Source organism: Triticum dicoccoides, chromosome 2B (genome assembly GCF_002162155.2).
Source record: "Triticum dicoccoides isolate Atlit2015 ecotype Zavitan chromosome 2B, WEW_v2.0, whole genome shotgun sequence".
In the NCBI taxonomy this organism is placed as follows: Eukaryota; Viridiplantae; Streptophyta; class Magnoliopsida; order Poales; family Poaceae; genus Triticum; species Triticum dicoccoides.
Window position 1 is genome coordinate 459,156,158 of NC_041383.1, and position 72,089 is coordinate 459,228,246.

Genomic DNA, 72,089 nt, shown 5'->3' on the forward strand with positions numbered 1-72,089 from the left:
AAGCACATCTAGCTTAATAATCTTCCAGCAATGCTTAAAAAATCCTCGCGAAAAACCGTCCGGCCCTGGTGCCTTATCTGACGGCATGTCGTCAATGGCCTGCTTAACCTCCTAGAGGGAGAATTCACCCTCAAGGTCTGAGAGATCCACGTGATCCAAATCCAATTCATCCCAATCAAGCGCCGCAGTGGGTCTTTGAGCAGTCCCAAAGATATTCAGGAAGTGCTGATGGGCCAAGTCCGTCATGGCCGTGTTACTGGAGACAGCTCCGTTCGCTCCATGCAGCACATGAATCGTGTTTCGGTTATGTCATGCATTGGCCGCTGCAATTCTTGCGATCTCGCATCTTAGGGTCGCTGCAAGCAGGCGAGCGCGCCGGCAATCGTCTGCGAGACTGGCGGCGGTGGAGGACCAGGGACTTCTTTATGGACTCATCACAGCCTGCCACAGCACGGCCGCACGTGGAGATGAACATGGAGCAGGATGAGGGCCGTCAAGATTGAGGCATCGGCGAGCACAACAGAGCCTACCGCCGTCGTTGATGTCGACGATGATAATGGAGAGGACGTAGATGCAGGTGGGATTGGACGTGGAGAACGAGCTCCATGCAAGCTGCAAGATTAGCATCCAGCATGACGACGATGATGACATGCCGCTCGACATGAGTGTGGACAAGCAGAAGGCCATCAACACCAACACACATAATTAACGCTTCTTACGAGTGGATTGTCGTCACCGCAAGGCCAACTAGCTCATCCCCTCCAACTACGCGTAGATGCTTTCTGCGAGCGGTGCTGGCTGTCGTTGATCATCAAGGATCTGTACTTGATGTCTCAAACTTGACGGACCCATCATGGTGGAGACGGCACTGTACGGCACAATTCAGGACTGAGGGACCGACCGGCGGGGGAGCGTGAGCTGCGTGTGCGTGTGTGTTGCACCTTCGTGCGTGCCCTGCGTGTGTGCCCATCGTGCTTGCGTGCGTCCAAACTCCGTCTGCTGCAATACTAACTGGATGTGCATCAACTGATTGCAAATTCAGACATCATCTATGGGGGACGACCATGACGAGATCAACTTCGAGTTCCTGGGGAACAAAACGGGGCACACCAACGTCTGCGTATTCACCAACGTGTTTGTCGACACAGAGAGGCCCTTGGAACGAACACACATGAACTGAGAGATTGCTCGAGGAAGAAGGAAGGCAGTTGTTTTGCGCTGCACAGACTTCACAGCTTTTCAGTTGTATTTCTCTGCTATTTATCAATTGTTATTTATTTAGACTTACAGAATAGGAAACTGGGTTTCGTGGCCCCTGACTCTGCGCCGTCGTGATGCACAACATTCATGCCATCCCACGAGAAGACTGATGAGGCGTGAGACTCGCTCCAGGCAGCTAGACCCATGAGCTAAACTTGCTACCAGAATGAGCGTTCAAGCCTAAACTGCTGGAAAACCAAAATGCTAAATGAACTAATTGTAAACGTGATAGGGGCTTGGGATTTATTCAACAGTTTTTGCCCACGTCGTGAGCAAAGAGATGCAGTTCGTGGTCTGCTTGTGAGCGTGCACGGATGCAGCGCTTCATCACGTTAGCAAGGCCGTGGACGTGATGACTGCGACAATTTTGATGGCAGACCGCCGCCGTGGTCGACACACTCGGCAGGATTCATATAATCGGTCCCGCTTCGGTGAGCGGTGCTGCTCCCTCCACTCAGGCAGCTCCATGTGGATGACACCTTGTGGCGTTGGTGTTGGGGAACGTAGTAATTTCAAAAAAATTCCTACGTACACGCAAGATCATGGTGATGACATAGCAACGAGAGGGGAGAGTGTTGTCCACGTACCCTCGTAGACCGTAAGTGGAAGCGTTATGACAACGCGGTTGATGTAGTCGTACGTCTTTACGATCCGACCGATCCAAGTACCGAACGTACGGCACCTCCGAGTTCAGCACACGTTCAGCTCGATGACGATCCCCGGGCTCCGATCCAGCAAAGCTTCGGGGATGAGTTCCGTCAGCACGACGGCGTGGTGACGATGATGATGTTCTACCGGCGCAGGGCTTCGCCTAAACTCCGCGACGATATGACCGAGGTGGAATATGGTGGAGGGGGGCACCGCACACGGCTAAGGAACGATCCGTAGATCAACTTGTGTTTTATGGGGTGCCCCCTTGCCCCCGTATATAAAGGAGGGAGGGGGGAGGTGCGGCCGGCCTAGGAGGGGGCGCGCCTTCCTTGTTGGAGTAGGAGAAGTGGAAAGAGGGGGAGATGGAAAAGGAAAAGGGGGCTGCCCCCCTTGTCCAATTCGGACCAGAGGGGGGGCGCAGGCCTCTTTCCTTTTGGCCTCTCTCCTCTATTCCCGTATAGCCCAATAAGGCCCATATACTCCCCGGCGAATTCTCGTAACTCTCCGGTACTCCGAAAAATACCCGAATCACTCGGAACCTTTCCGAACTCCGAATATAGTCGTCCAGTATATCGATCTTTACGTCTCGACCATTTCGAGACTCCTCGTCATGTCCCTGATCTCATCCGGGACTCTGAACTCCTTCGGTACATCAAAACTCATAAACTCATGATATAACTGTCATCGAAACCTTAAGCGTGCGGACCCTACGGGTTCGAGAACAATGTAGACATGACCTAGAACTATTCTTGGTCAATAACCCATAGCGGAACCTGGATGCCCATATTGGCTCCTACATATTCTACGAAGATCTTTATCGGTCAAACCGCATAACAACATACTTTGTTCCCTTTGTCATCGGTATGTTACTTGCCCGAGATTTGATCGTCGGTATCCAATACCTAGTTCAATCTCGTTACCGGCAAGTCTCTTTACTCGTTACATAATGCATCATCCCGTAACCAACTCATTGGTCACATTGCTTGCAAGGCTTATAGTGATGTGCATTACCGAGAGGGCCCAGAGATACCTCTTCGACAATCGGAGTGACAAAACCTAATCTCAAAATACGCCAACTCAACATGTACCTTCGGAGACACCTGTAGTACTCCTTTATAATCACCCAGTTACGTTGTGACGTTTGGTAGTATCCAAAGTGTTCCTCCGGTAAATGGGAGTTGCATAATTCTTATAGTTACAGGAACATGTATAAGTCATGAAGAAAGCAATAGCAACATACTAAATAATCAAGTGCTAGGCTAACGGAATGGGTCATGTCAATCACATCATTCTCCTAATGATGTGATCCCATTAATCAAATGATAACTCTTTTGTCCATGGCTAGGAAACATAACCATCTTTGATAAACGAGCTAGTCAAGTAGAGGCATACTAGTGACACTATGTTTGTCTATGTATTCACACATGTATTATGTTTCCGGTTAATACAATTCTAGCATGAATAATAAACATTTATCATGAAATAAGGAAATAAATAATAACTTTATTATTGCCTCTAGGGCATATTTCCTTCAGTCTCCCATTTGCACTAGAGTCAATAATCTAGTTCACATTGCTATGTGATTTAACACCAATATTCACCTCTGCATGTGATTAATACCCATAGTTCATATCATCATGTGATCAACACCCAAAGGGTTTACTAGAGTCAATAATCTAGTTCACATCTCTATGTGATTAACACCCAAAAGAGTACTAAGGTATGATCATGTTTTGCTCGTGAGAGAAGCTTAGTCAACGGGTCTGTCATATTCAAAGCCGTATGTATTTCACAAATATTATATGTCCACAATGCTCTGCACGGAGCTACTCTAGCTAATTGCTCCCACTTTCAATATGTATCCAGATTGAGACTTAGAGTCATCTGGATTGGTGTAAAACCTTGCATCGTTGTAACTTTTATGACGGGCTCTTTTATCACCTCCATAATCGAGAAACATCTCCTTAGTCCTCACTAAGGATATTCTTGACCCATGTCCAGTGATCTACTTATTAGATTAAAATTGTATTCCTTTGCCAAATACAGAGCAAGGTATACAATAGGTCTGGTTCACCGCATAGCATACTTTATAGAACCTATGACTGAGGCATAGGGAATGACTTTTCATTCTCTTTCTATTTTCTGCAATGGTCGGGTCTTGAGTCTTACTCAACTTCACACCTTGTAACACAGGCAAGAACTCCTTCTTTGACTGTTCCATTTTGAACTATTTCAAAAAATTTATCAAGGTATGTACTCATTGAAAAATCTTATCAAGCGTCTTGATCTATCTATATAGATCTTGATGCTTAATGTGTAAGCAGCTTCACCGAGGTCTTGCTTTGAAAAACTCTTATTCAAGTATCCTTTCATGCTATCCAGAATTTCCATATCATTTCCAATTAACAATATGTCATCCACATATAATATTAGAAATGCTACAGAGCTCCCACTCACTTTCTTGTAAATACATGCTTCTTCAAAAGTCTGTATAAAACCATATGCTTTGATCAACCCATCAAAGCATATATTCCAACTCCGAGATGCTTGCACCAGTCCATAGATGGATCGCTGGAGCTTGCACAATTTGTTAGCACCTTTTAGGATTGACAAAACCTTCTGGTTGCATCATATACAACTCTTCTTTAAGAAAACCATTAAGGAATGCAGTTTTGTTTATCCATTTGCCAGATTTCATAAAATGCGGCAATTGCTAACATGATTCAGATAGACTTAAGCATAGATACGAGTGAAAAACTCTCATCGTAGTCAACATCTTGAACTTGTCGAAAACCTTTTGCGACAATTCTAGCTTTTTAGATAGTAACACTATCAGTGTCTGTCTTCCTCTTGAAGATCCATTTAATCTCAATGTCTCGCCGATCATTGGGCAAGTCAATCAAAGTCCATACTTTGTTTTCATACATGGATCTTATCTCAGATCTCATGGCCTCAAGCCATTTTGCGGAATCTGGGCTCACCATCGCTTCTTCATAGTTCGTAGGTTCGTCATGGTCTAGTAACATAACTTCCAGAACAGGATTACCATACCACTCTGGTGCGGATCTTATTCTGTAAGACCTACGAGGTTCTGTAGTAACTTAATCTGAAGTTTCATGATCATCATCATTAACTTCCTCACTAATTGGTGTAGTAGTCACAGGAACAGATTTCTGTGATGAACTACTTTCAAATGAGGGAGCAGATACAGTTACCTCATCAAGTTCTACTTTCCTCCCACTCACTTCTTTCGAGAGAAACTCCTTCTCTAGAAAGGATCCATTCTTAGCAATGAATGTTTTGCCTTTGGATTTGTGATAGAAGGAGTACCCAACAATTTCCTTTGGGTATTCTATGAAGACGCACTTCTCCGATTTGGGTTCGAGCTTATCAGGTTGAAAACCTTTTTCATATAAGCATCGCAACTCCAAACTTTAAGAAACGACAGCTTAGGTTTACTTCTAAACCATAGTTCATACGATGTCGTCTCAACGAATTTAGATGGTGCCCTTTTAATGTGAATGTAGCTGTCTCTATTGCATAACCCCAAAACAATAATGGTAAATCAGTAAGAGACATCATAGATCGCACCATATCCCATAAAGTGCGGTTACGACGTTCGGACACACCATAATGTTGTGGTGTTTCAGGTGGCGTGAGCTGTGAAACTATTCCACATTATTTTAATTGAAGACCAAACTCGTAACTCAAATATTCGTCTCCGCGATCAGATCGCAGAAACTTTATTTTCTTGTTACGATGATTTTTCCACTTCACTCTGAAATTCTTTGAACCTTTCAACTATTTCAGACGTATGTTTCATCAAGTAGATATACCCATATCTGCTCAAATCATCTTGTGAAGATCAGAAAATAACGATAATTGCCATGAGCATCAAAACTCATTGGATCGCATACATCGGTATGTATTATTTCCAATAAGTCAGTAGTTTGTTCCATTGTTCCGGAGAACGGAGTTTTAGTCATCTTGCCAAAAAGGCACGGTTCGCAAGCATAAAAAATGATTCATAACCAAGCGATTCTGAAAATCCATCTTTTATGGAGTTTCTTCATGCGCTTTACACCGATATGACCCAAACGGCAATGCCACAAATAAGTTGCACTATCATTATTAACTTTTCATCTTTTGGCATCAATATTATGAATATGTGTATCACTACGATCGAGATCCAACAAACTATGTTTATTGGGTGTATGACCATCGAAGGTCTTATTCATGTAAACAGAATAACAATTTATTCTCTAACTTTTAAATGAATAACCGTATCGCAATAAACATGATCAAATCATATTCATGCTCAACGCAAATGCCAAATAACATTTATTTAGGTTTAACACTAATCCCGAAAGTACAGGGAGTGTGCAATGATGATCATATTAATCTTTGAACTATTTCCAACACTCATCGTCACTTCCCCTTCAACTAGTCTCTGTTTATTCTGTAACTCCTGTTTCGAGTTACTAATCTTAGCAACCGAACAAGTATCAAATACTCAGGGGCTACTATAAACACTAGTAAGGCACACATCAAACACATGTATACCAAATATACCCTTGTTCACTTTGCCATCCTTCTTACTCACCAAATATTCAGGGTATTTCCGTTTCCAGTGACCATTTCCTTTGCAGTGTAAGTGAAGGAAATATGCCCTAGAGGCAATAATAAAGTTATTATTTATTTCCTCATATCATGATAAATGTTTATTATTCATGCTAGAATTGTATTAACCGGAAACATGATACATGTGTGAATACATAGACAAACATATAGTCACTAGTATGCCTCTACTTGACTAGCTCATTAATCAAAGATGGTTATGTTTCCTAACCATTGACATGTGTTGTCATTTGATTAATGGGATCACATCATTAGGAGAATGAGGTGATTGACATGACCCATCCCGTTAGCTTAGCACTTGATCGTTTAGTATTCTGCTATTGCTTCCTTCATAACTTATACATGTTCCTGTAACTATGAGAATTGTGTAACTCCCGTTTACCGGAGGAACACTTTGGGTACTACCAAATGTCACAACGTAACTGGGTGATTATAAAGGAGTACTACAGGTGTCTCCGAAGGTACATGTTGAGTTAGCATAATTCGAGATTAGGTTTTGTCACTCCGATTGTCGGAGAGGTATCTCTGGGCCCTCTCGGCAATACTCATCACCTAAGCCTTGCAAGCTTGTAACTAATGAGTTAGTTATAAGATGAAGTATTACAGAACGAGTAAAGAGACTTGTCGATAACGAGATTGAACTAGGTATTGGATACCGACGATCGAATCTCGGACAAGTAACATACCGATGACAAAGGGAACAACGTATGTTGTTATGCGGTTTGACCGATAAAGATCTTCGTAGAATATGTGGGAACCAATATGGGCATCCAGGTCCCGCTATTGGTTATTGACCAGAGATGTGTCTCAGTCATGTCTACATCGTTCTCGAACCGTAGGGTCCGCACGCTTAAGGTTTCGATGACAGTTATATTATGAGTTTATGTATTTTGATGTACCGAAGGTTGTTCGGAGTCCCGGATATGATTACGGACATGACGAGGAGTCTCGAAATGGTCGAGACATAAAGATTGATATATTGGACGGATATATTTGGACACCGGAAAGGTTCCGGAGAAGTTTGGAGCCCCGGGAGGTTACCGGAACCCCCTGGGAGGTATATGGGCCTTATTGGGCCCATGTAGGAGGAAGAGAGAAGGAGCAAGGGAGGGGGCGCGCCCCCCCAAGCCCAATCCGAATTGGGGAGGGGGGCCGGCCCCCCCTTTCCTTTCTCCTTCCCCCTCTTCCTATTACTACTACTAGTACTACTTCCTAATACTAGTACTCTTTCCTTCCCCATCCAAATAAGATAAGGAAAAGAGAGGGAAACCTACTTGGAGTAGGTTTCCCCCTCCTCATGGCGCGCCCCCCCTAGGGCCGGCCACCTCCTCCCTCCCTCCTTTATATACGGGGGTAGGGGGCACCCTAGAACACACAAGTTGATCATTGATCGTTCCTTAGCCGTGTGCGGTGCCCCCCTCCATGATATTACACCTCGGTCATATTGTAGTGGTGCTTAGGCGAAGCCCTGCAACAGGAGAACATCAAGATCATCACCACGCCGTCGTGCTGACGGAACTCCCCCTCGGCGCCTCTGCTGGATCGGAGATCGAGGGTGCGTCATCGAGCTGTACGCGTGTCAAGAACTCGGAGGTGCCGGAGTAACGGTACTTGGATCGGTTGAACCGGAGGACGTACGACTACTTCCTCTACGTTGCGTCAACGCTTCCGCTTCGGTCTACAAGGGTACGTAGACAACACTCTCCCCTCGTTGCTATATCATCACCATGATCTTGCGTGTGCGTAGGAAATTTTTTGAAATTACTACGTTCCCCAACAGTGGCATCCGAGCCTAGGTTTTATGCGTTGATGTTATATGCACGAGTAGAACACAAGTGAGTTGTGGACGATATAAGTCATACTGCCTACCAGCATGTCATACTTTGGTTCAGCGGTATTGTGAGATGAAGCGGCCCGGACCGACATTACGCGTACGCTTACGCGAGACTGGTTTCACCGTTACGAGCACTCGTGCTTAAAGGTGGCTGGCGGGTGTCTGTCTCTCTCACTTTAGTTGAACCGAGTGTGGCTACGCTCGGTCCTTGTGAAGGTTAAAACGGAGTCTATTTGACAAACTATCATTGTGGTTTTGATGCATAGGTGAGATTGGTTCTTGCTTAAGCCCGTAGCAGCCACGTAAAATTTGCAACAACAAAGTAGAGGACGTCTAACTTGTTTTTGAAGGGCATGTTGTGATGTGATATGGCCAAGACATGATGCTATATTTTATTGTATGAGATGATCATGTTTTGTAACCGAAGTTATCGGCAACTGGCAGGAGCCATATGGTTGTCGCTTTATTGTATGAAATGCAAACGCCCTGTAATTGCTTTACTTTATCACTAAGCGGTAGCAATAGTCGTAGAAGCAATAGATGGCGTAACGACAACGATGCTACGATGGAGATCAAGGTGTCGCGCCAGTGACGATGGTGATCACGACGGTGCTTCGAAGATGGAGATCACAAGCACAAGATGATGATGGCCATATCATATCACTTATATTGATTGCATGTGATGTTTATCCTTTATGCATCTTATCTTGCTTTGATTGACGGTAGCATTTTAAGATGATCTCTCACTAATTATCAAGAAGTGTTCTCCCTGAGTATGCACCGTTGCGAAAGTTCTTCGTGCTGAGACACCACGTGATGATCGGGTGTGATAGGCTCTACGTTCAAATACAACGGGTGCAAAACAGTTGCACACGCGGAATACTCAGGTTATACTTGACGAGCCTAGCATATACAGATATGGCCTCGGAACACGGGGACCGAAAGGTCGAGCGAATCATATAGTAGATATGATCAACATAGAGATGTTCACCATTGAAACTACTCCATCTCACGTGATGATCAGACATGGTTTAGTTGATTTGGATCACGTAATCACTTAGATGACTAGAGAGATGTCTGTCTAAGTGGGAGTTCTTTAGTAATATGATTAATTGAACTTAAATTTATCATGAACTTAGTACCTGATAGTATTTTGCTTGTCTATGTTTGTTTGTAGATAGATGGCTCGTGATGTTGTTCCGTTGAATTTTAATGCGTTCCTTGAGAAAACAAAATTGAAAGATGATGGTAGCAATTACACGGACTGGGTCCGTAACCTGAGGATTATCCTCATTGCTGCACAGAAGAGTTACGTCCTGGAAGCACCGCTGGGTGCCAGGCCTGCTGCTGATGCAACTGACGACGTTAAGAACGTCTGGCAGAGCAAAGCTGATGACTACTCTATAGTTCAGTGTGCCATGCTTTACGGCTTAGAACCGGGTCTTCAACGACGTTTTGAACGTCATGGGGCATATGAGATGTTCCAGGAGTTGAAGTTAATATTTCAAGCAAATGCCCGGATTGAGAGATATGAAGTCTCCAATAAGTTCTACAGCTGCAAGATGGAGGAGAACAGTTCTGTCAGTGAGCATATACTCAAAATGTCTGGGTATAATAATCACTTGATTCAACTGGGAGTTAATCTTCCGGATGATAGCGTCATTGACAGAATTCTCCAATCACTGCCACCAAGCTACAAGAGCTTTGTGATAAACTATAATATGCAAGGGATGAACAAGACTATTCCCGAGCTCTTCGCGATGCTGAAAGCCGCGGAGGTAGAAATCAAAAAAGGAGCATCAAGTGTTGATGGTCAACAAGACCACTGGTTTCAAGAAAAGGGGCAAAGGGAAGAAGAAGGGGAACTTCAAAAGGAATGGCAAACAAGTTGCTGCTCAAGTGAAGAAACCCAAGTCTGGACCTAAGCCTGAAACTGAGTGCTTCTACTGCAAGCAGACTGGACACTGGAAGCGGAACTGCCCCAAGTATTTGGCGGATAAGAAGGATGGCAAAGTGAACAAAGGTATATGTGATATACATGTTATTGATGTGTACCTTACTAATGCTCGCAGTAGCACCTGGGTATTTGATACTGGTTCTGTTGCTAACATTTGCAACTCGAAACAGGGACTACGGATTAAGCGAAGATTAGCTAAGGACGAGGTGACGATGCGCGTGGGAAATGGTTCCAAAGTCGATGTGATCGCAGTCGGCACGCTACCTCTACATCTACCATCGGGATTAGTTTTAGACCTGAATAATTGTTATTTGGTGCCTGCGTTGAGCATGAACATTATATCTGGATCTTGTTTGATGCGAGACGGTTATTCATTTAAATCAGAGAATAATGGTTGTTCTATTTATATGAGTAATATCTTTTATGGTCATGCACCCTTGAAGAGTGGTCTATTTTTATTAAATCTCGATAGTAGTGATACACATATTCATAATGTTGAAGCCAAAAGATGCAGAGTTGATAATGATAGTGCAACATATTTGTGGCACTGCCGTTTAGGTCATATCAGTGTAAAACGCATGAAGAAACTCCATACTGATGGACTTCTGGAATCACTTGATTATGAATCACTTGGTACTTGCGAACCGTGCCTCATGGGCAAGATGACCAAAACATCGTTCTCCGGATCTATGGAGAGAGCAACAGATTTGTTGGAAATCATACATACAGATGTATGTGGTCCGATGAATGTTGAGGCTCGTGGCGGATATTGTTATTTCCTCACCTTCACAGATGATTTGAGCAGATATGGGTATATCTACTTGATGAAGCACAAGTCTGAAACATTTGAAAAGTTCAAAGAATTTTAGAGTGAAGTAGAAAATCATCGTAACAAGAAAATAAAGTTTCTACAATCTGATCGTGGAGGAGAATATTTGAGTTACGAGTTTGGTTTACATTTGAAACAATGTGGAATAGTTTCGCAACTCACGCCACCTGGAACACCACAGCGAAATGGTGTGTTCGAACGTCGTAATCGTACTTTACTTGATATGGTGCGATCTATGATGTCTCTTACCGATTTACCGCTATCGTTTTGGGGTTATGCTTTAGAGACGGCCGCATTCACGTTAAATAGGGCACCATCAAAATCCGTTGAGATGACGCCTTATGAACTGTGGTTTGGCAAGAAACCAAAGTTGTCGTTTCTCAAAGTTTGGGGCTGCGATGCTTATGTGAAGAAACTTCAACCAGATAAGCTCGAACCCAAATCGGAGAAATGTGTCTTCATAGGATACCCAAAGGAGACAATTGGGTACACCTTCTATCACAGATCTGAAGGCAAGATTTTCGTTGCTAAAATCGGATCCTTTCTAGAGAAGGAGTTTCTCTCGAAAGAAGTGAGTGGGAGGAAAGTAGAACTTGATGAGATAACTGTATCTACTCCCTTATTGGAAAGTAGTTCATCACAAGAACCGGTTCCTGTGACAACTACACCAATTAGTGAGGAAGCTAATGATATTGATCATGAAACTTCAGATCAAGTTTCTACTGAACCTCGTAGGTCTACCAGAGTAAGATCCGCACCAGAGTGGTACGGAAATCCTATTCTGGAAGTCATGTTACTAGACCATGATGAACCTACGAACTATGAGGAAGCGATGATGAGCCCAGATTCCGCAAAATGGCTAGAGTCCATGAAATCTAAGATAGGATCCATGTATGAAAACAAAGTATGGACTTTGGTTGACTTGCCCGATGATCGGCAAGCCATTGAGAATAAATGGATCTTTAAGAAGAAGACTGACGCTGATGGTAATGTTACTGTCTACAAAGCTCGACTTGTTGCAAAAGGTTTTCGACAAGTTCAAGGGGTTGACTACGATGAGACTTTCTCACCCGTAGCGATGCTTAAGTCTGTCCGAATCATGTTGGCTATTGTTGCATTTCATGATTATGAAATTTGGCAAATGGATGTCAAGACTGCATTCTTGAATGGATTTCTAGAAGAAGAGTTGTATATGATGCAACCTGAAGGTTTTGTTGATCCAAAAAGTGCTGACAAAGTGTGCAAGCTCCAACGTTCCATTTATGGACTGGTGCAAGCATCTCGGAGTTGGAATAAACGTTTTGATAGTGTGATCAAAGCATATGGTTTTATACAGACTTTTGGAGAAGCCTGTATTTACAAGAAAGTGAGTGGGAGCTCTGTAGCATTTCTAGTTTTATATGTTGATGACATATTATTAATTGGAAATGATATAGAATTTCTGGATAGCATAAAGGGATACTTGAATAAAAGTTTTTCTATGAAAGACCTCGGTGAAGCTGCTTACATATTGGGCATCAAGATCTATAGAGATAGATCAAGACGCTTAATAGGACTTTCACAAAGTACATACCTTGACAAAATTTTGAAAAAGTTCAAAATGGATCAGGCAAAGAAAGGATTCTTGCCTATGCTACAAGGTGTGAAGTTGAGTCAAACTCAATGCCCGACCACAGCAGAAGATAGAGAGAAAATGAAAGATGTTCCCTATGCTTCAGCCATAGGCTCTATCATGTATGCAATGCTGTGTACCAGACCTGACGTATGCTTAGCAATAAGCTTGGCAGGTAGGTACCAAAGTAATCCAGGAGTGGATCACTGGACAGCGGTCAAGAACATCCTGAAATACCTGAAAAGGACTAAGGATATGTTTCTCGTATATGGAGGTGACAAAGAGCTAGTCGTAAATGGTTACGTCGATGCAAGCTTTGACACTGATCTGGACGATTCTAAATCGCAGACCGGATACGTGTTTTTATTAAACGGTGGAGCTGTAAGTTGGTGCAGTTCTAAACAAAGCATCGTGGCAGGATCTACATGTGAAGCGAAGGACATACCTGCTTCTGAAGCAGCAAATGAAGGAGTCTGGATGAAGGAGTTCATTTCCGATCTAGGTGTCATACCTAGTGCATCGGGACCAATGAAGATCTTCTGTGACAATACTGGTGCAATTGCTTTGGCAAAGGAATCCAGATTTCACAAGAGGACCAAGCACATCAAGAGACGCTTCAATTCCATTCGGGACCAAGTCCAAGTGGGAGACATAGAGATTTGCAAGATACATACGGATCTGAATGTTGCAGACCCGTTGACTAAGCCTCTCTCACGAGCAAAACATGATCAGCACCAAGACTCCATGGGTGTTAGAATCATTACTATGTAATCTAGATTATTGACTCTAGTGCAAGTGGGAGACTGAAGGAAATATGCCCTAGAGGCAATAATAAAGTTATTATTTATTTCCTCATATCATGATAAATGTTTATTATTCATGCTAGAATTGTATTAACCGGAAACATGATACATGTGTGAATACATAGACAAACATATAGTCACTAGTATGCCTCTACTTGACTAGCTCATTAATAAAAGATGGTTATGTTTCCTAACCATTGACATGTGTTGTCATTTGATTAATGGGATCACATCATTAGGAGAATGAGGTGATTGACATGACCCATCCCGTTAGCTTAGCACTTGATCGTTTAGTATTCTGCTATTGCTTCCTTCATGACTTATACATGTTCCTGTAACTATGAGAATTGTGTAACTCCCGTTTACCGGAGGAACACTTTGGGTACTACCAAACGTCACAACGTAACTGGGTGATTATAAAGGAGTACTACAGGTGTCTCCGAAGGTACATGTTGAGTTAGCATAATTCGAGATTAGGTTTTGTCACTCCGATTGTTGGAGAGGTATCTCTGGGCCCTCTCGGCAATACTCATCACCTAAGCCTTGCAAGCATGTAACTAATGAGTTAGTTATAAGATGAAGTATTACAGAACGAGTAAAGAGACTTGTCGATAACGAGATTGAACTAGGTATTGGATACCGACGATCGAATCTCGGACAAGTAACATACCGATGACAAAGGGAACAACGTATGTTGTTATGCGGTTTGACCGATAAAGATCTTCGTAGAATATGTGGGAACCAATATGGGCATCCAGGTCCCGCTATTGGTTATTGACCAGAGATGTGTCTCAGTCATGTCTACATCGTTCTCGAACCGTAGGGTCCGCACGCTTAAGGTTTCGATGACAGTTATATTATGAGTTTATGTATTTTGATGTACCGAAGGTTGTTCGGAGTCCCGGATATGATTACGGACATGACGAGGAGTCCCGAAATGGTCGAGACATAAAGATTGATATATTGGACGGATATATTTGGACACCGGAAAGGTTCCGGAGAAGTTTGGAGCCCCGGGAGGTTACCGGAACCCCCCGGGAGGTATATGGGCCTTATTGGGCCCATGTAGGAGGAAGAGAGAAGGAGCAAGGGAGGGGGGCGCGCCCCCCCAAGCCCAATCCGAATTGGGGAGGGGGGCCGGCCCCCCCTTTCCTTTCTCCTTCCCCCTCTTCCTATTACTACTACTAGTACTACTTCCTAATACTAGTACTCTTTCCTTCCCCATCCAAATAAGATAAGGAAAAGAGAGGGAAACCTACTTGGAGTAGGTTTCCCCCTCCTCATGGCGCGCCCCCCCTAGGGCCGGCCACCTCCTCCCTCCCTCCTTTATATACGGGGGTAGGGGGGCACCCTAGAACACACAAGTTGATCATTGATCGTTCCTTAGCCGTGTGCGGTGCCCCCCTCCATGATATTACACCTCGCTCATATTGTAGTGGTGCTTAGGCGAAGCCCTGCAACAGGAGAACATCAAGATCGTCACCACGCCGTCGTGCTGACAGAACTCCCCCTCGGCGCCTCTGCTGGATCGGAGATCGAGGGTGCGTCATCGAGCTGTACGCGTGTCAAGAACTCGGAGGTGCCGGAGTAACGGTACTTGGATCGGTTGAACCGGAGGACGTACGACTACTTCCTCTACGTTGCGTCAACGCTTCCGCTTCGGTCTACAAGGGTACGTAGACAACACTCTCCCCTCGTTGCTATATCATCACCATGATCTTGCGTGTGCGTAGGAAATTTTTTGAAATTACTACGTTCCCCAACAGTAAGCACTCAGTTTCAGGTTTTGGTCCAGCTTTGGTCTTCTTCACGGGAGTGACAACTTGCTTTCCATTCTGCTTGAAGTTCCCTTTCTTTCCCTTTTCTTGAAACTAGTGGTCTTGTCAATCATCAACACTTGATGCTCTTTCTTGATTTCTACCTTCGTCGATTTCAACATCATGAAGAGCTCGGGGATCGTTTTCGTCATCCCTAGCATACTATAGTTCATCACAAAGTTCTACTAACTTGGTGATGGTGACTAGAGAATTCTGTCAATCACTATCTTATCTGAAAGATTAACTCCCACTTGATTCAAGCGATTATAGTACCCAGACAATCTGAGCACATGCTCACTAGTTGAGCGATTCTCCTCCATCTTTTAGCCATAGAACTTGTTGGAGACTTCATATCTCTCAACTCGGGTATTTGCTTGAAATATTAACTTCAACTCCTGGAACATCTCATATGGTCCATGACGTTCAAAACGTCTTTGAAGTCCCGATTCTAAGCCGTTAAGCATGGTGCACAAAACTATCAAGTAGTCATCATATTGAGCTAGCCAAACGTTCATAACGTCTGCATTTGCTCCTGCAATAGGTCTGTCACCTAGCGGTGCATCAAGGACATAATTCTTCTGTGCAGCAATGAGGATAAACCTCAGATCACGGATCCAATCCGCATCATTGCTACTAACATCTTTCAACACAATTTTCTCTAGGAACATATCAAAATAAACATATGAAAGCAACAACGCAAGCTATTGATCTACAACATAATTTGCAAAATACTACCAGGACTAAGTTCATGATAAACTAAAGTTCAATTAATCATATTACTAAAGAACTCCCACTTAAACAGACATCTCTCTAGTCATCTAAGTGATCACGTGATCCAAATCAACTAAACCATAACCGATCATCACGTGAGATGGAGTAGTTTTCAATGGTGAACATCACTATGTTGATCATATCTACTATATGATTCACGCTCGACCTTTCGGTCTCCGTGTTCCGAGGCCATATCTGCATATGCTAGGCTCGTCAAGTTTAACCTGAGTATTCCGCGTGTGCAAAACTGTCTTGCACCCGTTGTAGATGGACGTAGAGCTTATCACACCCGATCATCACGTGGTGTCTGGGCACGACGAACTTTGGCAATGGTGCATACTCAGGGAGAACACTTCTTGATAATTTTAGTGAGAGATCATCTTAAAATGCTACCGTCAATCAAAGCAAGATAAGATGCATAAAGGATAAACATCACATGCAATCAATATAAGTGATATGATATGGCCATCATCATCTTGTGCTTGTGATCTCCATCTCCGAAGCACCGTCATGATCACCATCGTCACCGGCGCGACACCTTGATCTTCATCATAGCATCGTTGTCGTCTCGCCAACTATTGCTTCTACGACTATCGCTACCGCTTAGTGATAAAGTAAAGCAATTACAGGGCGTTTGCATTTCATACAATAAAGCGACAACCATATGGCTCCTGCCAGTTGCCGATAACTTCGGTTACAAAACATGATCAGCTCATACAATAAAATATAGCATCACGTCTTGACCATATCACATCACAACATGCCCTGCAAAAACAAGTTAGACGTCCTCTACTTTGTTGTTACAAACTTTACGTGGCTGCTACGGGCTTAGCAAGAACCGTTCTTACCTACGCATCAAAAACCACAACGATAGTTTGTCAAGTTGATGCTGTTTTAACCTTCGCAAGGACCGGGCATAGCCACACTCGGTTCAACTAAAGTGAGAGAGACAGACACCCGCCAGCCACCTTTAAGCACGAGTGCTCGTAACGGTGAAACCAGTCTCGCGTAACGTACGCGTAATGTCGGTCCGGGCCGCTTCATCTCACAATACCGCCGAACCAAAGTATGACATGCTGGTAAGCAGTATGACTTGTATCGCCCACAACTCACTTGTGTTCTACTCGTGCATATAACATCAATGCATAAAACCTAGGCTCGGATGCCACTGTTGGGGAACGTAGTAATTTCAAAAAAATTCCTACGTACACGCAAGATCATGGTGATGACATAGCAACGAGAGGGGAGAGTGTTGTCCACGTACCCTCGTAGACCGTAAGTGGAAGCGTTATAACAACGCGGTTGATGTACTCGTACGTCTTCACGATCCGACCGATCCAAGTTCCGAACGTATGGCACCTCCGAGTTCAGCACACGTTCAGCTTGATGACGATCCCCGGGCTCTGATCCAGCAAAGCTTCGGGGATGAGTTCCATCAGCACGACGGCGTGGTGACGATGATGATGTTCTACCGGCGCAGGGCTTCGCCTAAACTCCGCGACGATATGACCGAGGTGGAATATGGTGGAAGGGGGCACCGCACACGGCTAAGGAACGATCCGTAGATCAACTTGTGTTTTATGGGGTGCCCCCTTGCCCCCGTATATAAAGGAGGGAGGGGGGAGGTGCGGCTGGCCTAGGAGGGGGCGCGCCAAGAGGAGTCCTACTCCCACCGGGAGTAGGACTCCCTCCTTCCTTGTTGGAGTAGGAGAAGTGGAAAGAGGGGGAGATGGAAAAGGAAAAGGGGGCTGCCCCCCTTGTCCAATTCGGACCAGAGGGGGGGCGCAGGCCTCTTTCCTTTTGGCCTCTCTCCTCTATTCCCGTATAGCCCAATAAGGCCCATATACTCCCCGGCGAATTCCTGTAACTCTCCGGTACTCCGAAAAATACCCGAATCACTCGGAACCTTTCCGAACTCCGAATATAGTCGTCCAGTATATCGATCTTTACGTCTCGACCATTTCGAGACTCCTCGTCATGTCCCTGATCTCATCCGGGACTCTGAACTCCTTCGGTACATCAAAACTCATAAACTCATGATATAACTGTCATCGAAACCTTAAGCGTGCGGACCCTACGGGTTCGAGAACAATGTAGACATGACCTAGAACTATTCTTGGTCAATAACCAATAGCGGAACCTGGATGCCCATATTGGCTCCTACTGTTGGAAATATGCCCTAGAGGTAATAATAAATTGATTATTATTATATTTCCTTGTTCATGATAATCGTTTATTATCCATGCTAGAATTGTATTGATAGGAAACTCAGATACATGTGTGGATACATAGACAACACCATGTCCCTAGTAAGCCTCTAGTTGACTAGCTCGTTGATCAATAGATGGTTACGGTTTCCTGGCCATGGACATTGGATGTCGTTGATAACGGGATCACATCATTAGGAGAATGATGTGATGGACAAGACCCAATCCTAAGCCTAGCACAAGATCATGTAGTTCGTATGCTAAAGCTTTTCTAATGTCAAGTATCATTTCCTTAGACCATGAGATTGTGCAACTCCCGGATACCGTAGGAGTGCTTTGGGTGTGCCAAACGTCACAACGTAACTAGGTGGCTATAAAGGTACACTACGGGTATCTCTGAAAGTGTCTGTTGGGTTGGCACGAATCAAGATTGGGATTTTGTCACTCCGTGTAAACAGAGAGGTATCTCTGGGCCCACTCGGTAGGACATCATCATAATGTGCACAATGTGACCAAGGGGTTGATCACGGGATGATGTGTTACGGAACGAGTAAAGAGACTTGCCGGTAACGAGATTGAACAAGGTATCGGTATACCGACGATCGAATCTCGGGCAAGTACCATACCGCTAGACAAAGGGAATTGTATACGGGATTGATTGAGTCCTTGACATCGTGGTTCATCCGATGAGATCATCGTGGAACATGTGGGAGCCAACATGGGTATCCAGATCCCGCTGTTGGTTATTGACCGGAGAACGTCTCGGTCATGTCTGCATGTCTCCCGAACCCGTAGGGTCTACACACTTAAGGTTCGATGACGCTAGGGTTATAAAGGAAGTTTGTATGTGGTTACCGAATGTTGTTCGGAGTCCCGGATGAGATCCCGGACGTCACGAGGAGTTCCAGAATGGTCCGGAGGTAAAGATTTATATATAGGAAGTCTTGTTTCGGCCATCGGGACAAGTTTCGGGGTCATCGGTATTGTACCGGGACCACCGGAAGGGTCCCGGGGGCCCACCGGGTGGGGCCACCTGCCCCGGGGGGGGGCACATGGGCTGTAGGGGGTGCGCCTTGGCCTACATGGGCCAAGGGCACCAGCCCCAAGAGGCCCATGCGCCTAGGGAACCCTAGAGGGAAGAGTCCTCAAGGGGGAAGGCACCTCCGAGGTGCCTTGGGGAGGATGGACTCCTCCCCCCTCCTTAGCCGCACCCCTTTCTTGGAGTAGGGGGCAAGGCTGCGCCTCCCCCTCTCTCCCCTGCCCCTATATATAGTGGAGGGAAGGGAGGGCATCCATACCTGAGCCCTTGGCGCCTCCCTCCCTCCCGTGACACCTCCTCCTCTCCCGTAGGTGCTTGGCGAAGCCCTGCGGGATTGCCACGCTCCTCCACCACCACCACGCCGTTGTGCTGCTGTTGGATGGAGTCTTCCTCAACCTCTCCCTCTCTCCTTGCTGGATCAAGGCGTGGGAGACGTCACCGGGCTGTACGTGTGTTGAACGCGGAGGTGCCGTCCGTTCGGCACTAGGATCATCGGTGATCTGAATCACGACGAGTACGACTCCATCAACCCCGTTCACTTGAACGCTTCCGCTTAGCGATCTACAAGGGTATGTAGATGCACTCTCCTTTCTACTCGTTGCTGGTTTCTCCATAGATAGATCTTGGTGATACGTAGGAAAATTTTGAATTTCTGCTACGTTACCCAACAGTGGCATCATGAGCTAGATCTATTGCGTAGATTCTTTGCATGAGTAGAACACAAAGTAGTTGTGGGCGTCGATATTGTTCAATATGCTTGCCGTTACTAGTCTTATCTTGATTCGGCGGCATCGTGGGATGAAGCGGCCCGGACCAACCTTACACGTACGCTTACGTGAGACCGGTTCCACCGACAAACATGCACTAGTTGCATAAGGTGGCTGGCGGGTGTCTGTCTCTCCCACTTTAGTCGGATCGGATTCGATGAAAAGGGTCCTTATGAAGGGTAAATAGCAATTGGCATATCACGTTGTGGTTCATGCGTAGGTAAGAAACGTTCTTGCTAGAAACCCATAGCAGCCACGTAAAACATGCAAACAACAATTAGAGGACGTCTAACTTGTTTTTGCAGGGTATGCTATGTGATGTGATATGGCCAAAAAGGATGTGATGAATGATATATGTGATGTATGAGATTGATCATGTTCTTGTAATAGGAATCACGACTTGCATGTCGATGAGTATGACAACCGGCAGGAGCCATAGGAGTTGTCTTTATTTATTTGTGACCTGCGTGTCAACTTAAACGTCATGTAATTACTTGACTTTATTGCTAACCGTTAGCCATAGTAGTAGAAGTAATAGTTGGCGAGGCAACTTCATGAAGACACGATGATGGAGATCATGATGATGGAGATCATGGTGTCATGCCGGTGACGATGATGATCATGGAGCCCCGAAGATGGAGATCAAAAGGAGCAAAGTGATGATGGCCATATCATGTCACTATTTGATTGCATGTGATGTTTATCATGTTTATACATCTTATTTGCTTAGAACGACGGTAGTAAATAAGATGATCCCTTACAACAATTTCAAGAAGTGTTCTCCCCTAACTGTGCACCGTTGCGACAGTTCGCTGTTTCAAAACATCACGTGATGATCGGGTGTTTTATTCAGACGTTCAAATACAACGGGTGTTGACGAGCCTAGCATGTACAGACATGGCCTCGGAACACACGCGAAACACTTAGGGTTAACTTGACGAGCCTAGCATGTACAGACATGGCCTCGGAACACATGCAAAACACTTAGGGTTAACTTGACGAGCCTAGCATGTACAGACATGGCCTCGGAACACGGAGACCGAAAGGTCGAACATGAGTCGTATAGAAGATACGATCAACATGAAGATGTTCACCGATGATGACTAGTCCGTCTCACATGATGATCGGACACGGCCTAGTTTGACTCGGATCATGTAATCACTTAGATGACTAGAGGGATGTCTATCTGAGTGGGAGTTCATAAGATGAACTTAATTATCCTGAACATAGTCAAAAGGTTTTTGCAAATTATGTCGTAGCTCACGCTATAGTTCTACTGTTTAGATATGTTCCTAGAGAAAAAATTAGTTGAAAGTTGATAGTAGCAATTATGCGGACTAGGTCCGTAAACTGAGGATTGTCCTCATTGCTTCATAGAAGGCTTATGTCCTTAATGCACCGCTCAGTGTGCTGAACCTCGAACGTTGTCTGTGGTTGTTGCGAACATCTGACATACACGTTTTGATAACTACGTGATAGTTCAGTTAAACGGTTTAGAGTTGAGGCACCAAAGACGTTTTTGAAACATCGCGAAACATATGAGATGTTTTGAGGGCTGAAATTGGGATTTCAGGCTCGTGCCCATGTCAAGAGGTATAAGACCTCCGACGATTTTCTTAACCTGCAAACTAAGGAGAAAAGCTCAATTGTTGAGCTTGTGCTCAGATTGTCTGAGTACAACAATCATTTGAATCGAGTGGGAGTTGATCTTCCAGATAAGACAGTGATGGTTCTCCAAAGTCATTGCCACCAAGCTATTAGAGCTTCGTGATGAACTATAACATATCAGGGATAGATATGATGATCCTTGAGGTATTCGTGATGTTTGACACCGCGAAAGTAGAAATCAAGAAGGAGCATCAATTGTTGATGGTTGGTGAAACCACTAGTTTCAAGAAGGGCAAGGGCAAGAAGGGATACTTCATGAAACGGCAAATCAGTTGCTGCTCTAGTGAAGAAACCCAAGGTAAAACCCAAACCCAAGACTAAGTGCTTCTGTAATAAGGGGAACAACCACTAGAGCAGAATTACCCTAGATACTTGGTAGATAAGAAGGCTGGCAAGGTCGATAGAAGTATATTGGATATACATTGTGTTAATGTGTACTTTGCTAGTACTCCTAGTAGCACCAGGGTATTAGATACCGGTTCGGTTGCTAAGTGTTAGTAACTCGAAACAAAAGGCTACGGAATAAACGGAGACTAGCTAAAAGTGAGCTGACGATATATGTTGGAAGTGTTTCCAAGTTTGATGTAATCAAACATCGCACGCTCCCTCTACCATCAAGATTAGCATTAAACCTGAATGGTTGATTGAATCTCGATCGTAGTGATACACATTTTTCATGCCAAAAGATAGTAATGATAGTACCACTTACTGGTGGCACTGCCATGTAAGTCATATTGGTTTAAAACGCATGAAGAAGCTCCATATTGATGGATCTTTGGGCTCACTCGTTTTTTTTTTTGAAAAGTTTGAGACATGCGAACCATGTCTATTGGTGTATATGCATGAAGAAACTCCATGCAAATGGACCGTTTTGACTCACTTGATTTTGAATCACTTGGGACATGCAAATCATACCACATGGGCAAGATGACTGAAAAGCCTCATTTTCAGTAAGATGGAACAAGATAGCAACTTGTTGGAAGTAACACATTTTGATGTGTGCAGTCCAATGAGTGATGAGGCATGCAGTGAATATCGTTATGTTCTTACTTCACAGATGATTCGAGTAGATGTTGAGTATATTTACTTGATGAATCACGAGTCTGAATTATTGAAAGGTTCAAGTAATTTCAGTGTGAAGTTGAAAGATCGTCGTGACAAGAGGATAAAAGATCTATGATATGATCATAGAGATGAATATCTGAATCACGAGTTTGGCACAAAATTAAGACATTGTGGAAATCGTTTCACAACTAATACCGCCTGGAACACCATAGTGTGATGGTGTGTCCGAACATCATAGTTGCACCCTATTGGATATGGTGCGTACCATGATGTCTCTTATCGAATTACCACTATTGTCCATGGGTTAGGCATTAGAGACAACCACATTCACTTTAAATAGGGCACCACGTAATTCCGTTGAGACGACACCGTTTGGAGAAACCTAAGTTGTCGTTTTTTAAAGGTTTGGGGCTGTGACGCTTATGTGAAAAGTTTCAGGATTGATAAGCTCGAACCCAAAGCGGATAAAGTACATCTTCATAGGACACCCAAAACAGTTGGGTATACCTCCTAATTCAGATCCGAAAGCAATATGGATTGTTTCTAGAATCGGGTCCTTTCTCGAGGAAAAGTTTCTCTCGAAAGAATTGAGTGGGAGGATGGTGGAGACTTGATGAGGTTATTGAACCGTCACTTCAACAAGTGTGTAGCAGGGCACAGGAAGTTGTTCCTGTGGCACGTACACCAACTGAAGTGGAAGCTTATGATAGTGATCATGAAACTTCGGATCGAGTCACTACCAAACCTCGTGGGATGACAAGGATACGTACTACTTCAGAGTGGTACGTAATCCTGTCTTGGAAGTCATGTTGCTAGACAACAATGAACCTACGAGCTATGGAGAAGCGATGGTGGGCCCGGATTCCGATAAATGGCTCAAGGCCATAAAACCCGAGAGAGGATCCATGTATGAAAACAAAGTGTAGACTTTGGAAAAACTACTTGATGGTCGTAAGGCTGTTAGGTACATATGGATTTTGAAAGGAAGACAGACAATGATGGTAAGTGTCACCATTGAGAAAGCTCGACTTGTCGTTAAGATGTTTTTCGACAAGTTCAAGGAGTTGACTACGATGAGACTTTCTCACTCGTAGCGATGCTAAGAGTCTGTTGGAATTATATTAGCAATTACTGCATTATTTATGAAATCTTGCAGATAGGATGTCAAAACATTGTTTCCTCGACGATTCTTGAGGAAAGGTTGTATGTGATACAACCGGAAGGTTTTGTCTATCCTGAAATATGCTAATAAGTATGCAAAGCTCCAGCAATCCTTCTGAGGACTGGAGTGAGCATCTCGGAGTTGGAGTGTATGCTTTGATGATGATCAAAGATTTTGGGTGTATACAAAGTTTATGAGTAACTTGTATTTCCAAAGAAGTGAGTGGGAGCACTATAGAATTTCTGATGAGTATATGTTGTTGACATATTAATGATCAGAAATGACGTAGAATTTCTGGAAAGCATATAGGGTTATTTGAAAAGTGTTTTCAATGGAAAACCTGGATTAAGCTACTTGAACATTGAGCATCAAGATCTATAAGGATAGATCAAAACGCTTAATAGTACTTTCAAATGAGCACATGCCTTGACGTGATCTTGAAAGTGTTCAAGATGGATCAGCCAAAGAAGGAGTTCTTGCCTGAGTTGTAAGGTATGAAGTTAAGACTTAAAGCTCGACCATAGCAGAATAGAGAGAAAGGAACGAAGGTCGTCCCCTATGCTTAAGACATAGGCTCTACAGTATGCTATGCTATGTACCGCACCTGAAGTGTGCTTTACCATGAGTCAGTCAAGGGGTACAAGGGTGATCCAAAGAATGGATCGCAGGACAGCGGTCAAAGTTATCCTTAGTAACTAGTGGACTAAGGAATTTTCTCAATTATGGAGGTGGTAAAAGAGTTCGTCGTAAAGGGTTACCTCGATGCAAGCTTAACACCTATCCGGATAGCTCTGAGTAGAGATACCGGATACGTATGATGGAGCAATAATTTAGAATAGCTCCAAGTAGAACAGTTGTTTGGAATAGCTCCAAATAGAGCGTGGTAGCTGCATCTAGGAGATGACATAGAGATTTGTAAAGCACACACGGATCTGAAAGGTTCAGACCCGTTGACTAAAACCTCTCTCACAAGCAACATGATCAAACATAAAACTCATTGAGTGTTAATCACATAGTGATGTGAACTAGACTACTCACTCTAGTAAACTCTTGGGTATTAGTCACATGGCAATGTGACCTGTGAGTGTTAATCACATGGCGATGTGAACTAGATTATTGACTCTAGTGCAAGTGGGAGACTGTTGGAAATATGCCCTAGAGGCAATAATAAATTGATTATTATTATATTTCCTTGTTCATGATAATCGTTTATTATCCATGCTAGAATTGTATTGATAGGAAACTCAGATACATGTGTGGATACATAGACAACACCATGTCCCTAGTAAGCCTCTAGTTGACTAGCTCGTTGATCAATAGATGGTTACGGTTTCCTGGCCATGGACATTGGATGTCGTTGATAACGGGATCACATCATTAGGAGAATGATGTGATGGACAAGACCCAATCCTAAGCCTAGCACAAGATCATGTAGTTCGTATGCTAAAGCTTTTCTAATGTCAAGTATCATTTCCTTAGACCATGAGATTGTGCAACTCCCGGATACCGTAGGAGTGCTTTGGGTGTGCCAAACGTCACAACGTAACTGGGTGGCTATAAAGGTACACTACGGGTATCTCTGAAAGTGTCTGTTGGGTTGGCACGAATCGAGATTGGGATTTTGTCACTCCGTGTAAACGGAGAGGTATCTCTGGGCCCACTCGGTAGGACATCATCATAATGTGCACACTGTGACCAAGGGGTTGATCACGGGATGATGTGTTACGGAACGAGTAAAGAGACTTGCCGGTAACGAGATTGAACAAGGTATCGGTATACCGACGATCGAATCTCGGGCAAGTACCATACCGCTAGACAAAGGGAATTGTATACGGGATTGATTGAGTCCTTGACATCGTGGTTCATCCGATGAGATCATCGTGGAACATGTGGGAGCCAACATGGGTATCCAGATCCCGCTGTTGGTTATTGACCGGAGAACGTCTCGGTCATGTCTGCATGTCTCCCGAACCCGTAGGGTCTACACACTTAAGGTTCGATGACGCTAGGGTTATAAAGGAAGTTTGTATGTGGTTACCGAATGTTGTTCGGAGTCCCAGATGAGATCCCGGACGTCACGAGGAGTTCCGGAATGGTCCGGAGGTAAAGATTTATATATAGGAAGTCCTGTTTTGGCCATCGGGACAAGTTTCGGGGTCATCGGTATTGTACCGGGACCACCGGAAGGGTCCCGGGGGCCCACCGGGTGGGGCCACCTGCCCCGGGGGGCCACATGGGCTGTAGGGGGTGCGCCTTGGCCTACATGGGCCAAGGGCACCAGCCCCAAGAGGCCCATGCGCCTAGGGAACCCTAGAGGGAAGAGTCCTCAAGGGGGAAGGCACCTCCGAGGTGCCTTGGGGAGGATGGACTCCTCCCCCCTCCTTAGCCGCACCCCTTTCTTGGAGTAGGGGGCAAGGCTGCGCCTCCCCCTCTCTCCCCTGCCCCTATATATAATGGAGGGAAGGGAGGGCATCCATACCTGAGCCCTTGGCGCCTCCCTCCCTCCCGTGACACCTCCTCCTCTCCCGTAGGTGCTTGGCGAAGCCCTGCGGGATTGCCACGCTCCTCCACCACCACCACGCCGTTGTGCTGCTGTTGGATGGAGTCTTCCTCAACCTCTCCCTCTCTCCTTGCTGGATCAAGGCGTGGGAGACGTCACCGGGCTGTACGTGTGTTGAACGCGGAGGTGCCGTCCGTTCGGCACTAGGATCATCGGTGATCTGAATCACGACGAGTACGACTCCATCAACCCCGTTCATTTGAACGCTTCCGCTTAGCGATCTACAAGGGTATGTAGATGCACTCTCCTTTCTACTCGTTGCTGGTTTCTCCATAGATAGATCTTGGTGATACGTAGGAAAATTTTGAATTTCCGCTACGTTACCCAACACCTACATATTCTACGAAGATCTTTATCGGTCAAACCGCATAACAACATACTTTGTTCCCTTTGTCATCGGTATGTTACTTGCCCGAGATTTGATCGTCGGTATCCAATACCTAGTTCAATCTCGTTACCGGCAAGTCTCTTTACTTGTTACGTAATGCATCATCCCGTAACCAACTCATTGGTCACATTGCTTGCAAGGCTTATAGTGATGTGCATTACCGAGAGGGCCCAGAGATACCTCTTCGACAATTGGAGTGACAAAACCTAATCTCGAAATACGCCAACTCAACATGTACCTTCGGAGACACCTGTAGTACTCCTTTATAATCACCCAGTTACGTTGTGACGTTTGGTAGTACCCAAAGTGTTCCTCCGGTAAACGGGAGTTGCATAATTCTCATAGTTACAGGAACATGTATAAGTCATGAAGAAAGCAATAGCAACATACTAAATGATCAAGTGCTAGGCTAACGGAATGGGTCATGTCAATCACATCATTCTCCTAATGATGTGACCCCATTAATCAAATGACAACTCTTTTGACCATGGCTAGGAAACATAACCATCTTTGATAAACGAGCTAGTCAAGTAGAGGCATACTAGTGACACTATGTTTGTCTATGTATTCACACATGTATTATGTTTCCGGTTAATACAATTCTAGCATGAATAATAAACATTTATCATGAAATAAGGAAATAAATAATAAGTTTATTATTGCCTCTAGGGCATATTTCCTTCAGTTGGTCTTCACCGTGTCCTATAGTACAACCTCCTCCTTGGCGTGGTCTCGAATAGGCGCGCTCAGCCGGTTCCCTGCAAGCACTTTCGGCCATGGCCTCAAGTTGTGGAGCTAGATCATGAATGTATTGGTCCTTCTCGCTGTTCGCCCATGATGATGCCCAATAGAAGTCAGGGAAGGAGAAGGTGTCGTGGTCATCGGGACAACATGCCGTGAACACAGTCATGCAGTGAATGCACCAACGGCTAGCCGTGGACGACCACCTCGCTGCCACCACAAAATATGGGTGCACGGGATTCTGCTACTAACATTGTGGATTGTGTGCTGTTCAGACTTGGTGTTGTTGCAGTGTTGTGGCATCTATGATCTGTGGAAGAAGCTCCCGGTTTGATTTACAGGTGATGTTAGGGATTTGTCTGGGATCTACTTTTGACAGGTCAATCTGGTTTGTTGGCTGTTGGGTGGCTTCATGTTATGGTACAGTGCGCTACGGGGAGGTACAGAGGTTCCCCATAACTCCAAGTATCTTTCATCTTTCGATTTTGAAGTTCAATATTAACTCCTTAGGGTTCATGATTGACAATTGATTTTGGGAACTACAATGTGTACTCCGTGGCTGAATGTTTATGGATGTTTTAAAAAGAGAACAATTTAGACCTTAGATTTATAGTATATTTGATGGATTTGTCTAATTAAACTATACTTGAAATAACAGTGTATAATTTGTTTGGACACTATATATTTGATGGAGTTGTCTAAGTTGGATTGTTGAACATGAAATACAGTGTACAGTTTGCTTCCAACTTGCTAATTCAAAATTGCTTAAACTCTATAATAATAATTCAAAACATCGTAATAATCTAAACAATATTTTGCGAGGGATATTTCTTTACATCCTTGTGTATCATTTTGATGTGAGATGGGTTGTAAATACAGTTCTCTAAATAATTTTAACAGAGTTGTTATTTACACGTCTGTTGGCAAGGGTGAGATGCAGGATGAGCGGTTTCAATGTGGGATTCCGTTTTGAAATTGAAGACGTGGACCGGTGGAGAGGGTACTTGAGCCATGTTTATTAGGGTATAAGGGTGATCTATTTTTTGAGCCATGTCATTGTTCAACGCAGTGTGCAAGCACACCCGTGTTGTCTGATTTCGTCAAGGAGTAAAGATGTACAACCCACTGCTTATGTGATTATGGAACATGAATGAGATGCCAATGTCTATGCCCATCGGGATGTATGCTTGTCATGTTATAGTGTTGTCCTATTTTTTCTCCCGTTGCAACGCACGGGCATTTGTGCTAGTGAAATCGAAGGAAAAAGCCCTCTTTTGCTAAAAGAAAAACAAGTGGGAAGAAAACCATTTCTGCTTGCTTGTCTATTTTACCACCCATGCGCCGGTCTACGTCAAAACGGCCCGCGCGTCCGCCTTCTACGCATCCCGGATTGGAAGATCTTGAGCACAGAAGTTAGGACCCCTAAACGTGACAATGTTACTGTACCAAGCCTACAACTCATCGCTCCAATAATCAGCGAAGGGTTGGGTCCGTCGGCACGCGGCTGTGGCGGCCAGGCTCTCCAGCCGGAGCTCGTCGCGGACGGTGGAGTCGGCGTCGTCGTTGCGGTGCCATGCCCAGCGCGCCGCCGTCGTGTTCACCACGCTCAACCGGCCATGCCCAAAGCTCGCCTCCCTCATCAACGAGAGCCGAGCCAGCTTATGATTCTTCTGAAAACTGCGTGCGGCGACCACACAAACAGGACAGAAAGGATTTAGCTATGGAACGAATCAATTTAGTTGATTAAAGCCTACGCGTCGTTTGCAACTTACTCGAATGCAAGCCCTTCTCTGTTCCCGCCGTCGCCGATTGTGATGTGCACCGGCCCACACGGGTTCGCCTCGTTGTCATAGACCCTTGTCTGCAACAGTTAACATGTGTCCTTCAGGCTCTCACACTCTCACGCGCACGCAGATCAAGTCGGAGAGGCAACAACAACTCACGAAGCGTTCGTAGGCGTGGACGTGGCCGGAGAAGACGACGTCGACGCGGGCCTGGTAGAGCAGGCGCTCCATGGCCTTCCTCATGGCCTCCCCCTCGCCGGCGTGCGCCGCGTTGGTGTTGTACCACGGGGCGTGCAGCAGCACGACGAGCCACGGGGTGGCGCGCCGGTCGACCCGGGCGAGGTCGCGCGCCAGCCACCCGTACTGCTCCGAGGTCGAGTTGAAGGCGGCGTACGAGCCGAGCATGACGACGTGGACGGCGCCCCCGGCCGCGTCGAAGGAGTAGTAGAGCGCGGACGTCGACCCGCTCTCCTCGTGCGGCATGCGCCACCGCGTGGTGTAGGCGACGAACGGGCCGGGCGAGCCCGGGAGCGCCATCCCGGCCTCCACCTCGTGGTTCCCCTCGGTGACCATCCACGGCCGCCGGCTCGCGTGCTCCTGCACGAACCGCCCGAACGTGTCCCACAGCGGCTGCTGGGTGTCGGCGTAGGCGAGGTCGCCTGGCACCAGCAGCATGTCGTAGTCCGTCTTGCTGACGTGGGCCAGCGTCGACGCCGTCCATTCGGTCTGCCCAAGGTCCCCTGAGATCCAAACCGTGAGATCGCACGGCCAGGGCAGCGTGCAAGTTGCGCAACCAGAGGCGATAGATTTCGTGCGTACCTGCGAGCGCGAGCTCGATGGGGAGAGCGGCGGGCGGCGTCTTGAGGGCGAACTCGTCGCCGTCCACGCCGCACCGGTAGTAGTACACGTTGTCAGGATCCAGAGGTCCGATTGTGACGTGGTGGATCTTGCCGGAGGAGTAGAGGTAGTAGCGGTACGAGGTGTGCTCGCCGGTGGCCGACGTGGTGTAGTTCCCGGAGGCCCTGCCGTACTCCACCACCGAGTGCCCGTGCTTGGCGTCCGTGACCCATGAAACTCTCATATGGTTCGCCCCGACAACCGATAAATGGACCTGACACGCAGATGTCAATCAAGTTCTCCGCCGGCCGGCCGGCGTCGATAAGTGCACTTTGATCGACGTGCATACCTGTTGAGGGTGGGAGGCGGGTTTGTCGTGCTCCGTGAGGATGACACGGCCCGGTGGAGGCCGGACATACTCGGCGGCGGCCGAGACGATCAGCGTGCCGACGACCAGGAGTACTACGAAATGCGTCGTTATCCTGTTTGGCTCCATGGCCTCGACGTGCACGAGGGGTATACAAGTCACCTGGGAGGATCAGCTCGACATCGTCGTGCATGGACCATATAGTGCGGGGGTACTCTCGCATTATCAACGGCGGCCAGCGACGATGGCAATGGCCGGGCGGGTGGTGTCCATGGCGTCAAGGAACGGGAACGTACGGTTTTGCGCAGCCTTTCGCTTGAAGCGTCGTAGCGCAGAGTGGTGCTGAACCACACCCGCGGCACCCTTTGCTTGGCGGTGACTTCTCCGTGCGACTCACCCACCTCTCGCTTGCTTTAAGCGCTTGCGTAGCGAGGAGCAGAGCAGCCATGCACAGCAGGCAAGTAGAGACGGTTTTTCGTTTTCTTTTGGGACAGTCGATCGTTTTCAGCCATCCGTTGCAGACCCAATTAGACATCTTCTTTTACCTTCAACCATTATTGTTTCTTTTCTTCCTCTCACACTGCCGGTCCAGCCCAGGCCTAACAGCTTACCACCGCAGCCGGCCCGCGGCGCTCCCATGACCGCCTCACCGCCCCGCCCTCCCATCAACCATCGCCACCGTGGTGCCGCCACCCTTGGCTTCCCTCTAACCCTAGACATGACCAGCTTTTTCTAGCGAACTTGCACCCCCCGACCCCACCCACCCACACATCTCTAAGATAGATAATGGGGTTGTCTTCCGCCCTAAGATAGATATCGGGATAGCCTGCCACCCTAAGATAAACCCAGCGGGCTTCTCCAACGAGCTCCTTCCTTCCCAACGTTGAGCTCTTTCCTTTCCTCCGGTTGTTCCTTCCTTCACACCAAAATCGGCCCAAATTCTACATTCAGGTTACTTAGAGCATCTACAACCGGACTTTACAAATCCGGCCACTCAAACGCTCGCAGACGCGGCCGGATGCGTCCGTGAGCACTGACCGGGCAACCCTTAAATCCTGTCGTCCACAACCGTATATCTCATATCCGGTTTCTCATATCCATACTAGCAATGCACCATAGATAAAAAGAACATAGATCATCACGCAAACATAGAATCGGACAGGGAATGCACATTCCGATCACCAGAAGATCACCGATGGATGTCCAAAAGATTGCCAAAATTCACATAATTCACATAAACGACAGACAAATTTGAACTACAATACTAAGAACTAGAAACTGAAGACAGAGACGGCGGAGATTCACCACTTCCTCGCGGGCCTTTGCCCTTCCGGTCGCCGGCGCAACTGTAGGTGTTGGCGGCTGGTGGCGGATCGTCCGAGTCATCGGAGGAGGAGCCGCCGCCGTCGTCGTCGGAGTAGGAGAGGATGATGAGCCCTTTTAGCCACTGGACCACCCTGTCCTGCTGCCGCTTGAGCTTCGCGAGCCGAGCTGCCTCTGCCGCTGCCTCCGCCGCCTTGCGCTCGGACTGTTCAATGGCAATCCGGAGCGCCTTGGCATTCTTCCGGCGGAGCCGCCGCGCGTCCATCTCGCGGTCGTAAGCGACCGGCGGTAGACCCATTCGAGGAGCCACGCGTCCTCGTCGGGCTCCGCCTACATTCCGCGACGGCAGCGCACGTACTGCTCCGCCTCCCTCCTCTCCCTTTCCCACTGCCGCTCGCGGCGAGCGGCGCGCACCTCTGATTCTGGCGTGCGTGTCCGGGCCAGCAGGGCAGGCACAAGCACCCACCGTTGCCCACGTGGGGGAGCAACAACCGGCGGGGGCAGGGGACGGTGTAGGGGAGGTGCGGATTGCGCATGCCGACTGTCGGAGCTGCGTCCAGGCCGGGTGGGGCCAGCGCCGGCATCTGAGCTGCGCCGACAGGGAAGTTGCGGCTGCGGTGAGGCTGCAGATCCGGAGCTGCCCCCGGTCTCCATCTTGGACCGCTCCAAGGCGATGCGGAGGGCAAGCTCATAGTCCGGATCCAGCTCGGAGTCGGAGCGGCTGCCGGAGCTCGACATTGGGTCGGATTCGATCAGAATCGGTGTGGGGAGAGGAGAGGACGGAGCGAGAGAGCAGAGTGAGTGAGTTAGGGTTTTAGAGCGATGAGCCGGATGGGGTTTTTTGTGGGACATCCGTTGGGTCAATGGTGGGCCTGGCCTTATCAGGCGGACGCGCCCGAGCGTGCCCGGGCCACCCCATATCCACACCATATTTGGGCTGAATATGAGGGGTGTCGATCAGCCCGGACGTTTGAGGCGTCCGTCTGGGTCAAAAAATCGGGACCGATCGGTGACCAGGCGGATGGCCCGGACGTTTGAAGCATGTTTGGGGCGCCTGGGTGTAGGTGCTCTTACTTGTAGCTATTGTGTTTTCTTTTACACTACATCAGCAGCGCGCCTTGGCGCGAGGGTGTCGGTTTCAACAATGTGCCCATGCATGTAATGGTGAAGTTAGTAGAAAGGCAGGCTTATCATATGTATTCAATCAGGATAAAATAATAATAAAAAAATATTCAAGTGTAATCGGAGCAAGACATCATCAATATATACCAAAACTACAGATTCAAGTGTAATCGGAGCAAGACATCATCAATGGATACCAAAACTACAGTACAACACATCTCCATAGCCACCAGAATGATAGTACAACACATTTGAAGAATGGAATGTTCATATACAGGGTAAATTAAAGGATGCAATGTTCATACACCGGTAATGGGCATGCGCGGTGGACAGGTCCAGTCGTCTTGAACAGCAGTGTCAGAGAGAATGACTCTCATTGTGTTCTCATTGAGCCCGAGTCTCAGATGGCCTTGTGAAGCCCAAGATGCTCTAGCAGGAGATCAAGCATCATTCTAACTGGGATCCTTACAATGCTTGTCTCGGCCTGTGTCATAGGAAATTTCAGAATGGTTATATAATTTTCCAGAGTACTAAAGTTGACAACAGTTGGTTTTATACCATGAAAACAAAGGTCTGGGTAACTAAAGGACAATAATCTTTATTGTGCAAGAGTTTTATTAGATTCTTACTGTCCTATTCGACAATTGAGACAGTAATTGAAAAAAAATCAAATGCTACCATGAATCATAAGATAAACCAGCAGAAAATCTAAAGCCTAATCATCGGACAAAGTCACACACATGAGCAGATCGCTTCAAGTATTGTACAAAGAACAATGGCCTAGGAAACCAATCCACAATGCAGCGAGTTTGCTACAAAGAAAATCCTAAGGACAACTTGTACACACTCATACGCAAGCGTCAATTCTGGTGTTTCCAACTTTAATGATAGGCTAATCGAAACGAGAGGCCAAGCAGTCCTGGATAATCATTTTGAAAAGTCTAATTAGACAATGTTAAGTGCAAGAGAGGCAAGGTGACTAATTCAACAATGCGCCAGGAACGGCCAGAAAAAGATGATTGCACTCACACATCCATTGTAGTTCTTGTAGTCCTTGTTTGTTTTGCAACAGGCAGACCAATGTTACCAAGAATGGCATTAACCATAGACTTTGGGCTGATCAGCTCTTCAATTAATGAGACACCAAACGATTCGATATGTATAATATATTTGGAAACAGAATGTGTCAGGCCAGGCTCAAAAACAAGAATGACACGATAAGTAAGAAAACACCGGTGGCACAAGTTAATATGTGAATAGGTGGCCTTTAGATCGTTTAATAGATTCATTATGTGAGTATTCATACTAAGTAAAACTCAATACCACAACTAAATTATAATCAATAGATTTGGAGTATTCTCTCTGAAAAGGGCAGCATTTTTATACACAGCCCGAATAACAGTAAGATCACTCACGTGAACCCTAGATCGATACTACTGAAGTACAGAATTTATAAGCGACCGTCAGCTCGTGTTTACCTTGTTCATTGGTGGCACCGTGGACTGCGTTTTCCATGTTCCTGTCGCCGGCGTGGTGGACATGAGTTCCCTCCATGCACTGATTGGTATTGAGTAGTCAGTTGCTTTCAGATCACAAAGAACTACATCAAACAAAGATGAATCTAGCTAAAGGATGCATGTCCTGCATACAATGTATATTAGACAATGCTAAGAGCTAAAAATATTGATTGGTGCAAGTTTGAAGAGAACAAATCTAAATTACATCATACTTGAATCTTAGCAAAGCAAATGGTCAAATAATATATGTATGAGTGGTAGAAGAATAGCAATGACCCAAAGCAGATACGCGAAACAACAATCAGGATCCAGAAAGTCCAAGGCAAGGCCTCTAAAAAGAATCTGCTCCACACAAGAAGAAACCAAAGACATTTTTACAGCAACATAGCCAGTCCTGCCAAATAGTACATGAATTAAAGAAGGAAACGAGCTTACCCAGTAGGAGCATGACTGGCACGACCACCGACGGTAGAGGCGAATGACAGAATCGTCCGTGGAAGGAAAAATCGAGCACGGCAAGTAATCTGCAGTGCAAACCACGCGTCAAATATAAAGCTTCCGCCACACACCAATATGAGTCTCAATCCAAAAAAGTAGAGCCAGACCAGGCCAAGACACTAATATGAATCTCAATACAAGGGTACAATGAGCACTGAAGATTTTTCAGCATGTACCATACATCTAGAATAACATGAGCAGCCCTCTGCAATTTATTACTGATGCCCATGCGTATGTTACGTATATTTACTAAGTATATAATTAGCAAAGGAGAGAGAGAGAGAGAGAGAGAGAGAGAGAGAGAGAGAGAGGCGAATCTTACCAACGAGGGGCGAGACGGGGAGTGGTGGCTAGGTTCCGCCGACGTCCAGCAGGCTGCCGATGTCGTTGATGATCCGGTCGGCGTCGTCGATGAAGAGGGTGGCGACCCCGGCGACGAAGCCCGACGCGCTGCCGCTATCCTCCTGCAGCGACTGCAGCTGCCGGAACTGGTCGTCCACCATACCCTAGGAACAACAGATCGGCCACGCCGGAGGCAACGGGTCAGGTCGAAATGGCGACGACGAGACGACAACCCCCTACTGGATGCTCCAGCGTGATGTCACACTTTGACATAGGGTATAGTACACACGTATGCAAAATCTCTAGCATCTAGACTCTATCTTAGTACATTCTCTGATGGTGTAAACTTTACATATGAAGATAATTAACTTATCTAGACCCCAGGACGGAGGAAATCATTTCAATCGATCTTAATAATACCTTGGTATGCTTTATATTTTTCCTGGGACTAATTATGTATGTGGTGATGACACAATCCTAGTGGGATAGCATCACCCATTCCTTGTTCAAAGCAACATCACAATAAACCAATCCGTGTCACAAATCGAAGGTGGGGACTGGACAACGAGCTATGTCCAACAGGAAGCAACACCAGCAGCTCACAATATAAATAAAAAGTGTCATCAGTAAAGTAGTTGACAATAAACTATAAGCTCAAATCATAGAACTATTGTTGCAGGTCAAAACAATTGAAGTATGATTTACCAATCTACAAACATAGGCACATAAATAAAATTGTTTGATTCTTGCCTTTACATATATAATATAAACAGAGACACATAATGAGGACTCCTAATAAAAAATCTCAGTTTTTGTTTCGCTAATTTACAGTGAGAAGAGAAATAAAAACATGTACAATCTGGAAGTTCAACTACTTTCAATACAATTTTCTTCTGGTTTCTAGTTTTTCTTAGGAGAGAACAAGTAACACAACTGAATAAAACAAATCAAAGATGATTAAGGGCTGCTGCAGTACAAGGAAAGTAAGAGGAGGAGAGGGGGACAGACCTCCCTGGACATGCATATCGCCCCACCTCCCTTGCCCTTCTTCTTCAGGTCCTTCTGCTCCTTGCTCATCCATCCCCTTCTTCTCCTTTTCTCTGCAGCACATGGACGGGGGAAGCACCAAATTGATGCCCCCCAAAACACAAATCGGTCCAAATCACAAGTATTATACAAGGTAAAAAAATGATTTTTCGGTAAGGAACAGAAGAGGGTAGATAGAGGGAGAGGGCCGAGGATACCGTGGCTGCCGCTATGTTGTGTTGGGGAAGAAGCACACCCCCTCTACCGCTGAGTGGTGGTGGAGAAGCTGCTCCTAATATAAAGCTATTCCTGCAACCTGTAATAACACACTCAAGTTAATGGGATAAGCACACAAATTATCTATCTAGTACAAATCCCCTTATCGCTGTTGTAGTTATCTTTTCCTTGATAAATTGTATTGCTAGGGAGGCCTTCCCTATAGTTTTCCAGTCAAAGTTATAATAATAAAGATGCATATTTTGGCACAATTATTCTCTAGCTAATCCACTTGCCCTCTTATTCTACTGATTGGTGACAAGGCATGAGTGTGGAAATATTCTAGAGCATGCATCTCAGTCAACTGTATGAAAGCCTTACAGACAGATCAATTGATTTAAATTAATGATTGTATACTACGTACCCTAATATTATAGAGCAGCCACCATCGAATGAATCATAACTCATGAGGAACAGACTGAAGGATAATGTCTCAGTTGTTACACTTGAGCAGCAAACAAATTAAAACGATCAATTTAGAAGCAAAAAAAACTTTTTTAGATCAATCTATCTGAGTGCAAGAGTGCAGTGCAGAGGCAGCCCTCTTGTCCAGTTAAAAAAACATGATGTGTGCATACAATGGATACATACACACACAATTTGCTCCAGTTTGAGTCATCCAAAACTAAACCATAACATGATGCGCGCACACAGAGTTTGCTATGGTTTTCTTCACAGATGATGAACCCAAATGTCATGCCATCCAAAAGGAAGGTGCAAACTAAACCAACACAAGGTACAAAGTGTAGATGATGTTCAGATGTGGGGGTAGATTGGGGGAGAGGAAATTCACCATGTTGGTTCTGGGTGCCTGCTGTTAGGAAAAATCTTTAGGTTTATTGCAATCGGATTATTTGCCTAGCATTAGATCACCTAAGATATGATTAACAAAGAGGTTTGTGAGATCTTACAGGCTTGCTCGATGCAGGCACAGCGGAGCCCATGATCTCAAGTGGCGAGGATGAGCAGCACCAGTGGCGCCAAGGTGATGTAGTCGTGGAGAGGCAGCAGCTCACCCAGGAGCTTCGCGGTGGCAGCAGGAAATCGCCGGCACAGCCTTGCGGCGGCTGGCGATGGAAACGGCCTTCCCATTGCGTAACACACCCCTAGATCGGTAGGTTTGAGGGAATTAAGGGGCTAGATATCATGTACGTGAACTCAGGTGCCATAAATATCCAGGCCCCACCCTTTATATGTGTGCTCGCAATAGGGGACCAAAACCATCTGTTGGTTAGAGGTGCCCCCGATCAGGGCGATTCTGTTGGGGTCAACAACCACGTACGTTGGTTCGTGGCCCATACCCTTAACGATACTTTTTACCCGGTCAAAGCCGAGATCAACCAACATTCTCCCCCTTGATCGTTAGGCTCAACTTCATTCGCCCATTTTCCATAGGAATAATATATAGAAGTAAGGTGTTACAACAGCGAATGTAATGCCATTAAACCTCAATACTTATAATACATCAGCCTACTTCAAAATGGAAAACATATTACTTAATGGGGGTGGTTTGTTTCGAAGGTCCTTACTTCCAGGATCAAAAAGGCTTTCCAACAACCCATGCTAGCAACATAATCTTACAATTGGGTGGTAAGCCTTCGATAAACGGATCCGTAAAACATTCAGACATACTCATACACTCAACTTCAATAGCTTGATCCTGGATTCTATCTTTCACAACAAAAAACATATTGTCAATGGTTTTGGCAACGCCATTTGACTTGTTGTTACTCACAAAGAAAATTGCACATTCATATTGCAGTAGGTGGTTTAGAAATGTTGTCTACCACCATAATTTCGGGAATAAAACTTATTTGACATACAACCTGCTCAGTAGCCTCTTAACATGCCACATAATAAACTGCATCATTACTGATGCCATCATTGTCATTATGGAGATTTTCCACGATATAGCTCCATATGCGAGGGTGGGGATGTAACATAACGTGGAAACTCAATATCCGCACACCTCGCAGAAAACAATGTCTGAATAGCCTACGATATTGAGGTTACTAAGACCTCTTATTATTGAGCATGTAAACTTTATTGCCTTGATTTACTGCGAAACTTTTCAACGGCCTTTCGAGTTGTCCATTTCTGAACTTGTACATTTGCCAATTATCCCGATCATAAATAGGGCACATTTATACTTGAATACTTATATTGCTTCTGACAGCTAAAGCATAAGGAACTAACATTATCTGATCAGTTCATAATGGTTCCTTGAACACTAAGATGTCCACTTTTATTGCCCTTAACTTTAATAGCAGGTGAGACAGAGTACTAGTACATAACCATTTTTTCGTACTCTATTGACGTATGCCATCATAATAAAACTTATACTCCTTTTGGACCAATATCTTGGCAAAACTCAATACAAGCAAAGTAATATGAGGCATCACCAAGACTCATACTCATAAATAGAAGATAGAAATTTCTTGGCTCGACAAAAATATTTCATCTTCACAAGGTAGTGAGCTTACTCCCCCTCGACTTATGGTATGAGTGTCCCAGCGCTTGTCTTGTTTCATAATTGTATTTCTTTGAATAATATGCCTTATGTCAACTTTATCTTCATGACGGAACCTTACGGTTGAGTCATACGTACATTTTTCACTCAGCCAACACAAGAGCATGTTATAATAATAACACAAGTGTCACAACAACTCACCAAGAAAACTCTATTGAGTTACATCATTATAGCTCATAACTTCCATCCTATATGGCAAGAACGCGCTAAGATGATCATTCACACACATTATTAAACGCAGGGAAATTGTTAAGGCTCAACACTAAGTGTTGCATTAGGAATTTCTTCTCAAATTACCTAATGCATATGAACAAAGATCTAATGGAGTTATCCTTAAGATTCATATTCACATGCTCCAGGTTCCTTGATAATCACTTTAAAAATGGAGAACATAAATCCAAAAACTTGATGACAATCATCTTAGCTCTAAACCACAACACCGTTGGGTAGAAGATGGCAAAGAACTTCATGAGTTGCGACACATGATTATAAAACAACGTTGGTCAGAAATATAAACATGAGCCACATGATACTGACAAACTTGCCACTTCAATAAAGTGTGACACATGATTATAAATGACGTTGGTCAGAAGTATAACCGCAGTCACATCATAATCAACATTAGATTAGCAAGCTTGCCACTTCAACATTCATGTGTGCTTCATAATTCTCATAAGGGAGCAAGTACATGTAGTTTCTCACTAAAAAAAAGTCAAGACATTCATGTGATCTTTCACTCACTATAATCATTCATTCTCTTCATGTGATCTTTCACTCACTATAATCATTCATTCTCCAAAATAAGACTTCTCATTGGTTCCATCCTACTCGGAGAATTAATTAATGCGTTCATCATTTCCAATATTCAATGAGACATTCCATTCTCCCCCTCGAAATGTGGTAAACATGACCACAATTTCGATGAGGTCTCATTATTCACATACACCTTAAGAGTGCCATGGCACATATCATTATTGAAAATAATTCGTTCATAAATATTCTCACCACATGGTAAGACGATCATAAAAGGGTTGATTATGAAGGACAAAAGGTTCATATGAATAAACAAAATGTCTTCTATTGCTTTATTCTTTATTGTCCTCGTAGCAAAACCCCTTAAAGCCCATCTTCAATGGGTAAATATCTTTAAAATGTTCCTTAATAGAGCCCAAGTACTTATTGACATATACTAAAAAAATACATTCTTTATCTCAGAGGAGATGGTATGCTTCATGATAAGGAGTGAAATATGGTTTCTCCCACTCAATTGCTTTCAGGTCATACTTTTCCATCTTGTCATCATGTTGGAAATATGCCCTAGAGGCAATAATAAAAGTATTATTATATTTCCTTGTTCATGATAATTGTCTTTTATTCATGCTATAACTGTATTATCTGGAAATCGTAATACACGTGTGAATACATAGACCACAATATGTCCCTAGTGAGCCTCTAGTTGACTAGCTCGTTGTGATCAACAGATAGTCATGGTTTCCTGGCTATGGACATTGGATGTCGTTGATAACGGGATCACATCATTAGGAGAATGATGTGATGGACAAGACCCAATCCTAAGCCTAGCACAAAGATCGTGTAGTTCGTTTGCTAGAGCTTTGCCAATGTCAAGTATCTCTTCCTTTGACCATGAGAGCGTGTAACTCCTGGATACCGTAGGAGTGCTTTGGGTGTATCAAACGTCACAACGTAACTGGGTGACTATAAAGGTGCACTACAGGTATCTCCGAAAGTATCTACTGTTTTATGTGGATCGAGACTGGGATTTGTCACTCCGTGTAAACGGAGAGGTATCTCTGGGCCCACTAGGTAGGACATCATCATATGCGCAATGTGACCAAGGAGTTGATCACGGGATGATGTGTTACGGAACGAGTAAAGTGACTTGCCGGTAACGAGATTGAACAAGGTATTGGATACGACAATCGAATCTCGGGCAAGTAACATACTGATAGACAAAGGGAATTGAATACGGGATTGATTAAGTCCTTGACATCATGGTTCATCCGATGAGATCATCGTGGAACATGTGGGAGCCATCATGGGTATCCAGATCCCGCTGTTGGTTATTGACCGGAGAACGTCTCGGTCATGTCTACATGTCTCCCGAACCCGTAGGGTCTACACACTTAAGGTTCGATGACGCTAGGGTTATAAAGGAAGTTTGTATGTGGTTACCGAATGTTGTTTGGAGTCCCGGATGAGATCCCGGATGTCACGAGGAGTTCCGGAATGGTCCGGAGGTAAAGATTTATATATGGGAAGTCCTGTTTTGGCCACCGGAAAATGTTCAGGTTTTTTCGGTATTGTACCGTGAAGGTTCTAGAAGGTTCCGGAGTGGGGCCCACCTGCATAGGGGGACCCACATGAACGTGGGTAGTGGGGGCAAGGCCCCACACCCCTGGTCAAGGCGCAACAAGATCCCCCCTTAGAAGGAATAAGATCATATCCCGAAGGGATAAGATCAAGATCCCTAAAAAGGGGGGATAACAATCGGTGGGGAAGGAAATAATGAGATTTCTTTCCTCCCACCTTGGCCAACACCCCAATGGACTTGGAGGGCAAGAAACCAGCCCCTCCACCCCTATATATAGTGGGGAGGCGCATGGGAGCTATAGACGAAGTTCTGGTGCAGCCCTCCCCCTCTCACAAGTACTCCTCCTCTCCCGCGGTGCTTGGCGAAGCCCTGCAGGATTGCCACGCTCCTCCACCACCACCACGCCGTTGTGCTGCTGCTGGATGGAGTCTTCCTCAACCTCTCCCTCTCTCCTTGCTGGATCAAGGCTTGGGAGACGTCACCGGGCTGTATGTGTGTTGAACGCGGAGGTGCCGTGCGTTCGGCACTTGATCATCGGTCATTTGAATCACGACGAGTACGACTCCATCAACCCCGTTCACTTGAACGCTTCCGCTTAATGATCTACAAGGGTATGTAGATGCACTCTCCTTCCCTCGTTGCTAGTTTCTCCATAGATAGATCTTGGTGACACGTAGGAAAATTTTGAATTTCTGCTACGTTCCCCAACAGTGGCATCATGAGCTAGGTCTATTGCGTAGATTCTTTGCACGAGTAGAACACAAAGTAGTTGTGGGCGTTGATGTTGTTCAATATGCTTACCGTTACTAGTCCAATCTTATTTCGACGGTATTGTGGGATGAAGCGTCCCGGACCAACCTTACACGTACTCTTACGTGAGACAGGTTCAACCGATTGACATGCACTTGGTGCATAAGGTGGCTAGCGGGTGCCAGTCTCTCCCACTTTAGTCGGAACGGATTCGATGAAAAGGGTCCTTATGAAGGGTAAATAGCAATTGGCATATCACGTTGTGGTTTTGCGTAGGTAAGAAACGTTCTTGCTAGAAACCCATAGCAGCCACGTAAAACATGCAACAACAATTAGAGGACGTCTAACTTGTTTTTGCAGGGTATGCTTTGTGATGTGATATGGCCAAGAAGAATGTGATGAATGATATGTGATGTATGAGATTGATCATGTTCTTGTAATAGGATTCACGACTTGCATGTCGATGAGTATGACAACCGGCAGGAGCCATAGGAGTTGTCTTTATTTATTGTATGACCTGCGTGTCATTGAACAACGCCATGTAAATTACTTTACTTTATTGCTAAACGCGTTAGCCATAGAAGTAGAAGTAGTCGTTGGCGTGACAACTTCATGAAGACACGATGATGGAGATCATGATGATGGAGATCATGGTGTCATGCCGGTGACGATGATGATCATGGAGCCCCGAAGATGAAGATCAAAAGGAGCAAAATGATATTGGCCATATCATGTCACTATTTGATTGCATGTGATGTTTATCATGTTTATGCGTCTTGTTTACTTAGGACGACGGTAGTAAATAAGATGATCCCTTACAAAATTTCAAGAAGTGTTCTCCCCTAACTGTGCACCGTTGCTACAGTTCGTCGCTTCTAAGCACCACGTGATGATCGGGTGTGATGGATTCTTACGTTCACATACAACGGGTGTAAGACAGTTTTACACAGCGAAAACACTTAGGGTTAACTTGACGAGCCTAGCATGTGCAGACATGGCCTCGGAACACGGAGACCGAAAGGTCGAGCATGAGTCGTATAGTAGATATGATCAACATGAAGATGTTCACCGATGATGACTAGTCCGTCTCACGTGATGATCGGACACGGCCTAGTTGACTCGGATCATGTAATCACTTAGATGACCAGAGGGATGTCTATCTGAGTGGGAGTTCATAAGATGAACTTAATTATCTTGAACATAGTCAAAAGACCTTTTGCAAATTATGTCGTAGCTCGCGCTTTAGTTCTACTGTTTTAGACATGTTCCTAGAGAAAATATAGTTGAAAGTTGATAGTAGCAATTATGCGGACAGTAGAAAGCTTATGTCCTTAATGCACTGCTCAGTGTGCTGAACCCCAAATGTCGTTTGTGGATGTTGCGAACATCGGACATACACGTTTTGATAACTACGTGATAGTTCAGTTAAACGGTTTAGAGTTGAGGCACTAAAGACGTTTTCGAAACGTCACGGAACATATGAGATGTTTTGAGGGCTGAAATTGGGATTTCAGGCTCGTGCCCACGTCAAGAGGTATGAGACCTCCGACGATTTTCTTAGCCTGCAAACTAAGGGAGAAAAGCTCAATCGTTGAGCTTGTGCTCAGATTGTCTGAGTGCAACAATCACTTGAATCGAGTGGGAGTTGATCTTCTAGATAAGATAGTGATGTTTCCCCAAAGTCATTGCCACCAAGCTGCTAGAGCTTCGTGATGAACTATAACATATCAGGGATAGATATGATGATCCTTGAAATATTCGTGATGTTTGACACCGCGAAAGTAGAAATCAAGAAGGAGCATCAATTGTTGATGGTTGGTGAAACCACTAGTTTCAAGAAGGGCAAGGGCAAGAAGGGATACTTCATGAAACGGCAATTCAGCTGCTGCTCTAGTGAAGAAACCCAAGGTTGAACCCAAACCCGAGACTAAGTGCTTCTGTAATAAAGGGAACAGCCACTGGAGCAGAATTACCCTAGATACTTGGTAGATGAGAAGGCTGGCAAGGTCGATAGAAGTATATTGGATATACATTGTGTTGATGTGTACTTTACTAGTACTCCTAGTAGCACCAGGGTATTAGATACCGGTTCGGTTGCTAAGTGTTAGTAACTCGAAATAAAAGCTACGGAATAAACGGAGACTAGCTAAAGGTGAGCTGACGATATGTGTTGGAAATGTTTCCAATGTTGATATGATCAAGCATCGCACGCTCCCTCTACCATCGAGATTGGTGTTAAAACCTGAATAATTGTTATTTGGTGTTTGCGTAGAGCATAGACATGATTGGATTATGACTATTGCAATACGGTTATTCATTTAAGGAGAATAATAGTTACTCTATTTATGTGAATAATACCTTCAGTGGTCTTGCACCTAAAAATGGTTTATTGAATCTCGATCGTGGTGATACACATTTTCATGCCAAAAGATAGTAATGATAGTACCACTTACTGGCGGCACTGCCATGTAAGTCATATTGGTTTAAAACGCATGAAGAAGCTCCATGTTGATGGATCTTTGGACTCACTCGTTTTTGAAAAGTTTGAGACATGCGAACCATGTCTATTGGTGTATACGCATGAAGAAACTCCATGCAGATGGATCGTTTGGACTCACTTGATTTTGAATCACTTGAGATATGCAAATCATACCACATGGGCAAGATGACTGAAAAGCCTCGTTTTCAGTAAGATGGAACAAGATAGCAACTTGTTGGAAGTAACACATTTTGATGTGTGCAGTCCAATGAGTGCTGAGGCATGCAGTGAATATCGTTATGTTCTTACTTCACAGATGATTCGAGTAGATGTTGAGAATATTTACTTGATGAAACACAAGTCTGAATTATTGAATGGTTCAAGTAATTTCAGAGTGAAGTAGAAGATCATTGTGATAGGAGGATAAAATGTCTATGATATGATCATAGAGATGAATATCTGAGTTACAAGTTTTGGCACACAATTAAGACATTGTGGAAATTGTTTTGCAATTAATACCGCCTGGAACACCATAGTGTGATGGTGTGTCCGAACATCATAACTGCACCCTATTGGATATGATGCATACCATGATGTCTCTTATCGAGTTACCACTATCGTTCATGGGTTAGGCATTAGAGACAACCACATTCACTTTAAATAGGGCACCACGTAATTCCGTTGAGATGACAACGTATGAATTATGGTTTAGAGAAACCTAAGTTGTCGTTTCTTAAAGGTTTGGGGCTGTGATGCTTATGTGAAAAAAATTTCAGGATTGATAAGCTCGAACCCAAAGCGGATAAAATGCATCTTCATAGGACACCCAAAACAGTTGGGTATACCTCCTAATTCAGATCCGAAAGCAATATGGATTGTTTCTTGAATCAGGTCCTTTCTCGAGAAAAGGTTTGTCTCAAAAAGTTGAGTGGGAGGATGGTGGAGACTTGATATGGTTATTGAACCATCACGTCAACCAGTGTGTATCAGGGCACAGGAAGTTGTTCCCGTGGCACCTACACCAATTGAAGTAGAAGCTTATGATAGTGATCATGAAGTTTCGGATCAAGTCACTGTCGTACCTCGTAGGGTGACAAGGATACGTACTACTTCAGAGTGGTACAGTAATCCTGTCTTGAAGGTCATGTTGCTAGACAACAATGAACCTATGAGCTATAGAGAAGTGATGGTGGGCCCAAATTCCGACAAATGGTTAGAAGCCATGAAATCCGAGATAGGATCCATGTATCAGAACAAAGCATGGACTTTGGTGGACTTGCCCAAAGATCGGCAAGCCATTGAGATAAATGGATCTTTAAGAAGAAGATGGACGTGGATGGTAATGTCACCATCTATGAAGCTCGACTTGTGGCGAAGAGTTTTTCACAAGTTCAAGGAGTTGACTGCGATGAGATTTTCTCATCTGTAGCGATGCTTAAGTCCGTCGGATTCATGTTTAGCATTAGCTGCATTTATGAAATCTGGCAGATGGATGACAAAACGAGTTTCCTTACCAGTCTTCGTATGGAAAGGTTGTATGTGATACAAATCAGAAAGTTTTTGTCGATCCTAAGGATGCTAAAAGGTATGCTAGCTCCAGCGATCCTTCCATGGACTGGAGTAAGCATCTCGGAGTTGGAATGTGCGCTTTGATAAGATGATCAAAGATTTTGGGTTTATACAAAGTTTATGAGAAACTTGTATTTCCAAAGAAGTGAGTGGGAGCACTATAGAATTTCTGATGAGTATATGTTGTTGACATATTTATGATCAGAAATGATGTAGAATTTCTAGAAAGCATATATGGTTATTTGAAAACTGTTTTTCAATGGAAAACCTGGATTAGGCTACTTGAACAATAAGCATCAAGATCTATAAGATAGATCAAAATGCTTAATAGTACTTTCAAATGAGCACGTACCTTGACATGATCTTGAAGGTGTTCAAGATGGATCAGTCAAAGAAGGAATTCTTGCCTGAGATGTAAGGTATGAAGTTAAGACTTAAAATCTCGACCACGGCAGAATAGAGAGAAAGGACGAAGGTCGTCCCCTATGCTTTTATCATAGGCTCTCTACAGTATGCTATGCTGTGTACCGCACCTGTAGTGTGCCTTGCCATGAGTCAGTCAAGGGGTACAAGAGTGATCCAAGAATGGATCACAGGACAGCAGTCAAAGTTATCCTTAGTAACTAGTGGACTAAGGAATTTTCTCGATTATGGAGGTGATAAAGAGTTCGACATAAAGAGTTATGTCGATGCAAGCTTAACACCTATCCGGATAGCTCTGAGTAGAAATACCGGATACGTATAATGGAGCAACTTTTAGTATAGCTCCAAGTAGAACAGTTATTTGGAATAGCTCCAAATAGAGCGTGGTAGCTACATCTAGGAGATGACATAGAGATTTGTAAAGCACACACGGATCTAAAAGGTTCAGACCCGTTGACTATAACCTCTCTCACAAGCATAACATGATCAAACCCAGAACTCATCGAGTGTTAATCACATGGTAAATGTGAACTAGATTATTGACTCTAGTAAACTCTTTGGGTGTAAGTCACATGGGGATGTGACCTTGAGTGTTAATCACATATCGATGTGAACTAGATTATTGACTCTAGTGCAAGTGGGAGACTGTTGGAAATATGCCCTAGAGGCAATAATAAAAGTATTATTATATTTCCTTGTTCATGATAATTGTCTTTTATTCATGCTATAACTGTATTATCTGGAAATCGTAATACACGTGTGAATACATAGACCACAATATGTCCCTAGTGAGCCTCTAGTTGACTAGCTCGTTGTGATCAACAGATAGTCATGGTTTCCTGGCTATGGACATTGGATGTCGTTGATAACGGGATCACATCATTAGGAGAATGATGTGATGGACAAGACCCAATCCTAAGCCTAGCACAAAGATCGTGTAGTTCGTTTGCTAGAGCTTTGCCAATGTCAAGTATCTCTTCCTTTGACCATGAGAGCGTGTAACTCCTGGATACCGTAGGAGTGCTTTGGGTGTATCAAACGTCACAACGTAACTGGGTGACTATAAAGGTGCACTACAGGTATCTCCGAAAGTATCTATTGTTTTATGCGGATCGAGACTGGGATTTGTCACTCCGTGTAAACGGAGAGGTATCTCTGGGTCCACTCGGTAGGACATCATCATATGCGCAATGTGACCAAGGAGTTGATCACGGGATGATGTGTTACGGAACGAGTAAAGTGACTTGCCGGTAACGAGATTGAACAAGGTATTGGATACCGACGATCGAATCTCGGGCAAGTAACATACTGATAGACAAAGGGAATTGAATACGGGATTGATTAAGTCCTTGACATCGTGGTTCATCCGATGAGATCATCATGGAACATGTGGGAGCCATCATGGGTATCCAGATCCTGCTGTTGGTTATTGACCGGAGAACGTCTCGGTCATGTCTACATGTCTCCCGAACCCGTAGGGTCTACACACTTAAGGTTTGATGACGCTAGGGTTATAAAGGAAGTTTGTATGTGGTTACCGAATGTTGTTCGGAGTCCTGGATGAGATCCCGGACGTCACGAGGAGTTCCGGAATGGTCCGGAGGTAAAGATTTATATATGGGAAGTCCTATTTTGGCCACCAGAAAATGTTCAGGTTTTTTCGGTATTGTACCGGGAAGGTTCTAGAAGGTTCCGGAGTGGGGCCCACCTGCATGGGGGGACCCACATGAACGTGGGTAGTGGGGGCAAGGCCCCACACCCCTGGTCAAGGCGCAACAAGATCCCCCCTTAGAAGGAATAAGATCATATCCCGAAGGGATAAGATCAAGATCCCTAAAAAGGGGGGATAACAATCGGTGGGGAAGGAAATAATGAGATTTCTTTCCTCCCACCTTGGCCGACGCCCCAATGGACTTGGAGGGCAAGAAACCAGCCCCTCCACCCCTATATATAGTGGGGAGGCGCATGGGAGCTATAGACGAAGTTTTGGTGCAGCCCTCCCCCTCTCACAAGTACTCCTCCTCTCCCGCGGTGCTTGGCGAAGCCCTGCAGGATTGCCACGCTCCTCCACCACCACCACGCCGTTGTGCTGCTGCTGGATGGAGTCTTCCTCAACCTCTCCCTCTCTCCTTGCTGGATCAAGGCTTGGGAGACGTCACCGGGCTGTATGTGTGTTGAACGCGGAGGTGCCGTGCGTTCGGCACTTGATCATCGGTGATTTGAATCACGACGAGTACGACTCCATCAACCCCGTTCACTTGAACGCTTCCGCTTAACGATCTACAATGGTATGTAGATGCACTCTCCTTCCCTCGTTGCTAGTTTCTCCATAGATAGATCTTGGTGACACGTAGGAAAATTTTGAATTTCTGCTACGTTCCCCAACACATCAGAGTTCACAATAGAAAACTCATGAAGGTCCAAAACCTCTATCATTAAGAGAGCCATTTCCTTCCATTTGTGAAGATCAACTCCATTGTTCAAATAAATGAACTCGACTTTGTGGTCCATTGCTAAACAAGGACACGATTTTATGAGCATCATTATTAAACATCAAACAAAACACTTGAATGGCCTCAATCAAAACAAGATACTCATGTTCTAATCCGTATCACCGTTGGGTTGAAAACGGAGAAGATCACTTTTGATCCAAAATTTGGACATGACAATAATCAACGTTGGTCAGAATATTGTCATATACCATAAAACATATGCTCATAAATGACATCTCTAACAAAAACTTCCTGTTTTGGCTCTAGAAACTTCGAATCACATAATGATCAGCAAACTTATTACTAAATTAGTAGCCAACATTAACATAAAGCACCATTATATGGTGCAATCCTATGTGTTATCACAAACATGGATTCATAATTTATCACTGATCATCTTACATTAAACTTTGACATCATAATGTCAATAATATCAATAAAATATGTCAAGGTTTATCATTAAAAAACTTCAATCACATCAGAGTAAACATTAGATTGACACCCTTTGTGTAATGACACCATAAACATTCTCCAAACAAAATTTGGATATTACACCATGCTTTCACCGAATAATAACATTTGGTAAAAATTTAGCAGTCAATAAATGACAGCTCATGACCATGATATGACATTAAATTTCTCTAAATATTCTTCTTCTCTGAATCATTATGCCGAGCCTCCGTCACCTTCTGTCAATGCATGCCAAAAGACACAAAATGCACCTCACATAGTGGTTTAACATTATGGCTCATCATCATTAGACTGCATAGTGCGGTGCGGAAAAGCCGAACCACGCGGCCACTAACACTTCCTTAAGATGGCCTTGGCCAGACTTGAGAGATGATCACAACTTAAACTTCATGCTCAAATAAAATCTTCGAACAAAATGTCCAGAAACTTTAGAGAGTTACACGTAATCATGCAAATAAAATCATCTCATCACGTTAATAATTCAACATTAAAATGCTATTAAAGAGAGATTATCACTAAAAAATAATACCATATAAATAACATCATAATCTCATAGCATTATTCACCCCTTAAATTTCAGACATTCTCCAATTTAAAACAGTACATAAGACATTATTTGAAAAATTCAAACTCCATAAATTGTACTGAAAACAAGAAAATGCCTGAATAATTCATCATACATATTGGCCACATCATTCTCATATTAAATATAAATTTGACAACATTAATTTTCAATGTCAATAGATATTTAAAATGATACTCAACATTAAATTTCATGTGTCAAAATAAAACAAAAAATATTTCTTATTGGCTCCTTTTAATTCTGTAAAAATAACATAATTTTCTAGCTATTTTCATTTTAAAACAGTGCAAGACATTTTGAGAATCATCATAATACAAAATAGCACTGAATAAGGGAAAATACACAAAACATCAGAATTGGCCCATGAAAACCACGTCAGACTTTTATTGATTCGGCCCAGGAGAAAAGATTCAGAGGAAAGAAAAAATCCTCCCGGGCTTAGACAAACTGGGCCGAAGCCCAGCCGCAAAAGCGGCTTGTAAGACTCCCGAAGGCCCATGCGGCCACCGCCTTGATCGTGGCCGTACGATCGAATCGGACGGACCAGATCGATCTCTAGTGGAACAAAACCGCCACCAGTCGAAACCCTAGCCCTCATTTTTCTCCATCCATCCCGATTTTCTCGCTCTCTCCAGAGGAGTGGTCCAACTGCCGCGGCGACGGTGAGGCGCGCGCGCACAAGAAGACACGGCGGCGCGAGGCACGCCGGACATGGCGATGCGGTAGCTTCGCTCGCCGGAGCAGCGTGCACAAGGACTTGGTCCGGCGCGCTCCTCCGTCGAGCGTAGCTCCGGAGACGCGACCACGTAGCCGTGGCGTTTATGGGCATTTCGCCGGCGGCTGCCGGCGCACGCTTTGACGGCGACGGCGAGGAACAAGGCATGAAGTCCAGCAGCGGTTGCATCTTCTTTCCGCACCATAACGAGAGACAGCGGCGTTCCGGCCATGGTGTACACGCACGGCGGTGGCCGTGGCCGTGCGGACCCTAAGGCCGGCATGCTCATAAACGTAAGATCCAGCCCCTCTTTAGTTTCTTTTCTTTCGATTTGAGGCATGGGATTGACTTTGTAGGGTTCCCAAAAATTTGGGGATTGACTAGAGTTAGGGTTTGTCTGAATTGGGGCTTTCTTTAATTGCGCCAATTCATCATATTCTAATGGCTAACAGGGGCTAGTTATCATGATTACATTAACATTATGCGGAAGCATGGCAAAATAATAATAATTAGACTAGCCAAACGGGTTAATCATCATTATTCTCTGATTAGGACTAAACCCCCTAGCGAATTAGATCTTGACCGAAAAGCACGAACCCTAAAGATGGCTAAAACCAACAGTCTAAACTTAATCATTAACCTTAAACAATGATCATCTGAACTTAATTGTTGATATTAACATAATTAGATGATCATTAGGGATCTAATCTAGGCTTACACGGCTCAAGATACCATTGTTAGGAAAAATCTTTAGGTTTATTGCAATCGGATTATTTGCCTAGCATTAGATCACCTAAGATATGATTAACAAAGAGGTTTGTGAGATCTTACAGGCTTGCTCGATGCAGGCACAGCGGAGCCCATGATCTCAAGTGGCGAGGATGAGCAGCACCAGTGGCGCCAAGGTGATGTAGTCGTGGAGAGGCAGCAGCTCACCCAGGAGCTTCGCGGTGGCAGCAGGAAACCGCCGGCACAGCCTTGCGGCGGCTGGCGATGGAAACGGCCTTCCCATTGCGTAACACACCCCTAGATCGGTAGGTTTGAGGGAATTAAGGGGCTAGATATCATGTACGTGAACTCAGGTGCCATAAGTATCCAGGCCCCACCCTTTATATGTGTGCTCGCAATAGGGGACCAAAACCATCTGTTGGTTAGAGGTGCCCCCGATCAGGGCGATTCTGTTGGGGTCAACAGCCACGTACGTTGGTTCGTGGCCCATACCCTTAACGATACTTTTTACCCGGTCAAAGCCGAGATCAACCAACACCTGCTCCTCCACCTCCTCAGGCTGATTTGCTGCAGATGGGGCTGATTTGCTGGTTACGGTTGTACCCACAACCTACAGAGACGAATCGAGCGTTAGAGAGAGAGCAGGACAGAGGAGAGGGGAGAGGAAGCGGTGGCTTACCACCTACACCTGACCTGCGCAGGGGAGGGGAGCTAGAAGAGCCGCAACATCTTCTCCATGGGATGGGCCTGCACACAATCACGCATCAGAGGAAGATGAAAACCAGAGGAAGAAGAAGAAGAAGAAAAGGTAAGGAAGGATGCATACCGAGGCTCTTGACGGGATCCTGCGGATCTGAGCTGCGGGCTCGAGCTTGGCCACGGCCGCCGCCGCGCTCACCAATGCACCGATGGGGGACGCGCCGCTCCCGTCCGGCCCTGAAGGATCTGAGCTACGGGCTCGAGCTCGGCCACGGCCGCCGCCGCGCTCACCAACGCGCCGATGGGGGACGTGCCGCTCCCGTCCGGCCCTGAAGACCCCGTCGGCTCGGAGGAATCGATCCCGCGAGGGGCGAATCCACCGGCCATGGGAGAGAAGGTGAGGGGATTGGGAGAAGGTGGGGGCCGGCAGCAACGAGGAGAGGGTGGGGGCGCGGTGGGGGTGGTGGTGGACGACGGCGGCGACGCCGGGGAAGTGGGCGGCGGGGGAGGGGGCTAGGGTTAGGGGAGGGGGCTGGGACGTGAGGACGCGCGGGCGGGGGGCGAGTGCGGGGAGGATGCGACTAGGGCTTGCCACGGGAGCTGCTGGCTTTTATAGGCCTCTATGTGAAATGACCAAAATACCCCGGGGGAGGCATGGTATTTACATATTTCTGCCATTACTATTCATTCCAGCAGTGCCAGCTCGAGCTCCGACGGCCCAGGTTGATCCAGATGTTGATCCGACGTCCAAAAACGCATCAAGCAAACCGATCCAACGGCTGAAAGTCACTGACCTCTGAGGAGGCTTGTACATCCATCCTTCTCTTATTTCTGGATTTTACCTAAATCTAAGTTGCCTACTATGGGAGCGCCTATATGTCATATGCTGGATTTTATTTAACTTCCAGTCACTTTTTGATATGCCCTTAGACTAGTCACAGTGGGAGTAACTTCAGCAGTAACATCGAGTTCAACTCAGCAAATTTGCTTATGTGACAGTGAGTTAATCAGGAGAGAGGTAGTTATAATAACTTAGCTAGTTACTGTAACATCACATGTCCCAATGCAATATGAGTCTATAACCTAATAAATAAAGCTTTGCATGTTACCACACTTATGTTACTACCCACTATAAAGATAGTAACATAGTCAAAGAATATGTGCATGTTACTAGTGTATGTTACTCACTATTGTGGCTAGTCTTAGATTAACATCCAAGGCCAATCCAAAGCCTCGTGATGGGCCCGTTTCTTGCCTGCATTGACCCACCATGCATCCACGAGGATGCATGCAAAGTTTTTCATTCCCGGAGAAGTAAATGCATGCAAGTTTTGCATTTACACTGATGCTACGACATGTACGATCCTAAGCTCATCTTATTTTGAATTCGTGATTGTGACTCGATTAGAAAATACCCATCCGGTTGAAGCTTGCAGAACGATCTTATGTTATGGAACAGAGGGTTCACAAATACTCCTTCCGTTTTTAAATATTTGACTTTTTAGACATTTCAAATGGACTACACCATATGGATATATGTAGACATATTTTAGAGTATAGATTCACTCATTTTGCTTTGTATGTAATCACTTATTGAAATCTCTAAAAAGACAAATATTTAGAAACGGAGGGAGTAGCAGGTAATTACACATATTGACTTGTGCCATGTGCAAATCTCCACCTTCTTTAGTTTCGCACAAACATAAAAATAGTAGTCTTTTATTCTCGACAATAAAAATATATATTCTATAATTACAAAAATGCCTGAAATATATGTACGCATGTAATATCTCTGGTCATATCAGAAGCAGACATGTCCATATCGTACCTCAAAGAAAAATTAAATTAAATAGGAACACATTTCTTTCTAAGGGAGAAAGAATTATCAAAGTCAAGCTAGGTGGTGTTACCTAAAATAAAAATGAGAATGGAAAGAAAACAAAATTTATTCTAAGGAATAAAGAATTAAGGCCATTGGTATTACCTAAAAGAATAAATAAAATGAAGGAATAATAAAAATGGACACACACAAATTCGAAAAGAAATAGCATTTAGCTTTTAGTACAAATTTAGTTCATGAATAAAACACAGAAGAACACATTAGCACAAGCGATGTGCTAAAATAAATTGCACATAAATTATGCAAAATTTGTGCTCTTCCATGTTGTGCAACATAAGTGTAAAATAGTGCAAACAATGATTATGGTTTAATTGAATTAATCAAAAATGAATTCCATTTTAACTCTCTAACCGAAATTAAGCAGTCACGTGATTACTCAACCAAACAGTCACCGCTTATACAAAGAAATCCATTTATCAAATAATTTACTAAGCAACAAAACAAAGACAAGGGGAGACATTAGCACAGAGAAAATTAGAAATATTTTTTCGTGTCAGACACTTTTCACCAATAAATAAAGACATAAAATATATTAACAAAAAAGGTTAAATATATTTTTAAATAGAATTTCAATCTAAGGAGGATAGAATCGTGAAAGTGGTGTTCTCTGAAACAAAAACAAAAGTGAAAATGAAACAAAATTTATTCTAAGGAAGAATGAATTAAGAACATTGGTATTACCCTAAAAGAAGAAATAAAATGAAGAAAGAATAAAAATGACCAAAAAAACTTTAAAACGAAATTGTACTTTGTTTTATAACAATTTAGATCATGAACAAGAACAAAGAACATATTTAATCTAAGGAAAAATTACTTATGGGAGGGGTTTAATCCTAAAAAGAATGACAGGAAATTTAAAAAGAATATTTATATTATACTACTATGCCTAACGTGAGCAAGTTATAAATACTTATTTTCAAACTCTTTTCTAATATGTGGCAGTTAGAATATATTGATAATTGCACATAAATAACACAAAACTTGCACTCTCCCGTACTATGCAAAACAAGCGTAAAATAGTGAAACTTTTATAATATTTGTGATTTGATGGAATTAATTAAAAATGAATTCCATTTTAAGTCCCTAATACAAATTAAGTAGTCATGCGATTACAGAAATAATCATCACCTAAACAGAGAAAACCCAACACACAAACATTGACTAGGCAATAAAAAATTAAACATTAGCACATGCAAGATAACTCGGCAATTTTTTCATGCCCAGTCACTTTTTTAGTAGTAAACCAAAACATATAAAAATGTGAATTAAAAAACTAAATTTTATTAATATAGAAGTTTCAATCTAAGGAGTCGGATCCTGCCTTGGATTGGAGGGAAGATGGAAAAGAAGGTCCACGCTTGTCACTCATAATTCTTCATACAGCCCAAAACCAAAAGGCCCCCATCATCTTCTCCCTCACCACTGGCCACCACCTCTGTATGTATTCCCCGCCTCCGGCAGCAAGCACCAACGTATAAATTGCCATAAATCTGATTCCTTTCATCGTAATTTGTACTTTTTAGTTGACCGGTAATACGTGATTGTTTTGATAATTTGTCCTACTCGACTACTTATCTTGATGGAATTAATACTTGATGATTGTTACTCCTCACAACAAAATTGATGGGTTACTTTACCGAAAAAGGCTTTCTCCCCGCTTTATATTATAAAGCAAATGCCCAAGCCAACAATCCACAGAGGTTCAAACACACACACACAAAGGTCTCAAACACACAGGATCCAAAAGGGTTAATGCTGAGGGCACAGCTCAACAAGCCCTAGAACAGAAATAAACGACGGCATCTAGTCGGGCTCCGGGGGTGGCGGAGGAAGCGGAGGCGCCAGGCGGAAGGCGAGCAATCGAAGGTCGGCGAGGAGGGTGTTGATGACGTCCCGATCCTGAGGGCGGCTAAGCGGCCGCCAAAGCTGCAAGTACCCACACATTTTAAAAATGGCGTCAGTAGCACGTCTGAGAGGGACCTTTTGGATGACAAGCTTATTGCGGACAGTCCACAGCGTCCAGGCAAGGACCCCAATGCAGAGCCAACGGATATGCCGGTAGCGAGGGGGAGGCATGGATCTCCGCGAGAAGGCCAGGGAAGTTGGAATTGCACAACTGTCCGCCAACCGTCTCGCGGAAACTGAACCATAGAAACTGGGCCGTGGAGCACGTGAAGAAAATGTGATTAGCATCCTCCACCGTGCCGCACAGGGGGCAAAGCCCATCTCCGGGTCCGTTACGCTTGAGGACCTCGACTCCGGAGGGGAGACGACCACACATCCATTGCCAAAGGAAGATCCTAATTTTCAGTGGCAGGCGGATGTCCCAGATCAAACTGAAAGGCTCGGGGGCGGGCGAGGGCGCGATGGCCGCGTACAGGGATTTAGTTGAGAAGCGACCGGAAGATTCTAGACGCCAAGAGATGGCGTTCGGGGTGTCATTGACGCTCATCGGGAGAAGGGCGATGTCCTCGAGGAGGGCATCCCAGGCGGCCACTTCGGGCGGGCCAAAGGGGTGGCGAAACGCGAGGCGCCCTAAGTCAATAAGGGCCATCTCAACTGAGACCCGAGGGTCAACAACAATGGCAAATAGCTTGGGAAAGCGGGCGGCCAGAGGGGTGTCGCCAATCCACCGATCAAACCAGAACAGGGTCGCGGACCCAGTACCAACCGAGATGGAAGTGTCAATGCGAAGCACAGGGAGCAGCTGGATGACGGCCTGCCAGAACTGGGAGCCGCCCGATCACTGACAGAAAGCCAGAGGCTGTCCACGGAGGTACTTGTTCCGGATGATGGTGAGCCAAATGCCTCCGTCACCATTAGCAATACGCCATAGCCAACGGGTCAGGAGGGCGATGTTCATGCGCCGGGAGGATAAAATCTCTAGACCCCCCTGGTCCTTGGGTTTACATATGTCCGGCCAATTGATCATATGGTACTTCTGTTTGTCATCCTCGCCAGCCCAGTAGAATCTGGATTGGTACTTGGCGATTTCCTTGTGCAGCGTTTCATCAAGGCTATAGAAGCTCATGAGGAACCAAAGAAGGCTGGCGAGTGAGGAGTTGATGAGGATCACACGCGCAACCTTCGATAGCTAGCGCTCTTTCCAAGGCTCGACGCGATGTTGCATACGGGTCACCATGGGGCGAAGGTCCGCCACGTTGAGGCGCGAATCACTAATGGGGATCCCCAGGTAAGTCGTGGGGAAAGAACCCAGCCGACAGTTAAGTCGGTCAGCAATAGCCCGAGCTTCCACCGGAGGTTAGCCAAGAACCATCACTTCGCTCTTATCGAAGTTGATCGTCCTTGGGTTTACATATGGGTTACTTTTACTATTTGAATGAATTGAATTGATTATATATTATACATGGGGGTATTTTATGATCAGGCCGTGTGAAATTACCTACTGAAACAGAACGATACATCAGCATCGGCTCACTGTTTGAATCTAGGTACATAGCTTGAACAACCTGATGACAAACAACTACTCTCTATTAGTGCAGTTAAGTGGTAGTAAATCAGTTGGAGATTCAGAACTTATCATGTTCATTCGCTTGGCTTTGTTTTCATGCCCATGCACCACTGGAGCAAAGTAAAGCGGTAACTATTCTTTCAAAAAGGGAAATTATTAAAAGTAGCATTATTGTGAACCAAATTAGTTGTTGCACATTGCTTAGGTACAAAATGAACATTAGTCTTTAGCCCTATCAACAATTTCACAGTAGTAGGTGTACATTCTCTTTCTTTTTTCCAATACTAGGTGATGGACATTTGTTTTCAAATACACTTTAAAAATGCAGTGTCAATTTTGGAAAATGAAAATACATTGATGAAAAGTAGCATTTTTACCACTAAATTTTGTTCATGTACATTTGTTTAGCATATACCGAACATTTTTCCTTCACAATAAGTTATGCATTTTTTTCCTTTTTCCAATGGGACGTGATGAACTTTTTTTCATATTGCATTTTTGAAATGCAGCGCCTACACTTATTCAGAAGGGGAAATACAGTTATGAAAGGTACCTGTCTCATACCTTATTTAGTTGACGTACATTACCAATCCAGGCACATACATTTTTCTTAAATGCACATTGAACATTTTTCTTTTGATGAATCAACATTTTGATAACTCTAGTTTACATTTTTTTCTCTTCTAAAAATAATAGTAAACATTGAACATTTTTTCATTACATTTACTAAGCACATAATGAACATTTCTGTTTTGATGAATAAATATTTCATAACTTTCTTTACATTTTTTGCTTCTAAAAGTAGTAAACAATGAACATTTTTCCAATACACTAATTAAGCACATAATGAGCATTTTTATTTTGATGAGTCCACAATTTCATAACTCTATTATGCATTTTTCTTCTTCTGAAAATAGTAAACAATGAACATTTTTCCAATAAATTTACTAATAAGCACATAATGAACATTTTTCTTTCACCCTACCAACAATTTGACATCAGTAGTTCTACATGTTCTTATTTTCTCCCAATAGTAGGTGATCACCTTTCTCCAAACGCCTTTTTTGAAATACAACAACAGCATTCTTTTACCACCTAATTAGTTTATATACATTTATCAAGCACATAATGAACTTTTTCTTTGACCCTACCAACATTTTCACCATACCAGTACTACAGTTTATTCTTTTACAATACTAGTTGTACATTTTCATCCTTTCTTAAGAGTATGTGATGAACATTATTTCCACATGCATTTTTAAAATACGATGTCAACATTTTTTTGAAATGGGAAATACAATTATTAAAAGTAGCATTCTTTTACCACCAAATTAAATTTGATGTACCTTATTAAGCAAATAATAAACATTTTTCTTTCACCCTAGCAACAATTTCACATTAGTAGTTGTATATTTTCTTCTAATTTCCAATTGTTTTATTTTACAGTTATTGTGTTCTGACCATAGCGCGATGGGTAGAGTAACATCCTTTTCTCGTTGAATACAAAAATTCTGTTGATTCAGGTATCTATGTCTGAAAGTACATAGCAACCTACGATGGTATAGAAACGGAGAATTTTTTAAATGTTCATATTATCCTTTTTTCACCGTGACTTTCTTTTAATTATTCTGTTCTATAGCTTCAGAAATTTATTCCTTCAATTCATACCTAGATAAACTTGGTCAAAATGTATATCCAGACCACATATAATCCATTATTTAGATACCTAGATAATATTCTGTCACTTTTAAATTTACTTCTATCTTCTGGCTTATGTTTTTCTTCAGCTTGCTGTCCAAGCTTTAAGAGAAAAAATCGTGTTTCAAATGCTGACATACAAGTACAGCATAATTAGATTACCTTTCCACAAGGATTCCTCGAGAAACATGTAAATCTATTTTTGAATCCACGACCTTTCTCATTGAACTTTTTAATCAAATCCAGTGCAGAGAAAATTATTGTTGTACACTTATTTTTCTTTCTCGTTGTTTACAAGCTCTACACATTGTGAACGGAGAACTGTGGATTCAAGCTGGATTCAAAATATTAAGATAATTACTAACTGAACAAGAATGAAGTCTTGAGCAAGTAGATTAACAACTAAGGATGCAGTAGTTTCATGCGAACTTTGTAGCCTGAATATTTTTAATATACTCCCTCTGTAAAGAAATATAAGGGTGTTTAGATCACTACTTCATGTTTTTGTACATTGAGCAATACAAACATGTTCATAAATTTCTATTGGTGCTGGTTTGTAGGCTTTTATAAGACAACTAAACTTTTACACCATCGTGATTGGGAAAATATCTGGTGCACCGGAGCTTGTGGTCTACCGGTGCATCGAACTCACATTATGCTTTTAAAATGTTCAAAAAATTCTAAAAAAATTTTAGCACACTCACACAACATCAATTTAGGTAGTCACAAAATTTCAAGTCAAAATTCGAAACATAACTTGAAAAATAAAAATGACAAATTCAACAATGAATAGTATATAACATAACTTGGGTTTTAGATTTGGCCCATTATTACGCTGATGTCAAATTTGTCATTTTTATATCTCAAAAAGTATTTCAATTTTTTATACAAAATTTTGTGACATCATACATTGTTGTTGTGCTAACATGCTAGTGTTGGGAAAAGTCGCATGGAAAACAAAAAAAGTTCTACGCACACGCAAGATCTATCCATGGAGATGGATATCAATGAGAGCGGGAGTGTGTATATGTACCCTCGTTGACCGTAAGCGGAAGCGTTTATTAACGCGGTTGATGTAGTCAAACTTCTTCGCGATCCAACCGATCAAGTATCGAACCTTCGTGTTCAGTACACGTTCAGCTCGGTGACGTCCTCGCCTTCTTGGTCCAGCAAGACGGCGAAGTAGCGAATGAGTTCCGGCAGCACGACGACGTGGTGACGGCAGTGATAATGCTATCTCCGCAGGGCTCCGTCTAAGCACTACGAAAATATGACTGAGGGCGAAACTGTGGAGAGGGGCGCCACACCCAGCTAAGAGATTGTCGTTGCTGTGTGTGGCGGCACCTCCCACATTTTTACTCCTAATGAAGCAGTTGGTGGGATTGCGTCTAGGTTTTTTTATTGTTTTTTTTCTTCTAAATATCGATGTTGGCTTATAAGTTGTCCCCTGCTCCAGTTATGTATGTGAGGAAATCCCACCGGCGTCGGTTTTTAAATAGGCCGTGATTTTCGCATTGCCAGGTCTGGTTGTTAATCGTAATTTTCTCATGCAAGTTTCCATATCTCCTCCTGTATTTTCTTTGAGATGAGACCACTTTCCCACCAAAAGACCCAATCAGTACAATATCTTTTATAATAAATGATAATCAATCCGTACCTTCACCCTCCCTGCTCGTTCATTGTTCCTCTCTTCCGAGCCAATCGCGCACAACTAGCACACCAAACAACATGAGGTACACAGACAGCCACAAATCGGGCGAGGTGGCGAGGCGGGATGGTCATAGAGGTCAATTCCGGCGACGAGGCATTGGGAGGCATGGAGCGGAGGTTGGCAGAGAATTGCTCCGAGTCATGGCGGCGAGATCCAGGCAGGCCATCTACGTGACCGGCCGGACCAAGAACTGGGACGGTGAGAGGCCTCCAAGCCTGATCCAACTGCACAAGATGGCGCGGGAACGGGGGCGCGAGCTTGGTGCTGACGCAGTAGCGCGACAGGGCATCAACGATGTGTGGCCATTGGCACCGAGCCGCGACGGCGGACGATGCTGATGGATTAGGATTGCAAGTTCCGGCGAGGATCCCTGCAAGCGATGCAATGATTGCCACCGGGCACCGGAGCAGGATCCACCGCGGTTCCAATTCTCGATTATGAGCCAAAGTTTCCCATCAAAGGTGAAGCCACAGGCCAGCACCACAGATGAGTACAAGATCGATGATTGTGTACATATGAACAATATGGACTTTACAAAGAAGGCCAATAAACGTGTTATTATCAAGGAAACCGAATAAAAAGTGAAACTAAATTGGTCATCCTATTGTTTAATGTTTGTTGGTTGCTTGTTTGTCAGCCTCGGCTGGCACAACCGTAGGGCTTCGGCTGTACTTGGAATTTTGAGTTCTATATGAGATGTACTACGACTTTTTCTTCTTTTTATTTATTGGAGCAAGTTGGCATTTTTGTAGGAGGAAAATCAATATTTATCGCTTTACAAAAAAAATCACATGTCATTGTGTTCGACACATATTTCTTAATTATGACTTTTGTTTTGGTACTTTAGAATAATTAAGGCAGTTGAGCTGGTTTGGTTTGGTGATTATTCTAAAACGGATATATACCTGATTATATGTTATTACTGGCTGCACTGGTTTATCCTCTAGAGTATTTCAAAATAGGGTTCCCACAAAAAAAAGTTTATTTTATTTCATTTCAGAGCGCCGAAGTAGCATGGAGGTGCCATATCTGCACCAACCCCCTCTATGTGATATCTATAATGTTGACCAACATTCCCAAAAGACCCCAGAGACAGGTAATTGCACATAATATCTTATAGTTCAACACATTGGATATGCATATACTTAATCTGATTTTTCAATGACAATTGTATGAATAGTGATGTCCTCACAGGACTTTAACCCCATTTGGTAAAATATGCAGCAGATCGTTTTCATATCTTTCCCTACAAAAATGTACGTTGAGGGAAAAAGGAAAGAGATCCGCTCCATACAGGAACATGCAATCTAATTGAAAAAAACACAAAGCCTACGCTCCCGATCTCCGTCCATGGCCCTCCTATATGATGCGCCACCGTCTTCGGAGAAGAGGGTGTTCAAGGGGAGGTCCAATCTTCACGGCGTAGGATCGATAAATGGATGGGGATAACTAGCTGCAAGCAGCCGGACAATGGAAAATAAGAGATTATGACCTGACGAGGAGGATGCTCACCGAGGCTTGCAATCCGAACATTCGCCGATCCACAACCCGCAATACTATCCCACACAACCACGCTCAAGTCGTGGAGCATGGGATAGGTGCAATCCGCAAGGGAAACCACGAACTCTAACCCACACAACATGATCTAGTCGTGGAGCACGGATTAGGAGCAATTTCTCAAGGAATCACGAGAATAAGGGTAACAAGAGCTCTCCAATCTCAGGAGTCTATGTCTTTGGTCTTTGATAGAAATGACAAAAGTCCCCAATGAAGGGAAGACCTAGCCTATTTATAATCAGGACAACCCCCTGGATAGGTGTGAAATTAAACTAGCTTTGGGAACCAGCTTAGGTGTGAAACAGAACTAGCTTGGTTTGACTCTCGTTGGAAAACTCTCGTTGGAGGTGGTTGGCAGTTCCCGACCAAACATTGTTCATTGGGGTCGAACAATGTTTCCTTCAGCAGCAAACTCGAGTTCTGGGAACCTTTCGCAAGTCAGGATACCCAAACTCGTGCAAAACATTGTTCCATCAGAATTGGAACAATGTTTCTTCAGTAGACAACTCATTTCTTCATGAATTCCTAACTTTGTTTCTTCGCCATAAAACATTATTTTGCACGGACTTAAATGTGTTTGGCCTTCTTCGATATCGCACCTGAGTTCAACCAACAGGAAAGGAGATGAAGGTACAACCATGTTTTCAAGGTCAAATGATAGACTTAAGTTAGCGTTCACCTGATCATGTATGTGCATTGGGTGACTTCTTGTGATTAGACCGTTGATGGTTGGTGGTGTGGTGTCCATGATTGGGCTGTCCTCATCATCCTCCCCCTCTTGAGAAGGATTGTCCTCGACTCTAAAGGCCCAAAGTATGGGGAAATATTAGAGACATTAAAGGTTGGGTTAACACCATATTTTTCTAGAAGATTGATCTTATAAGCATTGTCTTTGATCCTCTCAAGCACGGCAAATGTTCCGTCACCACGTGGCTGCAACTTGCACTTGTGTTGCTTAGGAAAATGGTCCTTCCGAAGGTGTACCCATACCAAATCACCTTGCTCGAACACCAGCTTCTTCCTGGTCTTATTTACCGGCTTCGTATATTGTTCAGTCATTTTCTCAATGTTTTCCTTTGCCTGGGCATGAAGTTTCTTGACGAAATCAGCACGCTTACTTGCATCAAGGCTGGTTCACTCCTGCATTGGCAAAGGAAAACGATCGATGGGAGCAATAAGTTTGAATCCATAAACAAGTTCAAATGGGCAAAAATTAAGGGTCGAATGTACCGCCCTGTTAGACACGAACTCCACATGAGGTAGGCACTCTTCCCACATCTTCAAATTCTTCTTGAGGACTGCTTGTAGCATCATGGACAATGTTTGGTTGACAACTTCACTCTGTCCATCAGTTTGTGGGTAGAATGTCATGGAATATAGGAGCTTGGTGCCAAGTTTTCCCCACAAGGTCTTCCAAAAGTAGCTCCGAAATTTGGTGTCACGGTCTGACACAATCGTGTGTGGTACTCCATGTAGCCGCACAACTTCCTTGAAAAACAGATTAGCAATGTGTGAAGCATCATCACTCTTATGAAATGGGATAAAATGTGCCATTTTGCTAAAATGATCAACTACCACAAACACCGAGTCACTCCCCCTCTTAGTCCATGGTAAACCAAGAACAAAATCCATAGAAATATCTTCCCACAGACTATTCTGAATAGATAGAGGAGTATATAAACCATGAGGATTCAAGCGGGACTTAGCTTTGTAACAAATCTCGCATCTCATCACATAGTGTTCCACATCACGTCTAAATCACGGCCAAAAGAAGTGATCAATGAGTACACTTTCAGTTTTCTTGGCTCCAAAATGTCCCATGAGACCACCAGCGTGAGCCTCCTGCAAGAGCAACAAACGAACAGAACAATCTGGGATGCACAATTTGTTGGGGAACGCGGTAATTTCAAAAGAATTCATGCGATCATGCAAGATATATCTCTAAGTGATGCATAGCAACAAGTGGGGATAGTGTTGTCTACGTACCGTCGTAGACCGAAAGCGGAAGCGTTATGGCAACGCGGTTGATGTGGTTGTACGTCTTCATGATCTGACTGATCCTAGAACCGAAGGTACGACACCTCCGCGATCTGCACACGTTCAGCTCGGTGACGTCCCATGAACTCTAGATCCAACTGAGGTCGAGGGAGAGTTTCGTCAACATGAAGGTGTGGTGACGATGATGATGAAGTTACCAGCATAGGGCTTCGCCTAAGCACTACGATAATATGACCGAGGTGGAAACCTGTGGAGGGGGGCACCGCACATGGCTAAACAATCAACTTGTGTGTACTAGGGTGCCCCCTGACCCCGTATATAAAGGAGCAAGGGGGGAGGCCGGCTGGCCCTCATGGGGCGTGCCCCAAGTAGGATTCCTACTAGAAATCCTATTCCTAGTAGGTTTCCAACAAGGGAAGAGAGGGGGAAGGAGGAAGGAAGAGGGGGAAGGGAAGGAAAGGGGGGGCACCGCCCCCTTCCCTTGTCCTATTCAGACTCAAGGGGGGCATGCGGCCAGCCCCTCTTGGCCCTTCCTCTTCTCCCACTAAGTCCCATCTCGGCCCACTAGTTCCCCTGGGGGGTACCGGTAACCCTCCGACACTCCGATTTTATCTGAAACTTCTCCGGAACACTTCTGTTGTCTGAATATAGTCATCCAATCTATCAATCTCTATGTCTCGACCATTTAGAGACTCCTCGTCATGTCCGTGATCATATCTGGGACTCCGAATAATCTTGGGTACATCATATCACATAAACTCATAATACCAATCATCATCGAACGTTAAGCGTGCGGACCCTACGATTTCGAGAACTATGTAGACATGACCGAGACACGTCTCCGGTCAATAACCAATAGCGGAACCTGGATGCTCATATTGATTCCTACATTTTCTACGAAGATCTTTATCGGTCAAATTGCATAACAAGATACGTTGTTCCCTTTGTCATCGGTATGTTACTTGCCCGAGATTCGATGGTCGGTATCTCAATACCTAGTTCAATCTCGTTACCGGCAAGTCTCTTTACTCATCCCGTAATACTTCATCCCGCAACTAACTCATTAGTCACAATGCTTGCAAGGCTTATAGTGATGAGTATTACCGAGAGGGCCCAGAGATACCTCTCCGAAACACGAAGTGAAAAATCCTAATCTCGATCTATGCCAACCCAACAAACACCTTCGGAGACACCTGTAGAGCACCTTTATAATCACCCATTTACGTTGTGACGTTTGGTAGCACACAAAGTGTTCCTCCGGTATTTGGGAGTTGCATAATCTCATAGTCTGAGGAACTTATATAAGTTATGAAGAAAGCAGTAGCAATGAAACTGACATGATCAAAATGCTAAGCTAACGAATTGGTCATGTCCATCACATCATTCTCCTAATGATGTGATCCCGTTCATCAAATGAGAACACATTTCCATGGTTAGGAAACATAACCATCTTTGATTAAAGAGCTAGTCAAGTAGAGGCATACTAGGGACTATATGTTTTATCTATGTATTCACACATGTACTAAGTTTTCGGTTAATACAATTATAGCATGAATAATAAACATTTATCATGAATTAAGGAAATAAATAACAACTTTATTATTGCCTCTAGGGCATATTTCCTTCAGTCTCCCATTTGCACTAGAGTCAATAATCTAGATTACATTGTAATGAATCTAACACCCATGAAGTCTTGGTGTTGATCATGTTTGGTCGCGGAATAGGCTTAGTCAATGGGTCTTCTACATTCAGATCCGTATGTATTTTGCAAATCTCTATGTATCCATCCTTGATCTTTGCACGAATGGAGTTGAAGCGTCTCTTTATGTGTTTGGTTCTTTTGTGAAACCTGGATTCCTTCGCTAAGGCAATTGCTCCAATGTTGTCACAAAAGATTTTCACTGGACCCGGTGCACTAGGAATTACACACAGATCGGATACAAACTCCTTCATCCAGACTCCTTCATGTGCTGCTTCCGAAGCAGCAATGTACTCCGCTTCACACGTAGATCCCACCATGACGCTTTGCTTGGAACTGCACCAAATGGCAGCTCCACCATTCAATATAACTATGTATCTGGTTTGTGACTTAGATTCATCCAGATCAGGGTCGAAGCTAGCATCAACGTAACCATTTACGACGAGCTCTTTTTCACCTCCATAAACGAGAAACATATCCTTAGTCCTTTTCAGGTATTTCAGGATGTTCTTGAACGCTGTCCAATGCTCCACTCTAGGATTACTTTGGTACCTCCTTGCTATGCTTATAGCAAGACATACATCAGGTCTGGCACACAACATTGCGTACATGATAGAACCTATGGCTGAAGCATAGGGAATGATCTTCATTTTCTCTCTATCTTCTGCAGTGGTCGGGCATTGAGTCTAACTCAACTTCACACCTTGTAACACATTCAAGGACCCTTTCTTTGACTAATCCATTTTGAACTTCTTCAAAACTTTATCAAGGTATGTGCTTTGTGAAAGTCCAATTAAGCGTCTTGATCTATCTCTATAGATCTTGATGCCCAATATGTAAGCAGCTTCTCCGAGGTCTTTCATAGAAAAATTCTTATTCAGATATCCTTTTATGCTATCCAGAAATTTTATATCATTTCCAATCAACAATACGTCATCTACATATTAGATTAGAAATGCTACAGAGCTTGCACTCACTTTCTTGTAAATACAGGCTTCTCCAAAAGTCTGTATAAAACCATATGCTTTGATCACACTATCAAAACGTTTATTCCAACTCCGAGAGGCTTGCACTAGTCCATAAATGGATCGTTGGAGCCTTCACACTTTGTTAGCACCCTTTGGATCGACAAAACCTTCGGGTTGCATCATATACAACTCTTCTTCCAGAAATCCATTTAGGAATGCAATTTTGACATCCATTTGCCAAATTTCATAATCATAAAATGCAGCAATTGCTAACATGATTCAGATAGACTTAACCATCGCTACGGGTGAGAAAGTGTCATCGTAGTCAACTCCTTAAACTTGTCAAAAACCTTTCGCAACAAGTCGGGCTTTGTAAACAGTAACATTACCGTCTGCGTCGGTCTTATTCTTAAAGATCCATTTATTTTCTATGGCTTGCCGATCATCGTGCAAGTCCACCAAAGTCCACACCTTGTTCTTATACATGGATCCCATCTCAGATTTCATGGCTTCAAGCTATTTCGCGGAATCTGGGCTCATCATCGCTCCCTCATAGTTCGTAAGTTCATCATGATCTAGTAACATGACTTCAAGAACATGATTACCGTACCACTCTTGTGCGGATCTTACTCTGGAAGACCTACGAGGTTCAGTAGTAGATTTGATGCTTCATGATCATCATCATTAGCTTCCTCACTAATTGGTGTAGGAATCACGAGAACCGATTTTTGTGATGAACTACTTTCCAATAAGGGAGAAGGTACAACTACCTCATCAAGTTCTACTTTCCTCCCACTCACTTCTTTCGAGAGAAACTCCTTCTCTAGAAAGGATCCATTTTTAGCAACAAAGATTTTGCCTTTGGATCTGTGATAGAAGGTGTACCCAACAGTTTCCTTTGGGTATCCTATGAAGACGCACTTCTCCGATTTGGGTTCGAGCTTATCAGGTTGAAGCTTTTTCACATAAGCATCGCAACCCCAAACTTTAAGAAATGACAACTTTGGTTCATAAGGCGTCGTCTCAACAGATTTTGATGGTGCCCTATTTAAAGTGAATGCAACCGTCTCTAAAGCATAACCCCAAAACGATAGCGGTAAATCGGTAAGAGACATCATAGATTGACCACATCTAGTAAAGTACGGTTATGACGTTCGGACACACCATTTCGCTGTGGTGTTCCAGGTGGCGTTAATTGTGAAACTATCCCATGTTGCTTCAAATGAAGACCAAACTCATAACTCAAATATTCTCCTCCACGATCAGATCATAGAAACCTTATTTTCTTGTTACGATGATTTTCCACTTCACTCTAAAATTCTTTGAACTTTTCAAATGTTTCAGACTTATGCTTCATTAAGTAGATATAACCATATCTGCTCAAATCATCTGTGAAGGTAAGAAAATAACGATACCCACCACGAGCCTCAATACTCATTGGACCGCATACATCGATATTTATTATTTCCAACAAGTCAGTAGCTCATTCCATTGTTCCGGAGAACGGAGTTTTAGTCATCTTGCCCATAAGGCACGGTTCGCAAGCACCAAGTGATTCATAATCAAGTGATTCCAAAAGTCCATCAGCATGGAGTTTCTTCATGCGCTTTACACCGATATGACCCAAACGGCAGTGCCACAAATAAGTTGCATTATCATTATTAAACTTAAATCTTTTGGCTTCAACACTATGAATATGTGTATCACTACTATTGAGATTCAATAAAAATAGACCACTCAGCAGGGGTGCATGACCATAAAAGATATTACTCATATAAATAGAACAACCATTATTCTCTGATTTTTAAATAACCATCTCACATTAAACAAGATCCATATATAATGTTCATGCTCAACGCTGGCACCAAATAACAATTATTCAGGTCTAAAATTAATCCGGATGGTAGATGTAGAGGTAGCGTGCCGACCGCGATCACATCGATTTTGGAACCATTTCCCACGCGCATCATCACCTCGTCCTTAGCCAATCTTCACTTAATCTATAGCCCCTGTTTCTAGTTGCAAATATGAGCAATAGAACCAGTATCAAATACCCAGGCGCTACTGCAAGCATTAGTTAAGTACACATCGATAACATGTATATCAAATATACCTTTCACTTTGCCATCCTTCTTATCCGCCAAATACTTGCGGCAATTCCGCTTCCAGTGACCAGTCCCTTTGAAGTAGAAGCACTCAGTTTTAGGCTTAGGTACAGAATTGGGTTTCTTCTCTTGAGCAGCAACCTTTTTTCCGTTCTTCTTTAAGTTCCCCTTCTTCCCTTTGCCCTTTTTCTTCAAACTAGTGGTCTTATTGACCATCAACACTTGATGCTCCTTTTTTATTTCTACCTCCACGGCTTTTAGCATCGCGAAGAGCACGGGAATAGTCTTGTTCATCCCTTGCATATTATAGTTCATCACGAAGCTTTTGTAGCTTGGTGGCAGTGATTGAAGAACTCTGTCAATGACACTATCATCAGGAAGATTAACTCCCAGTTGAGTCAAGTGGTTATGGTACCCAGACATTTTGAGTATATGTTCACTGACAGAACTATTCTCCTCCATTTTACAGCTGTAGAACTTATTGGAGACTTCATATCTCTCAATCTGGGCATTTGCTTGAAATATTAACTTCTACTCCTGGAACATCTCATATGCTCCATGACGTTCAAAACATCATTGAAGTCCCGGTTCTAAGCCGTAAATCATGGCACACTGAACTATCGAGTAGTCATCAACACACGTCTGCCAGACATTCACAATGTTTGCAGTTGTGGGTGCGGGTGGTACACCTAATGGTGCTTCCTGGACGTAATTATTCCGTGCAACAATGAGGATAATCCTCAAGTTACGGACCCAGTCCGTGTAGCTTCTGCTATCATCTTTCAACTTAGCTTTCTCTAGGAACGCATTAAAATTCAAAGGAACGGTAGCACGGGCCATTGATCTACAACAACATAGACATGAAAAATACTATCAGGTACTAAGTTCATGATAAATTAAAGTTCAATTAATCATATTACTTAAGAACTCCCACTTAGATAGACATCCCTCTAATCATCTAAGTGATCACGTGACCCAAATCAACTAAACCATGTCCGATCATCACGTGAGACGGAGTAGTTTTCAATGGTGAACATAACTATGTTGATCATGTCTACTATATGATTCACGCTCGACCTTTCGGTCTCAGTGTTCCGAGGCCATATCTGCATATGCTAGGCTCGTCAAGTTTCACTCGAGTATTCTGCGTGTGCAAAACTGGCTTGCACCCGTTGTATTTGTACGTAGAGCTTATCACACCCGATCATCACGTGGTGTCTCGGCACGACAAACTGTAGCAATGGTGCATACTCAGGGAGAACACTTATACCTTCAAATTTAGTAAGGGATCATCTTATAATGCTACCGCCATACTAAGCAAAATAAGATGCATAAAGGATACACATCAGACGCAATCAAAATATGTGACATGATATGGCCATCATCATCTTGTGCTCATGATCTCCATCACCGGAGCATCGTCATGATCTCCAATGTCACCGGCGTGACACCTTGATCTCCATCGTAGCATCTTTGTCGTCTCGCCATCTATTGTTACTACGACTATCGCTACCGCTTAGTTATAAAGTAAAACAATTACATGGCGATTGCATTGCATATAATAAAGCAACAACCATATGGCTCCTGCGAGTTGCCGATAACTTTGTTACAAAACATGATCATCTCATACAACAAATTATATCACATCATGCCTTGACAATATCACATCACAACAAGCCCTGCAAAAACAAGTTAGACATCTTCTAATTTGTTGTTGCAAGTTTTATGTGGTTGCTACGGGCTTCTAGCAAGAACCGTTCTTACCTACGCATCAAAACCACATTGATTTTTCATCAAGTGTGCTGTTTTAACCTTCAACAAGGACCGGGCGTAGCCACACTCGATTCAACTAAAGTTGGAGAAACAAACACTCACCAGCCACCTATGTGCGAAGCACGTCGGTAGAACCAGTCTCGCATAAGCGTACGCATAATGTCGGGCTGAGCCGCTTCATCCAACAATACCGCCAAATCAAAGTATGACATGCTGGTAAGCAGTATGACTATTATCGCCCACAACTGTTTGTGTTCTACTCGTGCATATAACATCTCAAGATCTATCTCTAGGTGATGCATAGCAACGAGAGGGGAGAGTGTTGTCTACGTACCCTCGTAGACCGAAAGCGGAAGCGTTATGACAACGCGGTTGATGTAGTCGTACATCTTCACGACCCGACCGATCCTAGCATCGAAGGTATGGCACCTTCACGATCTGCACACGTTCAGCTCGGTGACGTTCCATGAACTCTAGATCCAACTGAGGTTGAGGGAGAGTTTCGTCAGCACGACGGCATGGTGACGGTGATGATGAAGTTACCGGCGCAGGGCTTCGCCTAAGCACTACGATGA

At 44.0% G+C, this 72,089-nt stretch overlaps 1 protein-coding gene and 2 long non-coding RNA genes across 8 annotated transcripts; 1 reads left to right on the top strand and 2 right to left on the bottom strand.

The window, feature by feature from the left end:
- Positions 1-28,862: 28,862 nt before the first annotated feature.
- On the bottom strand, positions 28,863-30,932 carry LOC119367831 (purple acid phosphatase 22-like). The gene is made up of 5 exons (XM_037633227.1): positions 30,740-30,932; positions 30,373-30,664; positions 29,713-30,293; positions 29,542-29,630; positions 28,863-29,446 (listed from the first exon to the last, which is right to left on the bottom strand). The coding sequence occupies exons 1-5, from the start codon at positions 30,884-30,886 to the stop codon at positions 29,221-29,223; spliced, it is 1,335 nt and encodes a 444-aa protein (XP_037489124.1). The 5' UTR covers positions 30,887-30,932; the 3' UTR covers positions 28,863-29,220.
- A 2,423-nt stretch (positions 30,933-33,355) lies between these two features.
- Positions 33,356-53,128, bottom strand: LOC119364206. Of its 6 annotated transcripts, none has more exons than XR_005174758.1 (10): positions 52,761-53,128; positions 52,628-52,681; positions 52,473-52,544; positions 37,655-37,672; positions 36,568-36,901; positions 35,540-35,723; positions 35,155-35,243; positions 34,681-34,843; positions 34,232-34,328; positions 33,356-33,686 (listed from the first exon to the last, which is right to left on the bottom strand). It is a non-coding gene; the product is annotated as an uncharacterized LOC119364206 (long non-coding RNA). The 6 variants fall into 6 exon arrangements; XR_005174756.1 differs by having other exon boundaries at positions 34,681-34,759; positions 52,761-53,124; XR_005174755.1 differs by lacking the exon at positions 34,232-34,328 and having other exon boundaries at positions 34,681-34,759; positions 36,568-36,659; positions 36,804-36,901; positions 52,761-53,117.
- On the top strand, positions 51,405-52,316 carry LOC119364207. Its single transcript, XR_005174760.1, has 2 exons — positions 51,405-51,498; positions 52,054-52,316. It is a non-coding gene; the product is annotated as an uncharacterized LOC119364207 (long non-coding RNA).
- Positions 53,129-72,089: the final 18,961 nt, after the last annotated feature.

What these genes read in the sequence shown, in the direction of transcription:
- LOC119367831 (XM_037633227.1), bottom strand. Translation starts at nt 30,886, where the DNA reads ATGGAGCCAAACAGGATAACGACGCATTTCGTAGTACTCCTGGTCGTC. An exon ending in CATCGAGCTCGCGCTCGCAG is followed by an intron (nt 30,294 to 30,372) that starts GTACGCACGAAA and finishes TTTGGATCTCAG; the next exon opens with GGGACCTTGGGCAGACCGAA. An exon ending in AGAGAAGGGCTTGCATTCGA is followed by an intron (nt 29,447 to 29,541) that starts GTAAGTTGCAAA and finishes CGCCGCACGCAG; the next exon opens with TTTTCAGAAGAATCATAAGC.